General features: G+C 37.3%; 5 protein-coding genes, 1 non-coding gene and 2 pseudogenes across 10 annotated transcripts in view; 3 read left to right on the plus strand and 5 right to left on the minus strand.

Annotated features, from left to right (window-relative positions):
* Positions 1–1,403, minus strand: part of EMB2739 (embryo defective 2739) — a 2,714-nt gene extending 1,311 nt beyond the window's left edge. The window contains exons 1-2 of one of the 2 annotated variants that reach the window (XM_048085942.2): positions 1,304–1,403; positions 1–552 (exon numbers count right to left, since the gene is read on the minus strand). The exon at positions 1–552 is cut by the window's left edge and continues 1,311 nt beyond it. In XM_048085942.2, the coding sequence (XP_047941899.1) occupies positions 1–490 (490 nt within the window). In that variant the 5' untranslated portion in view covers positions 491–552; positions 1,304–1,403. The other variant, XM_048085944.2, reaches the window with a different exon arrangement.
* Positions 1,404–2,474: 1,071 nt separating this feature from the next.
* On the minus strand, positions 2,475–5,592 carry LOC125188873 (Tetratricopeptide repeat (TPR)-like superfamily protein). 2 transcript variants are annotated; one of them, XM_048085940.2, is made up of 3 exons: positions 5,105–5,592; positions 4,588–4,763; positions 2,475–4,494 (listed from the first exon to the last, which is right to left on the minus strand). In XM_048085940.2, the coding sequence occupies exons 2-3, from the start codon at positions 4,729–4,731 to the stop codon at positions 2,872–2,874; spliced, it is 1,767 nt and encodes a 588-aa protein (XP_047941897.1). In that variant the 5' UTR covers positions 4,732–4,763; positions 5,105–5,592; the 3' UTR covers positions 2,475–2,871. The 2 variants fall into 2 exon arrangements, with proteins under 2 accessions (XP_047941897.1, XP_047941898.1); XM_048085941.2 differs by having other exon boundaries at positions 2,475–4,763.
* Positions 5,593–7,235: 1,643 nt separating this feature from the next.
* On the plus strand, positions 7,236–14,520 carry DFB (DHFS-FPGS homolog B). Of its 3 annotated transcripts, XM_048087892.2 has the most exons (16): positions 7,236–7,355; positions 7,477–7,610; positions 7,683–7,748; positions 7,922–8,031; positions 8,177–8,237; positions 9,449–9,532; positions 9,630–9,686; positions 9,832–9,892; positions 10,670–10,716; positions 10,847–10,924; positions 11,759–11,914; positions 12,003–12,281; positions 13,325–13,403; positions 13,632–13,781; positions 13,892–14,031; positions 14,304–14,520. In XM_048087892.2, exons 1-16 carry the CDS (start codon positions 7,346–7,348, stop codon positions 14,358–14,360), a joined length of 1,569 nt encoding a protein of 522 aa, XP_047943849.1. In that variant the 5' UTR covers positions 7,236–7,345; the 3' UTR covers positions 14,361–14,520. The 3 variants fall into 3 exon arrangements, with proteins under 3 accessions (XP_047943849.1, XP_088915609.1, XP_047943850.1); XM_089059483.1 differs by lacking the exon at positions 7,236–7,355 and having other exon boundaries at positions 7,498–7,610; positions 7,664–7,748; XM_048087893.1 differs by lacking the exons at positions 7,236–7,355; positions 7,477–7,610 and having other exon boundaries at positions 8,182–8,237.
* An 11,486-nt stretch (positions 14,521–26,006) lies between these two features.
* LOC148926311 (small nucleolar RNA R71) lies at positions 26,007–26,113 on the minus strand. The gene has a single exon (XR_016131905.1). It is a non-coding gene; the product is annotated as a small nucleolar RNA R71 (small nucleolar RNA).
* Positions 26,114–34,485: 8,372 nt separating this feature from the next.
* LOC148926312 (uncharacterized) lies at positions 34,486–36,470 on the plus strand (annotated as a pseudogene).
* Positions 36,471–39,081: 2,611 nt separating this feature from the next.
* On the minus strand, positions 39,082–40,788 carry LOC148926313 (uncharacterized protein At2g39795, mitochondrial-like). Its single transcript, XM_089058293.1, has 3 exons — positions 40,427–40,788; positions 39,578–39,918; positions 39,082–39,476 (listed from the first exon to the last, which is right to left on the minus strand). Exons 1-3 carry the CDS (start codon positions 40,703–40,705, stop codon positions 39,317–39,319), a joined length of 780 nt encoding a protein of 259 aa, XP_088914419.1. The 5' UTR covers positions 40,706–40,788; the 3' UTR covers positions 39,082–39,316.
* A 5,849-nt stretch (positions 40,789–46,637) lies between these two features.
* LOC148926314 (LOB domain-containing protein 33 pseudogene) lies at positions 46,638–47,483 on the minus strand (annotated as a pseudogene).
* A 3,003-nt stretch (positions 47,484–50,486) lies between these two features.
* Positions 50,487–51,569, plus strand: LOC148926315 (uncharacterized). Its single transcript, XM_089059073.1, has one exon. The coding sequence runs from the start codon at positions 50,487–50,489 to the stop codon at positions 51,567–51,569; it is 1,083 nt and encodes a 360-aa protein (XP_088915199.1).
* Positions 51,570–60,948: the final 9,379 nt, after the last annotated feature.

The following is a 60,948-nucleotide window of genomic DNA, read 5'->3' on the forward strand; positions in this document are numbered from 1 at the left end:
ATGAGCCTTCTTGAAGAAGGCAATCCCATTTGCTGGAGAAAAGGGTGACCATTTCGTAACACAACCACAGATTCTCCTCACTAGAATCCCCAGCAACAATCTGCCGCAGAAGGGCCACCAGTAAATCAGTAAACCCAACCGCTGCCACATCAACCATCTCCCGGATAATCCAAAGAAGCTGCCTTTTTGCAGAATCGACCAACTTCCCATATATATCATTCACAATTATAACAAGAATGCTGGTGAAGTAGCCGTATCCATCAGTTATAACACCGTGTAAATGCTTAATGTGGATTTTACGGAGGTGGGGTTCGGATAAGATAGCGTAGAGAATGGCTTTGTTGAGCAGCGAGTACTGTTCTTGAGTTGGGATAGTGAGAGGAAAAGGGGGCCTAAGCTGAGGCTCGAGACAATAGAATGTCTGGCGTAGTGTGATCTCGAGCGAGCTCTCCGCCTCGTAAGGCGGTCTTACCGTTAATTTTGACGTCATCTCGTCGTGCCTGTTCCCGACATGATTTATGGTCCCAACGCCAGCACCACACTGAATTGGAACTGCATACAAGTTCAATAAACAGATAGGGTTAAAAGGAAAACTGTCTGAGATGAGGTAATTAATAATCAGAGCAAGAGGACAAAATCAAAACCATAACACTATAACGAATTGAGAAAAAAATCCAATCTTGATAGGGAAGAATGGGGTATTGGGATTGCTTTGTTGAATTTAGGGAAAGAAAGCATAAAATAATCTGCATTAACCATGAACAAACTAACCAAGAATCAAACTCCAATCAAGATTCACACAAATGAAATCAGGAACCAATCACTCGCCAAAAATCAGCTCGGATTGAGAAAAAAAAAATCCAATCTTGATAGGTAAGAATGGGGTATTGGGATTGCTTAGTTGAATTTAGGGGAAATGGGGAGAAGGGATGGTGACAATAATAATGAAAGAGAGAGGGATGAGTGAGAAAGAAAGGAAACAGGAATCTATCAATTGGAGCAATCTATCAAGCAGTTGGTGGGCAGAAGGCGAGGAGCTGATTGCAGAGGCGAGGCCGCGGGGATGAGGCGTCAGGCTGAGTCGGCGGTGAGGGCATCTCCAACGGTAACACGAAAAATTGAGAAAAGAATCACATCGAACCATGCTCCAAAACCCATCGCAAATCCCCCAATTTTTACGTGTTTGAACAGTGATACCCTATTTTTGGGTCGGTTCTTTTCACATGTTACAAGGTCAATTCTTTCTGGATATTGAAAAGTGGGGATAGAACTTAGAAGGGAGAAGAAAATTTCTGAAACTCACCTGGTGGCGGGAAGAAGAGATGAACGCTGCTCACTGTACACGGTTACTACTAGTATATCCCTTGGCGTTAGCGCTGCTGACGACATTCATACTATACTTCGTGCAAGATGTGAATAAAAATTATTTTAGATACTCGTGTCTTTATATTCAAAAGTTTTATACCAACTCGTTGGGATAGAAAAAGTATAATTTTTAAAAATATATATTTAATAAGTTAAATAAAAAAATTGAAATTGACAAAAAAGAAAGATAAATATAAAAAAGAACAAATAAAATTTGAGAATAACTAATGCACAAAATAAATGTAAAAACTTGTATTGGGTTAATAATGCTTGAAATTTTCATATCAACACAAATTTCTAGTATAAAATATAAAACAAACCATTAATTAATTTTTATACAATTAAACTCAAGAATATATTTAAATTTATTATTGGGTTTATCACTTGATAAATAACTATTTATAAATATGAAGGAGTAGTAAAATTAATAGTAGCATACTAGCATTGATAATATCCTACCAACAACCCAAAGAATAAATAAAATGAAATCGTATATAGGACCAAAATAAACTTACTACCTTTCTATTTGTGATATTAAATTCACACCACTTTTAGAATATGAGATCAAAGCAAGTGAATTTTTCATTTTAGGGAATTTTTGTATTTTCTCTTCTTTGCTTATTCTTTCCCATATAAAATACAATAATCGATCAAAATAGCTGGTCAATTCTTGTAATTTATGAGGAATGAGAATAAAAAAAACAACATAAATCTCTTGCTAGGTAACTTGGTCAATTATTTTATTTACAATGAGAAATTTCAATATTAGGAAAATCAAAATCCCTTATTGGGTAGTTTGATCAAATAATAAAAAACTGAAATCTCTCAACGGGTAATTTGGTTATCTTTATATTTTGTGAGGGAATAGAATAAGAAAATTAGAAAAGGATAAAATAGAAAAGAAGTGCAAAAATCCCCTAAAATGAAATCCTATATTATGAAAGGCGTACGAATTTAATCCAAAAAATATTAAACCCTCTATATTTAACTGAGTTTGAACAGCTGCACTAAGTGGAACCAAAGTATATTAGCGACGACAAATATGGATCACCATCATTTTGAACTACTAAAATGAAACCAAATCCCAAAACACGAATAGATGGCAGAAATAATATGCTATTAATAATTCCATTTACTCAAGACTGGGTCAAACCACAAGCTTAGCAAACAAAGTTCCAAGTGAGAGCGTATTTACAATAAGTTGCTCACAGTGTAACCTGGTGGACTAACCCGATTGACATCCCTAGTATTATGCTTGTCTATTAACCAACTGCAATCTTTGCCATAGTCACAACAGTTTGCCTTTACCACAGTAGGAGGAAGCATAGAGATAGACCATTGGGCCTCGACAAAGGCGAACCGCTGTCATGCGGCTTCCTCAAGGAAGGTCTAGCATTCCCTCCCTAGAGACACATTCTTCACTCCAGACTCATCTCTAACTCCACACCTTTATCTAGTGAGCCATGGAGGGGATTTCAACGAGCTTTGCTTCGCCACTTGGTTGATCTACGAAGCAATCCAGCTGCACCCAGGCAACTTCCCTTTGGCTCTGGCCCCATCAACCCTCAGCTGCTCCACACATTCCCACCTCCCAACGTGAGCAAACGAATTAGAGAGCATTACACTGTCACCACTGCTTATGCTCTCATTCTTTGAAAAATGCTTAGTAATGGCCTCATGCACCTCGTAGTTCTTATAGTGCTCACAGCACGACAAAAGAGCACCCCACACACCGGAATCCACGGGTTGTGTCAATAACATAACGAGATTATAAGCCTCCCCTAACCTCCCACCCATCCCAAGAAGCTTAACTATGTAAACATAATGCTCAGTTCTCACTTCAACACCAAATCTCTCTCTCAAAAGTTTGACATAACCAATCCCTTCCTCGACTAATCCAGAGTGACAGCACGCACAGAGAATGCCAGTAAGGGTCGTCTCATCCGGTCTCATCCCCTGCTCAAGAACCTCGTCAAACATCCTCAGTGCTTCACCACTCCGCCCATACAAACCAAGCCCCAAAATCACAGTATTAAATGACACAATGTTCCGTTTAGGAATCCTCTCGAAAACCCTAATCCCCATCTCCAAGAATCCACATTTTGCATACATGTCAACAAGAGCAGAGGAAACTCCAACACACTTATCGATTCCATGCCTCACAGCATAGCCATGAACCTCACACCCCGGCCCCACAACGGCCGTCTGAGCAATAGCTGCCAAAGCAGTAGCAAGCAGAGGCGGATCCGACTTGCATCCAGACATAACAAACTCCCTAAAAAGCATCAATGCCTTAGCATGATCTCCACTCTGGGAGAAGCCAGCAATCAGTGCTGACCACGAGACTACATCCGGTAAAACTATATTTTCCAACACTTTACAAGCTAGCTCTACACTCCCACATCTCGAGTACATACCAACAAGGGCACTCCCCACATGATCACTCAAATCCAAACCACACTTAACACAAAATGAATGAACCATTTCTCCCACATTCACCAAACTAAAGCTTTTCAACCCAGTGATCAATCCCACCACCGTGTATCCATCCGGCTGTATTCCCATCGCCATCATTGAGTTAAACAAAACCACTCCTTTAATCCAATCTCCACACCTCCCATAGCAAGAAACCATTGCATTGCAAAGCACCAAATCAGGCTCTCCATCGATCCCACTAAACAAAAAGCTCGCTTCCTCAGCTATTCCCATCCTCGAGTAAGAGCTCACAAGCGCACTAGTGCAGATAAAATTATCTCCTAAGCCATAAGCAATCAGTTTCCCATGGACAGCTCTCAAGGCTGAGATGTCGAGCTTATCCGAGCAAGCACGGGCGAGGCACGCGAAAGTGAAGTTATCAGGTGGAGTCTCGGAGGTTAGCATGCGTTTGAAGAGACGAAATGTGTGGGAGAAGTGGTGGGACTGAGCGTGGGCGCGGATGATGGAGTTCCAAAGGTAGACGCTTCGTTGGGGACTTGTTTCGAAAAGTTTGCGTGCAGAGAGTAAGTCGTTGTTGATGGCGTAGAAGCGCTGAATCTTGGTGGCGTAAAAAGGGTCGAAGGTGAGTCTGTGCTTGATGATCAAGGCGTGCAGGATTCGGGTTGTGGAGAGGGTTTGAGTTGGCTTTGTCAGCTGCGAAACAAGTGATTGCATATGGCTTTTCATTTCTTTTTTCAATACCCATTAAAATTCAAACAAACTATATCGAAGAGAAAACAAACATACACAAAAGAACCACATTTCGATCACAATCCATCCAAGGACAAAAAAACCACTCTCCATTTGCAAAAAGCTGCAGTTGAGGCAATGTATTGTTATTGCATTGGGCACGATTTTCCTCCACATAACCAGGAAACATTGGATTATCATTACTTCCTCCTCATCCTACTCCTAGCATTTTCCTGATTACAAACAAAATATGTCGGTTCAAGCTTCAAGAAATCCACAATATACAAACAATACCATCCCAAAAAACCAAAGGGGCACGAGGTTTTAGCAGGAATAAAGTTCAATCAATCTTGAAAATCATCACAATCAATTCAATTTAAAAAGGAGCAAAATTTACAGCAAGATCACAAAAATCAAGATCCACAAAACACCCCCACTAAATCAGTATTGATCGATTAATCATTGATTAAGGGAAAGAAAGCATAAAATAATCTGCATTAACCATGAACAAACTAACCAAGAATCAAACTCCAATCAAGATTCACACAAATGAAATCAGGAACCAATCACTCACCAAAAATCAGCTCGGGTTGAGAAAAAAATCCAATCTTGATAGGGAAGAATGGGGTTGGGATTGCTTAGTTGAATTTAGGGGAAATGGGGAGAAGGGATGGTGACAATAATAATGAAAGAGAGAGGGGTGAGTGAGAAAGAAAGGAAACAGGAATCTATCAATTGGAGCAATCTTTCAAGCAGTTGGTGGGCAGAAGGCGAGGAGCTGACTGCAGATGCGAGGCCGCGGGTATGAGGCGTCAGGCTGAGTCGGCGGTGAGGGCATCTCCAACGGTAACACGAAAAATTGAGAAAAGAATCACCTCCAACCATGCTCCAAAACCCATCCCAAATCCCCGAATTTTTACGTGTTTGAACAGTGATACCATATTTTTAGGTCGGTTCTGTTCACATATTACATCCAAGGTCAATTCTTTCTGGATATTGAAAACGGATCACTAATACTTTTCATACACCATCCTGGTAGCGGGAAGAAGAAGAAGAGATGAAGCGCCGCTCACTGTGCACATTTTATATTTAATTTAAAAGTGGGCCTTAAATACAATGGAGATGGACCGAATAAATTGGGCTTCAAAATTAAGTTGCATGTAATTAGTTATTAAATAAATTAATCGTGTTAATTAGTAAAATGAGCTTGATTAAGTAAATTAAATGGATTAGTTCAGTTTAAATGTTATTGTAGTATTTCAATATTTAAATCTATTTGATTTATGTTTATAGATTATAGCTGTATTTTAAGTATATTTTAATTCTCAAGTTAATATAGAGTAATTTATATTAAATATATATAAATAAATTATTAAGAAAATTCAAGTATTAAATTCTGTAATTATAGTACAGTAGTAAGTTATTGATAGTGTCGTAGGGTTAATATGGGAGTAATTTAAATAAATATTTACTCAATAGGTAAAATTGAAATAAATAAAAAATTAGGTGAATAGGGAGTAATTTAAATAAATATTTACTCAATAGGTAAAATTGAAATAAATAAAAAATTAGGTGAATAGGGATGTTGTTTTGAGTTTGAGTTTGAGTTTGGAGTAGAATTACTCTTTATTGTGACATATACTGAAAAATGAGTTTAGGTTTACTGTAAATGGTTTATATAACTTGAGTGAACATGTGAACGTGAGAATTGCGAGTGTAATTCGTGGATTTAGGTTTTCTTTGAGGTATTATTAATACTAAATCATTCAGCAATTAATTGTCACACTTTGATTCAGCATGAGTTAAAAAATTAGTGAAATGTGTTAACAAAAGTAAAATAGTAGTAATATATAAAAAAAGTATGTCAAGTATTGGCCGACGAACCAAAAAAGTAATGACCGACTGAGAGCATCTCCAAGGAAAAAGGTAAATGGAGGGGTAAAGTCATATAAGTACCATATTTATTTATTTTTTTTTTATAAAAAACCATTCTCCAAGGGAAGAGGTATTTGAGAAGGTATTATACTTTTTCCCATTTTGAAGATGTATTTTTATCTCTCATTGATGGAGAGGTAAAATCTCATAACTACCATATTTGCCTTCTTTATATAAAAAATCATTCTCTAAGGGAAAAGGTATTTGAGAAGGTATCATGCTTTATATTTTTAATGCATTTTATATTATTATTTTATTAATTTACCTTTGTATATACTCCCTCCGTCCCAAGGAAGATGACCCCTTTCTTGGGCGGCATGAGATTTTATGCAAATTTATTTTGTTTGTTGAGAGGAGATGGTAAAGTAAGAGAGAGGGAATAAAGTAGAGATAAATGTGTTTCCATTTTAAGTAATGAGTCATCTTAGTTGGGACAAACTAAAATGGAAAGTGTGTCATCTTCAATGGAATGGAGAGAGTACCTTTCTTCTTTGGAATGTAGTACTCCCTCCGTTTCGCTATAGTCGGGGCGGAATTTTTGGGCACAGAGTTTTAGAAATGAATGTTGAGTGTGTTAAATAAATAGATAAAAAAGTAAGAGAGATGAAAAGGTAGAGAGAATAAATTATAAAGTAGAGAGAATAAAGTAGAGAGAGTAAAGTAAGAAAGAGAAAAAAGTTACCAAATATGAAAATGACTCAATCGTGGCGAAAGTATTACTCTTTGATAGGTTATATTTCAGAAAAGGTATAAATTACACTCGTATTAATCCGATTTAGCTCTCCAGCTTTATACCAGCTCTCTCTCTCTCTCTGCTTGAGTGAATGTTACTACTATCTCCAGATTTTAAAGCAGTGAATCTCTCCATTGAATAGAAGAAATGTCGCAAGGTGAGCTTTATGTAATTTTCTTATAATCGTACAATGAACTACTAATAAATACTGCTGAAGGATTGTTAGTAATTGATATACTGTTTGAAGTTGCTCATATTTAGTTATTTGGTGATTTTAGACAAAGATGAAATTGGATCAGTAAATCCATACGATGACGCAATGGATGCTCTGTCTTCACTGATAACAAAGCGCAGCCGCGCAGATAAGAGCAACAATGGGGATCGATTTGACATATTGTTTGATTACATCAAGGTACTCTATTGGAATTGGAATATTGGATAGATTCAACTTCTCTTCTAATTCAGCTCTGCTTGAGGAATTCAGATGCTTGAGCTAGAGGAGCCAATTAAACGGATGAAAGTTATTCACGTGGCAGGCACCAAAGGAAAGGTGAAAGGATGAATTCAATTAGTGTTTTGGCTTTGGGGATTTCAAAATGGCAACACATGATATTGATTTTTTGCCAGATTCATTCATATTGACTCAACTTCTTAGGACTCTTTTTTAGTATGGTTATGGTATAGCACTAATAAAGCTTTTGTTTGGTGTTCTGCAACATCAAGGGGTCAACTTGCACTTTCACAGAATCTATTCTGCGTAGCTGTGGCTTCCATACTGGGCTCTTCACATCTCCTCACCTTATTGATGTTCGAGAAAGATTTAGGCTGGGCGGGTATGTTGTCACAAAATTCATGTGTAGAAAATGCCTACCTTTATTACAAACCGTATATTATATGCATACATACATTGCCCATTGGGGGAGAAATGCAATCAGATTGACTGTTTATTTTCACCCCAACCCCTACCGGATTTTTTAGTTCAGATGTTTGTGAAGAGAAGTTTCTGGAATACTTTTGGTGGTGTTGGGATCGACTAAAGGCAAGTATGCTGATTGTTCTAAATACTGTTCCAGCATTTTCATTATATATTTGTTTGGTCTGTTTTCCAAACTCCACACCTTTAAAATCATGGCTTTACATTATTATGGCAATGATATGGAATACAGCTTTACTTGCCTAGTTCCAAGAAAATGATTGATGCTTAAGATTTATGCCATTGACATGTGTATGTTCTGTTTTGGTAAATGCATGACTCGGTTAAGTTGTTTATGCTTTGTATGTAATCATCAATTTATATTACAGTACTCATAAATGGCATAGATTAGTTAACCAACTAAAGTGTTCAGCTCGATTTTCTCAGATCCTCACTAATTACTCTTTAGGGAATGTAATTCACTTAACCAACTTGTCAGTGATCCAGCATCTTGTTTATGATACCACTGTTGATAGAATAATAGTTTTGCAGTCAAATGCTTCAGATTCTAGTTTTCTCTAGAAAACCAATCTGTAAGATGATATAGTTAGTACCTGATCTTGCCTTGGATACCCCCTTGTCACATTGTTGAAAGGGATTCCCTTCCACTTAGCGCACTTTTTATGTGGCAAGTCTTCCAGATTTCAGAGTTAGAGAGACAACTTGTTTTTTTTCTAGTCCATTTGAAGATTAAATTTTGTTTATACCATTAAAAGTTTCTCATGGGCTAATTCTGCTGAAGTGAATTTTTTTCATATGTACTCTTGGAGCCATCTGGGTACTTGGCTTTGTTGCTTGGAGTTTGTGCTATTTGTTCTGTTGGATGACTTTGCAATTGATAAGACTCTGATGTCCTCTATTTATACTCTTCAAATGGAAGCCTTGTTAGCTGTATCAATGAAAATCCACCTGGCCTACAGTTGATATTATTCCTAGCATCATTGAAGATTGTGCAGCACATGCATGACCATCCCGACATTTAGGTTTTTGGTAAAGATAATCCATCCTCTTGATAAATGAAATGATAAGGTAGCAACAAAACAGTTAAAGTGGCTAGCTAGTCATTGGTCAAACATAATTTATATGTTTGGATTGGTAAAATTCCCTAAAAAATTAAAGAAAACTATGTAGTTTAACCAATCTTAAATAAGATGGTACAACTCTGACTATTTAGTATACTGGAGATACAAGTTGTGTTCACATTCAATAGAATTATGAGGCTGCTGGCTTTGTTTTTCTTTGGGGTTTTGCTGAATGAATTTATTTTTTCCATGCAGGAAAGAACCTCCGATGAGGTACCTATGCCAACATATTTCCGTTTCCTTGCCTTGCTCGCCTTTAAGATATTTGCAGCCGAGGGGGTAAATTTTAACTGTACTAATGTCATAGATTGTAGTCATTGTACTGTTTGGGGGAATTTTTATCTCGATTATAATTTTGATGTTATTTTTTATCCAGGTCGATGTTGTCATTTTGGAAGTTGGTTTAGGTGGAAAATTTGATGCTACAAATGTGGTATGGATCAGACTTTCATCTAAACACCAAAGTCACCTATATTGGTTATGTTTAACTTGAACTATATACTTGTCAGAATTGCAATATCTTTTGAAAGACCAGTGTTTGCTGGATCTTTAACATCATGATGATTGAATTCCTTCAGGTTGAAAGTCCAGTTGTCTGTGGCATAGCATCCCTAGGGTATGACCACATGGAAATTCTTGGTTAGTGCTTTCTCTCCATGATGTTTATGTAATTTAGAATTTGACTGTTTTGGTAAGTATAGCTTCGAGAAATTTCTTGTATTCAATAAGAAGTCGCACATGGTTGCCAATATTTTTTTATCTGAGATTTTGAAATTCATCTTATTAATATTTTTTTTATTGTTTCTTTTGCCCCCTGTATTCTTTATATACTCCCTCTGTCCACAAAAAATAGTCCCATTTGTGGACGGCACGAGTTTTATTGAAAAATTTGTAAATTGAGAGGGAAGAAAAACTAGGAGAGGAAAAGAGAAAAAGTAGGAGAGAGGAGAAAAAATGGATAAAGTATGAAAAGAACTTTCCATTTTTGAAATGGGACTATTTTTAGTAGACACCCCAAAATGGCAAAATGAGACTATTTTTCGTGGACGGAGGGAGTATCATTTTTCTTTCTTGTTTTGGGAGGGGATGGGGGGTATGCTTCAGTTCTTATCAATGGATAATCTATCATGAATAAAATTTCATTTGGACAAGAAATAGTTTTTGGGCTGAACTTATAAAGTCTTCAGATAAACTCTCATGTTGTATCTATTAATGAAATATATGCAAAAATGTTCGATTTATTATGTACTGGTTGATTCCAATACGGAATGGTTATGGAATCTAACAATCATAGGTTATTAATATCCTAAGGTTACTCAGTCAAGGTGTTTCTTTTAAAAAGTAAACATGTGTTCTTTGTTGAAAAAAGAAAATATTGCTGTGTGGTTTTATATATAGATTGCATGCCTTGAACAGGAAATACCTTAGGACAAATTGCTGGGGAAAAGGCAGGAATCTTCAAGGTTGGATGGCACTTATTTCTTTTGTCATGTTCACTATTTGAGATATAAAAAGCTAGTTTCTTCTCTTTTTATTACTATCCTTTATTTTCCTTCCCTTAAAAAAACCTTAATCCTTGCATTCTGTAATTAGAGTGGTGTTCCAGCTTTTACCATACCACAACCTGAAGAAGCAATGGCCGTTCTTGTGCAGAAGGCCTCAGAGCTCGGTGTGAGTTAATATCTATACAGAAATTGATTATTTGCTACATTGAAATTATGATTTTTACATCTTAAATGATACTCCCTCCATCCCAAGATAAGCGAAGAAGCACTTCTTTTGGGCACGGGATTCAAGGAATTGATATTGAAATAGTTACAGTAGAGAGAGGAAAGTATGAAAGAGAGAAAAGTAGAGAAGTAAAGAGAGAATAAAGTAGGTGGAGAATTAAGTAAGAGAGGATTCCTTGCTAAAAAGAGAAATAACTCACTTATAGTGGAACATCCCAAAAAGGAATATGACTCGCTTATATTGGGACGGAGGGAGTAAGATTTATCATTGAAAAGCTTAAAGACTGTTTGTGATCTTTTTTGGTGAGGGTAAAGTACTACTTGTACTAAGAACAACCAGTTATATTTATCGTGTCCTAACTAGCTCTAGAAGCGGAATTTTATTGAATGAGAATGAGGGCCTTGCTTAGTAATTTGATTAAGATGACTATGATAAATTACTTTCTGTCACCGTTTATTTTTTACACTTTAGCTGCTTAAATCACAGCTTTTGAACTACATATATTTGCCCTGGGGAAAGTGGAAACTATGCCTCGTGATTTCCATGGCTCATGGGCTATTTGCTAAGTACATCTTGAACCATACATTCTGAGTCTTTGCAGTCTATGCAATCTCAGAGTTAATATATTCCAAGGAAGTATTGATGAATGATAAGCCATCCTTTAAAGCTGATATTTTGTAGTGCTTATTTATATAGACAAAAGGCCAGCTCATGTTTCCACACTATTTTCATTACAAACATGTATAACGAGTAAAGCTGGTATAATGCTTATAGGTAAATCTTCAAGAAGCTGATCCTATGCATCCAAGTGACCTGCATCTTGGGCTTGCGGGTGAGCACCAATACATAAATGCAGGACTTGCAGTTGCATTATGCTCAACTTGGCTTCAGAGGACAGGGCATGTTGGAATAAATAACTTGAACCAGAATGTAAGCTCTATTTAACAGTGCTTTACATGTCTTACTGTTACATCACTCGATATGTTCATCCATTTTTCTGACTTTGTTGTGGATGTAGACCCCTCTACCTGAGAAATTCATTAGAGGGCTTGCGACAGCTTCTTTGCAAGGACGTGCACAAATTGTCCCTGATCATCTCATTGAGAGTGAAAGCCCAGGAGATCTTGTCTTCTATTTGGATGGTGCCCACAGCCCTGAAAGTATGGACGTATGTGCGAAATGGTTTTGTTTAGCAACCAAAGAAGATTTTAGCCCTTCATATGACCAGTCTTCCAGTGACGCTAAAGGATCAAATAAATCAGAAAAGAATGGACCACTTGCAAAGAATCCTATTCAGGTTCAACTCATGGTTTGAAATTTTGAATGCTGATTGATTTATTGAAATACCAGTATTTCTCTCTTTCCATTAAACAGAAATGCTCATGGATGATTATTACCTGACCTATAGGAAATGAGCTCTGCATAAAGGGAAACAATAATGCTAATCAGTGCCAAATTTTGGAAAGATACTACTCCCTCCGTCCCAAGGAAGATGACCCCTTCCTTGGGCGGCATGTGATTTTATGCAGTTTTATTTTGTGTGTCAGAGAGAGAATAAAGTAGGAGAGAGAATAGAGTAGAGATAAATGTGTTTCTATATTTAGTAACGGGTCATCTTGGTTGGGACAAACCAAAAGAGAGTGGGTCATCTTCGATGGGACGGGGGAAGTATTTTTTTGTTGGATAGATTATATTTATGTGGCGCGTGTTTACAATATAATCTGTTGAAGTATTGGCCACATGTGACAAAGACCATATACAGAGAAATGACTATGCCTGCTGGCCTCAAAGTTCGAACAATAAAGGAAGAAAAAGACAATGAAAGAAACTAGAGCCAAGCTTGGACATTTTACCTTTTGCCTTATAGTATTAGTGCATGCATGGAATCTTCTGAAATATTTGGTTTGATATGAATCTCTCACATCCTCTTCAGTTACTTTTGGGTAATAGTTGTTGCATCTTTATTACCTATCTTTCCTGCTTGCTTTGATAAATCCATTTCCGTGGTAGTACCAGCTAAGCTAATAGAGGATAGAAGTTGGATGACAGTGAATGAGCTCCTGAGTTTTATGGTTACGATTGATGGGGGAAAATGCACTATGTGAAAAATAAGTTTTTTTATGTTGAGCAGATGTATGGTTAAATTATGCCATCTCGTGAGGCGATGTTTGAATCCGTAGGCCTTGAAAATTAGAGCATTTCATGACTGCCAAAAACTTGACCTTGTAAACAGAGTTTTAGAGACTTGTTTGTGGTTAAACTCTTTTTTTGCTCTGCATAATATCTTTGTTCTATTTTGTATTGACACGTGATGATTTTAATTTGTTGGCAAATGTGCAGATTCTGTTGTTCAATTGTATGTCAGTGAGAGACCCTCAGTTGCTTCTTCCACGCTTGATAAATGCATGCGCTAGTCATGGTAAGTACCAAGTTCATTAAGTATAATGGGTGCAGAATGTAAGATTGATAGATATAGGAGGATGCACTGTATTCGAAAATCTTTAGTTTATTTGATTTACAGTATTTCTGGATTTCAAGGATGCAGAATCTAAGAATTCTGGTTCAACATTCAATCCTCAGAAAAAAAATGAATAGAAAAACAATAAGAAAGCCCTTTTAAAATATTTCTCCGCATTGATGCTTTCAGGAGTCCACTTCAAGGCGGCCTTATTTGTTCCAAACACATCAGTGTATTACAAAGTGGGCACTGCTTTACCTACTGATGATGCTCAAGTTGATGTATCATGGCAGATGACGCTTCAAAAAGTATGGGAAAGTCTCATTGTTCGGGAAAAAGGTACCGATGCCCCTTGGGTGGTATTTGCAATTGTAATGCTCATAAAGTATAAAATAAGAAATATGTCAACCATTGAGTAGCTGGCCTAAACTCTGTAACTGATCTTGCAGGTAGAGATCCCGAAAATGCAGAATTAGCATTCAATGATGATACTGAGATCTCGGAGAACAGCACAGTTTTTACATCACTTCCTCTAGCTGTTAATTGGCTCAGGGACAGCATCCGGAAAAATCAATCTGTTCGGTTCCAGGTAATTTTAGCACCCAACTAATTATGAGGATGAACTACGTTGAGCTTATTACTTGTCTAAAGACGAAGAAAATCCATTTTACTGTTGCTTTTAATGTTGCCATCATGATTCATCACAATGTAATCCGTAATCACATTTCATGATAGCATACCATCACAGGCTTCAACTTGCATGAAAACCTAGATGAGTGAACTACGAAAATAGTACTCGTTTTTATCAAAGCGATTCTTACTGGTGTTTAACAAGATTTGGTATATGTGTACTTCATTCAGGTCTTGGTGACGGGGTCACTACATTTAGTAGGCGATTCGTTAAGATTAATCAAGTAAAGTTGGCAGGGTTGCGGATTTCTCAACGATCAGTTTCACCCTTGATTATAGACTCAACAACGAGAAGGTCTCTTTTACAAACATTGGAAATATTGTACTGTATCATCATCTACACCGTGTTTGTTTGTTCCAATGCAAAAGAAAAAAATTGTTTGTTTAACTTGGTTATCATTTGGATGGTTTTTTTGTTAATTAGGATTCCAAAGGTAGGTAGAGTCGTTTTTTTTTGTCCTCCTTTTGAAAAATGATAGTATTAAATAATTAAAGTAGAGCAAAAGTAAAGTAAGAGACAAAGCAATCTAAGATAGCTGAGATTTCGTTTTATGTTGCCCATCCTAAAAACAAGATTCGAAATGTTTATTCACAATTTTATCCTATCATGCGAAAGTAGTTCTTAACGAACTCAATACTAATCATTAAAATTATCATTTTGATTTATATATATATATATACTAGGGTACTTCTTTAATTAGAGTGCTAACGTACATCTAATCATGTGCTGCCACGTGGCACGAAAAATGCAATATTGTAGATACAAAAATGCAATATACATTTGTGAAGTTGTACATATATTTCCATAGATTGCATTTTTGTTATAGGCAAATTGCATTTTATATTATTAAGTTTTGCATTTTAAAATAAATTGTCTACAATGCAAAATAAACTACATATATGCAATCTGTCGACATATAAAATGCAAATTATATAGTCAATATCTAAAATGCAAAACTCAACTATAAACAATTGCAATATGCATATAACTAAAATGCAATCTCCCAAAATTTATCTATCACTTCTACAAATGCATATTACATTTTTGTGTTTAAAATATTGCATTTTTTGTGCCACGTGGCAGCAAGTGATTGGATGTACGTTAGCACTTTAAAATTATTTAGCATATTAGTATATCCATATATAGGGTAGTGATAAAAAGCAAACGCATATATTATTTAAACTCCAAACTTTTTAACACAATGTTAACACAATGTAAAATTTCAAGATTTTGATGTCAGCACAATATCAATACAATGTCAACACGGTGTCATGGGTTGACACTGTTGATATTTTCTATTGCTATTATTTTATAATCTATTGACATTTTTCAATGGTCAAATTTAATTTGGTGTTTGTACAACATTTAGAGTTTGCATTTGATTACATATGTGTAGATATTAATCTCTATCAAGAAGTGTATATACCCCCTCCGTCCCATAGAAATAGGTCATTTGGGATCGGCACGAGTTTTAATGTGTAATTGGTAGACACATGTTTTAATGTGCAATTAATAAAGTAAGAGAGAAAGATAAAAAGTAGTTAAAATTGTGTAGTGGATTGATTATGCGGCCCATAAATGACAAAGGAAAAAGGAGAAAAAGCTTTCCACAGATGGATATGAACTATTTCTATGGGATGAACGAAAAAGGAAATATGGTCTATTTCTATGAGACGGAGGGAGTACTAATTATTTAATACTCTCGCTATTTATGTCACATTATCTTTCTCAGTTTATTTTTCTTTTTAAAAAAAATCTTCACTTCTATGTCTCCTAAAGTATAAGATTTTAGGTTAATTTTATAAATGATTACTAAACATGACATTTGTATTAAAACGGTTACTAAACTTTATTTGAAGTTAATTTAATTTTTTAACTTATTTTTTTCCATGTGACGTGAAATGCCGCACAATCTTTTCTATTTAATTTAATTAAATAACATATTTATGCAATTTTTTTTAGTCCATTCCACCGTCACTTTCTAAATTTGGAAACTTTTTATTTTTAATAAGGTTTGATCCATTCTCCATTAACAATATTTTAATTACTATTTTTTCTTTCTATTTCTATCTTACTTTATCAATTCTGCATTAAAATTCATGCCCAACCAAAAATGCATATTATCATGAAACAGGGAAAATATTATTTTAACCCTAAAAACTACTAATACTACAAAAGTGCACACATTCAACTAACTCTCGAAGAGCGCTAAAATGGGCTTTTAAAACATCATCGAATTGAACATGCATTTGATAGGAGAAGCCGTACGGCGTGCTATGTTAGAGACGAAGGCTGAATATCAAATACTCCCTCCGTCACACTATTAATGAAGCATTTCTTTTCGTCCACGGTTTTGTGAATATGATAATAAATAGTTAGAATGGAGAGAGGTAAATAAGAGAAAGTAGATAGAGTCGAATCTACATTATTCTCTTACTTCATTTTTTTCTCTTCACTCTAACTATTTAATATTATTTTCGCAAAACAACGGCCGAAAAAAATGTCACACTTATAGTGGGACGGAGTGAGTACTTATAGGAGAGTTGAAATTTGCATGTGGAAAAGAGTGAGAGAGAATTTTGGAAACACAATTATTGTACTCCTTTCATCCCATGCTACTCGCACATTTTTTTTATCTAAAATTAAGAATTAAGTAATTAGTATAATTAAATTAATAATTTAAGTGTGATAAGGAAAGACTTAATAAGAGACTTAATTACCTCTGATATTTTAATTAAATACGATAATCCTTATGTAAAATAGAAATAGTGCAAATAGTTTAGAACAGACAAAAAAAGAGTGAATAACATCAGACAGAGGAAGTATAAAATAATACTCCCTCCGTCCAAGAAAAATAGGACACATTGTGAATGACACATGTTTTAATGTGGATTTGGTAAAGTAAGAGAGAAGAGAAAAAAGTAAAAGAGAAGTAGTGTTAGCGGAATGTGAGGTCCATATTATTAGTAGGAGAGAAGGGAAAAAATGTAAAAGAGAAGTTGTTGAAAACTTTCCTTTTTTAAATGTATGCTCTATTTTTTGTGGATAACCATAAATAGTAAATGTGTTCTATTTTTCGTGGATGGATGAAATAACAATAAAGTATATTTACTAAATAATTATATTTTGAATATAATCTCATTACCTTTGAAAAAGAATAACTTTCAAACTAATGTATTCTAAAATAATCATTGGAGAGACAAAAAGTGTTTAGCATATAATTGAACTCTTTTGTCTTTATTAAGATTTCTAAAAAAATTACTACTTCTGTTCCACTCAAGATGTCCACATTCTTAAGCGAAACGAGATTTAAATTTATTACTATTATTTTAATTGAAAAGGGCAACCCGTCGGGTTGACCCGCAACCCTATCGGGTCAACTCACCTAATCCGCTGACTCGTTCAGGTTGGCCCATAAAGCTCGATTTATATCCGGGTTGCAAAAATATAGCCCTAATCCTATAATTTTATCGAGTTATTTGGTCAGATCCGCGAGTTTCCGATTGAATTGACATTCCTGTGCCAATTACATAAACAAAAATTCGAATTACAAAATATGAACATAAATGCAAGAGTCCACTAAATCTAAAATATTCCATTATAAATAAAAGTGCTACCACACTTAATAATAATAATCTACTTCTAATAATCTACTTCCAGCCTGTAGGGGCAACGCAGTTAGTTTTGGAAAAGCAGATTTGCAAGAATTGCTAATGCCAATGACCGATTACCACTACTGTCGTGTAGTTATAACACCTCTCAGGTACAAGTGTGCGGCCTTGGGAGGTGGGCTTCTGGCAGGACAGTGGGTTACAACCCTCTTCTTAATGAGCCACTGCATACCCTGATTGAACACCCCTCACCGTACTTTCAAATGAGGATATGGGGACCCTTGGGATCGGGTTTCAACCTTTGTGCAAGAATAATAATCAACTTCTATTTTTGATAATTTTTAATAAAAAGACAAGTCTAAATTTCTACTCCCTCTACTACAATACTTACAATACTGTATCTCAATTATCCATCAAAACTAATAACAATCTAAAAGTTTCTAGTTTTATAGGTCGTTCACAAGTTATTGTTGAAGAAAAAGTAGGTTCGAAACTGTGGGCCCAACACATTCGGGCCCAATGTTTGTTCACAATGCAGCAATTACTGTGACGAAATTCTGTGTCTTCAGGTGTGCTTCCCAGAATCTATGGACGAATCTTACACCAACATCCCCAGCAGCCGTTCCGGTACGCTTATTGAGATGGAGTATTTGAAATAGAGAATTGTTCCCAACTTCATTTGAGGATTAGCTGGAAGACTAGCTGGAAATTTGAGCATTACCCGAATTCTTAATTGATGATTGTGCATGTATTTGGGGGTGACAGAATGCGGCTTCTTTGTCTTATGATCGTAAGCATTTGAGATTGTCAATATGTTATTCCAAAATTTTGGAATAATAGATGTGTTTTTATCATGTCTGGATATGCACAGGTTGTTGTTAGTGAAGATAAGAAAACCACTAATATCTTTGCTAATTTCCTTCATAATGCATTCCTTGACTATGAATTTCATATAGTTCCAGGAGTAAACTTGCAATTATTTCCTCCCAATGTTAATAGCCAGGGATAAGTAATAGAATCCTTTATTTATATGAATTGTTTAATTGGTTAAATACTCCATCGTGTTACTGTATTGTTAAAAAAATTAGCATCTTTCTTTCCTGTTAGTTATGCTTGGTCAACTAGCAAACCTTTTAAGTTTATTTCTTAAATGTTTATCAGTTGTTGCTGTTGGATATTTTAGTGTAATTAGATTAACTTGATTGATCAGTATTGTTATAATAATACATCATTTAAGTATGGAGGTGCGGAGTGCACGCTTATTTGAATTCATTATGATGTTAGGGGCGAAGCCCCTAAATAGATGAACGGGGTCCGGAGGCAGCGCCCCCGGGTAGCGGGGTCCAGAGGCGGCAGCCCTGGCTGGGTCAGCTTGGAAATTTTTTATTTCCAACAAAATTGCTTTATAAGAAATTCATCCGAAAATGTAATTTCTTAAAATCAAAGGACTAATTTGCAATTTCAAAAACTTTGAAAATCAGTTAAATTCGGTTAAGAATTTAACAGATGCAACTTTTCGAAATTAACAGCTGCAACTCTTCATATTTATTAAGAACTGATCAGTTCTTTGGTTCGAATTACTCTCAAATATACATATGATATTTCTGTATTCTCTGAATTTTATCCGATCAAATAGTTTGGTTGAACCATCGAAATTGATTTGATGTGAAAGTGATTTATCACGACTTTCAGATAGATTATCCGTTTTTCTGTTCTGTATATTGAATCTCCCTAACAAAGATCAAATCAATTAAAATGTCGAACAAGGAAAAGGTGAAGGAAGGAACGAAAGGTTTCGCAAAGTTGGATAAATTTGCTGGCCAAGATTTCAGACGCTGGCAAAAGAAGATGCATTTCATGCTGACAAATCTCAAGGTGGTGTACATTCTGAGTACTCCCATGCCCGAGGCTGTTGAAAATGAAACTCTGGAACAGACGAGGAGGCGGATGAAGTGGGAGAAGGATGACTACATATGTCGGGGTCACATTTTAAACGGTATGTCTGATTTCCTATTTGATGTGTATCAAAATGTTGAGTCTGCTAAGGAATTGTGGGATTCCCTCGAAGCCAAATATATGCCAGAAGATGTCTCTAGCAAGAAATTTCTTGTTGGTAACTTTATTAACTATAAAATGGTTGATTCAAGGCCTGTCATGGAACAATACAACGAATTGTTGAGGATATTGGGACAGTTTTCCCAATATGATATGAAAATGGATGGATCCATTTCTGTCTCTAGTATTATTGATAAACTGCCACCTTCTTGGAAGGATTTTAAAAATAATCTGAAACACAAAAAGGAGGAATTGAACTTGGTCGAACTTGGAAATGATTTCCAAATTGAACAATCCATACGTGATATGGAAAATAGTTCTGTTAGTAATACTAAAAACATGGTTGGTTCTTCCGTGAACATGGTGGAAGAGGGTGAATCCTCAAAGGCTGGTAAAGAGAAACGTAAGTTTCAAGGGAAACGGAAGTTTCAAGGGTATAACAGTAAGGATGGAAATAAGAAGCCTAAACTAACTTGCTGGAAGTGTGGCAAATCCGGGCACTTCAAGAAGGATTGTAAGTTTGGAAATGGTGGAGGAAAAGGGAAAAACGAGGCTGGTTCAAGTGGATCCAAGGATCCTGAAAAGCAATCAGGTTCGTTTTCTGTACCTAATAATCATTCTGTTGAGAATTATTATGCATCAATAATCTCTGAAGCATTTTCTGTGCAGGATGATGATCTGTCATGGTGGATTGATTCGGGTACAACAGGTCATGTATGCAAGGATCGTCAATGGTTCAAGGATTTTAAACCAATTGAAGATGGATCTTCATTGAAGATGGGCAACGTTGCAACTGAACCAACCAAGGGAATAGGAACTGTTAGCCTAGTATTTACTTCTGGAAATTCCTTAGTATTAGAAAATGTTGTATATGTACCTGGTATTCGTAAGAATCTAGTTTCTGACATTATATTGAATAATTGTGGTTATAAACAAGTGTTAGAAAGTGACAAATACATTCTGTCAAGGCATGGTAATTTTATTGGTTTCAATTATCTATGTGGCATGTTTAGGTTGAATCTAGATGTCTTTTTTGTTAATAATTCTGTTTGCATGACTTCTACAAGTATTAGTAATCATGTTAGTAAATCAGAATTGTGGCATGCTAGACTTGGACATGTACATTATAAGAGATTAAAAGATATGTCGAAAATGAGTTTAATACCAGCATTTTAGTTGAACAATGAAAAGTGTAAAACTTGCATGTTAACTAAAATAACTAGACAACCTTTCAATAAAAATGCCAATAAAGTTACTAAGGTTTTAGAACTTATACATAGTGATTTGTGTGATTTTCATTTGACTCCATCACTTGGTAATAAAAAGTATGTAGTTACTTTTATTGATGATGCTACTAGATTTTGCCATGTCTATCTATGTCATTCAAAAGATGAAGCTCTTGATAAATTTAAAATCTTTAAGGAAAGTGTAGAGCTTCATCATGGTGTGAAGATTAAAACTCTTCGCACTGATAGGGGAGGTGAGTATTATGATCCAGCGTATTTTGAATCTACTGGTATAGTACATCAAACGACTGCTCCATATACACCAAAACAAAATGGTGTAGCGGAAAGAAAGAATAGAACGTTGAAAGAAATGATTAATTCGATGTTGTGTTATTCTGGCCTAAGTGAAGGATTTTGGGGTGAGGCTATGTTAACAGCCTGTTATTTGTTGAATAGAGTTCCTAATAAAAGGAACAAGATAACCCCTTATGAACTTTGGCATAAGAAACCACCAAAATTGAGTTATCTCAGAGTTTGGGGTTGTCGAGCAGTGGTAAGACTAACTGACCCTAAAATGAAAACCATAGGTCAAAGAGGTATAGATTGTGTGTTTCTTGGATATTCAGAAAATTCTGTTTGTTATAGGTTCTATGTCATAAAACTTAATGAATATGTATCTGTGCACTCTACTATTGAGTCAAGGGATGCTGATTTTGGCAATGAGGATAGATTCACGTCTATACCTAAACCTGGAGGCATGATTGCAGGGTCTAGTAACTCTGATGTAACTGGAAAAGTGATGGATACACCTCCTGATGTTAGGAGAAGTGGTAGAGCAAGAAAAGCTAAGTTTTTTGGAAATGATTCCCAATTGTACTTACTTGAAGGATCAAGAAATGAAATTAATTTTCAATATCAATATTGCTTTACTATTGGTGATGATCCAAGGACCTACAAAGAAGCTATGGCTTCAAGGGATTCTACTTTTTGGAAAGAGGCAATCCAAGAGGAGATGGATTCAATAATCCAAAATGGTACTTGGAAACTGACTGATTTACCACCTGGCTGTATAGCCTTGAATAGTAAATGGATCTTCAAAACAAAGATGAAGGTGGATGGTAGCATAGACAAATATAAAGCCAGATTGGTTATCCAAGGCTTTAGACAAAAGGAAGGCATTGACTACTTTGATACCTATGCTCCTGTTGCTAGGATTTCCACAATTAGATTATTGTTAGCACTTGCTGCTATACATAATCTTGTAATTCACCAAATGGATGTTAAGACTGTCTTCTTGAATGGTGAATTAAATGAAGAGATTTATATCAAACAGCCAGACAAGTGTGTATATAGCAAATTTGATGCTACCGGTAAAGGAGTTATCATTTGCCTATATGTAGATGACATGTTGATCTTTGGTACTGACCAAGATCAAGTTGATAAAACAAAGGAATTTTTGTCATCTAAGTTCGAGATGAAAGACATGGGGAAGGCTGATGTGATTCTTGGAATTAAGATCACACATGGAGAACAAGGAATTTCCATTTCTCAATCACATTATATTGAGAATGTGTTGGAAAAGTTTAACTTCAAAGATTGTTCTTCAGTTAAGATTCCTTTTGATCCTAGTGCAAAACTCGTGCCTAATAAAGGAGTTGCTGTGAATCAGCTTGAATATTCAAATGCTATTGGATCACTAATGTATGCTATGATTAGTACTCGACCCGATATAACCTTTGCAGTTGGAAAATTGAGTCGATATACTCATAATCCAAGTTTAATCCATTGGCAAGCAATGAATCGAGTATTTAAGTACTTAAAAGGAACCATGGATTATAGGTTGACTTATTCTGGATTTCCTTCTGTTCTTGAAGGTTATTCGGATGCAAGTTGGATCACCAATATGGAAGATCATTCTTCCACAAGTGGTTGGGTATTCCGTCTTGGAGGTGGTGCTATATGTTGGGCATCAAAGAAACAAACTTGTATAACGAATTCAACAATGGAATCGGAGTTTGTGGCATTAGCAGCAGCTGGTAAAGAGGCTGAATGGCTAAGAAATCTAATATATGAAATTTCATTGTGGCCTAAACCGATATCACCTATATCTATCAGATGTGATAGTGCAGCTACCTTGGCTAAGGCATATAGTCAAGTATATAATGGAAAGTCAAGACACTTAGGTGTTAGACATAGCATGATTCGTGAACTTATTATGGATAGTGTGATATCTGTGGAGTTTGTGAGAACTCATAATAACTTAGCCGATCATTTAACCAAAGGGTTAAGTAGAGATCTTGTGCACAAATCGGCTATAGGGATGGGATTAAAGTTCACTACAAATCTTTGATATTAAGATACCCAATTCCCATTTAGTACTCCCTCCGTCCCATGCTACTCGCACTTTTCATTTTAGGCCATAAATTTGAATTGATTTTTTAGTGTAATTAAATTAGAATTTTAAGTGTAATGAGACATCACTTAATAAAGGACCTCTTAACTTAATCTAACATATTAATTAAATGCATTAATTCTAACTTAAAATATAAATAGTGTAAGGAGTTTGTGACGTGCCGAAAAGTAAAAGTGCAAGTAACATGGGACGGAGGGAGTATGATACTAGATGCAGAATTCAATGTGGAAGACTTAATATTTGAAGATTGGAACACATTTGAAAATCGTCTCAAGGTATGTGTTCGGACCTACAAGTTAAGGAGGTTGAATGTATATATTCTTAATAGTTTCTTTTGAAAAATTGCAAATGTAGGTGCAAGAATAAAGGAGCTACCCATATAAACATGAAGGATAAGGACATATGCTAGTAAAATATAGTGTCAAGTGATACGCCCGGATTTTGCACTGTTTTAAGGCCATTATTTGGTCCGTTTTTGTTATCAAAATCACTCTACATGTCCATTATTTGCATATTCTATACATTTTGGTATTTTGACGTGTTTTGTGAGAAATGTGCATATTTGAGCCGAAAAGGGGAGTAAAAACGCATAGTCTGGAAATCTGGAGTCAGACGGCGACCAGCGACCGCCGCGAAGTTGTGCGGCGACCGCCGGCGCCCGGCGGTCAGAGCTATGTGGCGGCCCGCCTCGGAAATTTACGCTAGGAGAAGAGTCTCGCCCGGCGACCGCCGGAGGACATGTGGCGGTCCGCCACCGAAGGGTCAGAGTCTCTGGACTCCAACGCGGCGACCGCCGGCCAAGGTGCGGCGGCCCGCCGGAGAAAGGCGGCGAATCCGACCAGCCCTAGATTTGCTCCAAGATTTACCAAATTTTGAAGATCTTTTCCTTCTATGATGAGGAATAATCTTCCCCTATAAATAGGACCTCAAGCTTCATCAAAAAGGGAGTTTCACACAACAAGAACACATTCATAGAGAAAGAGAGTGACTACTTGCAACATTCATAGAGATCAAAAGCTAGAGTACTTCAATTGTGCAAGGAGTTGGAGAAGGATTTCAAGAACATCGAGAACGATAAGGATTCAACCTACGAGTTTTATTTTCTTTAGTTTTATGTTCAAATTGTTTTCCCTTCAATCTATGTTTTAAGTTTATTCAGTCATGTGTAACTAAACTCATAGGATTCTAGGGATGTGTTAGTAGCAACTTTGGTTATACAATTCCGTTTTCTATTTAATATCCGTTTTGTTTTTACTTTGTTTCTTCCCTAAGTTAATCATGATGCTTCATAATTGAGTGACACAATTATGTATGATTCAATACAACTTGCTTCATAACTGTGACAGAGTTCTAGCGAGTTAGATCCACTTAGTAGACACTACAGTTAGCTTCCTTTAAAACGGCACTGTTAATTAAGAGTGAGGACTTTTCAAGGGTCTTAGGAGCTTTTTGGAGTTACGTGTTAGGATTGACAACCCTAATGTTAGTAATCAACGTTTGTATCGCATGAGCATAAGCTAGGTGACTCGTCCTTTCAAAGTATTAACTGTGCTAGGGTATTGTAGTTTGGAATTTGTATAACCATAAAAGTGAAAGCACATCCCTGGAATTCCCCTTATCTCTATACTTTTCTCTCCGTGATTTGCTTGCATTTAGTTGTTTACTGTTTTTAATATTTACTGTTTTCAAAAGTTTCTAAAAATTCTTGTTTCTCCAGATAGTAATTGAGTTCTAGTAGAAGATAGACACTTTGTGTATATCTTCCCCGTGTTCGATACCCGGTACTAACCTTTTGCTATACTATACCTACTATACCTACTCTGTATACTTGCAGGTATTTATAGTGCAAATAAAAAGTGCATCAAGTTTTTGGTGCCGTTGCCGGGGAAGACAATTCACTTTGGAGTGATATCTTCAAACGATAATTTTACTACTTTGGATTTTTATTGCTTTTTGTTTTAATTTTTTTTTTTTTTTGTTTTCGAGTCTTGCAGGTTTTGTATGCGAACGCGTTCTGGGAAGTACATCTTAGAGCCGCTTGATTTAGAACTTGAAAGAACTCGTAGAATAATAAGAAGTGAAAAAGGATCAGGAACAATGGGTGACCGAACAGATATTGAGAAGCTGCAGGAGATGGTGAAGTTGCTGATGGATGAGAGAGATGCGGAGAGAGCAGTCCGAGAAGCCATGGAAAAGAAGAACAGAGAAACATTACCTGTGATGAACATGTTCAATCATGGGAATATGATCACTTTTCCTAACGGCCCTCGTATTGATGCTAACAATTTTGAGTTACGCATGCCCCTTATCCAAAGGGCCGAGCAAACTCCTTTTGCAGGTAGGGCGACTGAAGATGCTAACCGCCATCTCTCCAAATTCGTGGAAATCGCAAACACTCTGAAATTAAATGGTGTCGACGACGATGCCATACGGGTAAGACTTTTTCCATTCTCATTGATTGATTCTGCTAAGGAATGGTTTGAGTGTATGCCACCAGAAAAGGTCTCCACATGGAAGGACATCATAGCTACCTTCATCGACAAATACTACCCGCCAGGCACTATTTTGAAGCTCAAAAGTGAGATCTTTCAGTTCACACAAGGCCATGACGAGCCCCTCTATGAGGCATTTGCTCGTTTCAAAGCTCTTCTTCGAAAGTGCCCAAACAATGGTTTTTCCATAGACCATCAGGTAGGAATCCTCTATAATGGATTTAATGAAAAAATATGTGCTATGCTTGATTCAGGGGCAAATGGAGGATTTCTAAGAATGACAGGAGAGGATGCCATGGCGGTGATCGAGGAGTTCGCCACCAACAGTCGGGGGTGGTCGAAAGAAAGGCATGCCACGAGAAGAGTAGCAACCATAGAAGAGACCGAAGAAAGTTCTTTTGCTAAGGAGTTAGCAGAACTTAGAGTCAGGATTGATCAAATGGACATCTCGAGGAAGGAAGATCCAATTCCGGCAACTTCCATAGTGGCGGTCAAGGCACCCGAAACTGCCATATCAACTGTGGAAGAAATCAACTACGTGCAAGGAGGCGGTCCCAGAAACTACAATAACAATTATCGACCTAATCAGGGGGGCGGTAATTTCAATAATTATAATGGGAACCGTCCGCACCCAAATCTTTCTTATTCTAACAATAATTACTTGCAACCCCCTGCAGGATTTAATGTTAGCAAAGGAGGAGTGGTTGAGCCGATGAAGAAGGAAGACAAGTATGAACAAGGAATCACGAAGATTTTGGAGGTAATTACGCAAGATAGGAAGATTAATGACACCAAGATCGGAGTGGTCGAAGCAAGGATAAACAACCTCGAGCAAGGAATGAACACAATCTCGGCAGCTGTAACCAATATTACCACTCAAATGGAGCAAATTCAGAAGAAGTTAGATGAGGATAGAGCAAAGGCAGCAGCAAGAGTGGATGATATTAACAAGAAGTGGGTGGCAAAACAGAAATCTGGGGACTGCCCAGTTGCCGGCGGACCGCCGAACACCCCGCAGCGGCCCGCCACTGAGACGGCAGAGTCAACCACGCAGGACTGCCCAGTCGCCGGCGGACCGCCGCACACCCCGCAGCGGCCCGCCACTGAGAAGGCAGAATCGTCCACTAAGCAGGAGCTTGTGTGGCACAACGGGATTGTACTCCCTTTTCAGCCAAAGAGGAAGTTCAAGCTTGAAGAGCAGTTCAAGCAATTCCTTAACATGTTTTGCAAAGTCCATACTAACATTCCACTTGTTGAATCATTGCAGGAGATACCAAAGTATGCGAAGCTACTAAGGGAGGCGGTAATGAGGAAAAAAAAGCCGACCAAAGCCGACCTTAAGCTACCGCATCATTGCAGCGAGATCATCCAAAAGGAAAGGGCAGTGAAGCAAAGAGATCCGGGCCAGTTCATCATTAGGTGCCGAATTGGAGAAGGGAAGGTTGACAAAGCACTGTGCGACTTAGGATCGTCCATCAATCTCATGCCACTGAAGTACTACGAAAAGCTCAACATCGGGCCACTCAAATCTTCAGATGTAACACTCAGGTTGGCCGATAACTCGTCCATCAAGACTGTAGGTATGATTGAGGATGTCTTAGTTAAAGTTGATGATTTTATTTTTCCTGCCGACTTTATTGTGCTTGACATGAAAGTAGACAAGAACGTCCCTCTAATCTTAGGGAGAGATTTTCTTGCCACTTTCAAAGCTTTGATTGATGTAGGTCGTGGCGAGATCACAATCAGTGATAATCATGGTCAATCCACCTATAAGATCGAGAGCGAGATGCTAAAGTTTGAGGAGGCAAAGCGGGCAAAAATGGAACAACAGTGCAGAGCAGTCATGGCTACCGACTTGACCAAGTCCAAAGATCCCTTTGAAGCGGAGGATCCTTCTACCTCCACTATCTACATTGTCAAAGAGGTAAGACACTCTTCTAAAAAGGGTGATGCTAATTCTTCTACATCTGCTCCACAGAAGAAGAAATAGAAGAGAAAGAAAACACCCAAAGAGGACCCCGAGATATACGTCATCAAAACGAAAGAGGGGAAGTACAAGTGGTGGAAGAAGCTAGGGACCAAATTGCTCCCTATGCCAATTTTCAACACTCGAGTTATTGATCCGCCCAACTAGTGGGCCACTAGCTCGACTTTAACAAAAGCGCTTATTGGGAGGCAACCCAATTTTCTTTTACTTTTTTTATTTTCTCGTTTTGTTTTATGTTCTGTTAAAAAAAAAAAATAAAAAAATAAAAAAATTGGTGGCGGTCGCCGCACTTAAAGCACGGCGGTCGCCACACATGTGTTAACATGTGCAGGAAGGATCGGGCCTAGGGCAGGCTTAGGGCGGGCCAGAGTAACCGCTGCACGGGCCGCAGCGGCCCGCCAGGATTGCTGTTTACGAAGGCCCGTGTGGCAGCCCGCCACGAGAGGCACGGCGGTCGCCACACGCAGTCCAGAGACGGGATTTCCACCATAAAAGGTATGTTTTCCATTCCTTTTCACATTCCTTCTCAAATTCCTTCCTTGCACACAACCCCCACCTATACAAATCACCAAATTCACACACCCACACTATCATTCTCTCAATTCTCTCAAAGTCTAGAGCTCTTCTTCTACAAATTCTCTCCACAAAAAGGTATGAATCCTAACTCAATTTCTGGGTTTTTCTTTACTTCTTCCATGAATTGTGCTTTATTTTGGGTGAATTGTTCGGTAGAATCTCTTAATTCATGATGGGGGATGATTATGTGTATGAATTTTTGAATTCTATGGTTTAAAATTTGCTTGGTTGGTGATTATTAAGTTGTGAATGATGATTCTCTCTTGGTTTTTAGAGTTTAAAAGTAGCAATCATGTTCATAGCATTGTGAGGCTATTATTACTTCCATGAATTGCAATATTTGTGATTTTGTAGAAATTGTTGGTTTTTATGGATATTTGGTTGATATGTCTCTGCATGGGGGATGAATTCACGTTGGGGGATGATTTTTTGTGTCCTAATTTGGTTGTTTTTGCTTAAAATGTTATTATGCTAAAAATTAGGATGCTATTTTACCCAAGCTTGCATATAAGTTCTTATCTCTTGATTTTTACTTGGTTGAATGCAAGTTTGGGGGAACTTTTGATCTCCTACTTGTTGATGCTCTTTTAAGAGTGTAATTTCTTTTGTAGGATAATGGGATCAAAAGGGAAACCGGAGAATGCAAAGAACTTTGGCATTAGCCTTGCCACGGAAGAGCAAAAGGCTATGTGGAAGAAAGTGTCGGCCTGAGAAACGGCACCTTCTAGATATCCCCACGATTTCCCTCTCCAAACTTTGGGGATCATGGAGGATTTTTGGAAGTTGTGCGACGTGGGTGATGGGAATGGCCTCGTCTACATGTTCCAAAGGAAGTGGCCATCGTTTCGAAAGTATACTCTCGAGTTCCTCAGCTCGCTAAAAGTTACTAAGGATCGCCGCCAAAATTTTCCACTTAGCATCGATTTCCGCCTAGGGAACCGTTGGCACTCGCTCACCATGGAAGAGCTTAGTGAGATCTTCCATTGCTTCGACCCCAACCCCGAAGAGGACAATGAATATGAATTTTCCGAGGTTTGGGGGGCGATGACAAATGAGCAAGAGCATGCAGCGGGCTATGCCAAGTCTTCTTCAATTCGCAACCCCGTCTTGAGGTTCTGACCTCTCCGTGGCGACCGCCGCAAGCTCTGCGGCGGTCTGCCACCTGAACGCTGGAAAGCATCTTTGACGTGCGGCGACCGCCGAACAGCTGCGGCGGACCGCCACCTGGGCACAATTTTCCAGCGCGATTTTTCGAAATTCTTCGAATTTTCGCCCCGCTCAACCTCTACGCGAAATTTTTCAGGGTACGTTTTTTTTTCAGTAGTATACTCACGTCCCTACCGACTCTACAAACTTATTTTACACTTTGTTGTAAATAAGTTTGGGGGATGAAGTGGTGGACCGTGAGTTTAGGGTTTTCTTTTTGTTGTTAGTTTGTTTTTGCTTTAATTTTCCAAAAACCCGTAGGAGATTTTTGTGTTCTAAAAATGTTTTCTTGAATCCATGTCATGAACATAACATGAAGAACTTAGAAACACGCATGCTTAGGGACACATTAGACCGAGTTGCCAATGATATTATATTCCATCTATGGCTTAACGTTTTGATATGATGGTTGGGTGAAAAGGTGCATAATTAGTGAATTGCTTGTTCGCCTTGAATCGTGCTTTTACCTTGTGAGATTTGAGCCTTAAATTCTTTCTTGTGTGATTTATCTGTATGCATGTATATGTTTCTAGAACTTGCTCCTAGTCTGCCTAAGTTTACATAGTGTTTAAGTTGATTTAGGAGGATGTTAGGCCGTCTTTTCTTAGCTACTTTTATATCCAAAATTTTCGACCCTCTCAAATTTTTCCTTTGGAGCCAATTTTGAGCCTTTAAGCCTTTTCTTTGGAAGCCAAAATAAATGGGGGGACAATTCCTTGGGTTAGTATAGTTTTTGTTATCTTCTTTTGTAAAGGAATTGGAGAGATAAGGAGGAAAGTATAAAAAGTAGTGTGCTTAATATTAAGAAAGTACAAGTTGTGAAATTGAGAAAAATTCCAAATATGTGCTTGTTTTTAAGAAAAAAAGAAGAAAAAAAAAAAGAAAAAAAAATGTGTGAAAGGTTGTGAAAAGAAAATAAAATCAAAGGATTGAAAGTAAATTGAAGAAGAAAAATAAAGTGTTAGAAGTGCCTTAAGGTTTAGAAAAGTGGAGTCATCTTAACTCTACTTGGGATATTTTTATATTTGAGTCACTTTTTAGCCAAATATTCCTCACCTACCAAAGAGCCTACGTTACAACAGAAAAGAAAGACCTTTCGGACTTTTGATGCTTAATCACATTGAGTAGAGGAGAGATTAGACTTTGAGCAAGCCTATGGTAAACTTTGCATGATGCATGATTTGAGTGATTTACACTTTACCTTTATACACTTTGAGAGTGAGAGAAAGAACACTTCCCATCTTTGGAAGTTTGCCACATGTGAGTGCTTGAATTCAAGGTGTTCCACGAGTTAGTAATGAAAGTGCACTATTAAGCCTTGCTTGATTTGATTGTGTTAATCCATGCTTAATCTATTCTTTCATCTTTTGAGGCAATTATGACGTCTAGTCCTTGTGCATTCTGTGCGTCTATTCTTGTGTCTTTAGTGTTTTGTTCGAGGACAAACAAAAATGTAAGTTTGGGGGAGTTGATACGCCCGGATTTTGCACTGTTTTAAGGCCATTATTTGGTCCGTTTTTGTTATCAAAATCACTCTACATGTCCATTATTTGCATATTCTATACATTTTGGTATTTTGACGTGTTTTGTGAGAAATGTGCATATTTGAGCCGAAAAGGGGAGTAAAAACGCATAGTCTGGAAATCTGGAGTCAGACGGCGACCAGCGACCGCCGGCGCCCGGCGGTCAGAGCTATGTGGCGGCCCGCCTCGGAAATTTACGCTAGGAGAAGAGTCTCGCCCGGCGACCGCCGGAGGACATGTGGCGGTCCGCCACCGAAGGGTCAGAGTCTCTGGACTCCAACGCGGCGACCGCCGGCCAAGGTGCGGCGGCCCGCCGGAGAAAGGCGGCGAATCCGACCAGCCCTAGATTTGCTCCAAGATTTACCAAATTTTGAAGATCTTTTCCTTCTATGATGAGGAATAATCTTCCCCTATAAATAGGACCTCAAGCTTCATCAAAAAGGGAGTTTCACACAACAAGAACACATTCATAGAGAAAGAGAGTGACTACTTGCAACATTCATAGAGATCAAAAGCTAGAGTACTTCAATTGTGCAAGGAGTTGGAGAAGGATTTCAAGAACATCAAGAACGACAAGGATTCAACCTACGGGTTTTATTTGCTTTAGTTTTATGTTCAAATTGTTTTCCCTTCAATCTATGTTTTAAGTTTATTCAGTCATGTGTAACTAAACTCATAGGATTCTAGGGATGTGTTAGTAGCAACTTTGGTTATACAATTCCGTTTTCTATTTAATATCCGTTTTGTTTTTACTTTGTTTCTTCCCTAAGTTAATCATGATGCTTCATAATTGAGTGACACAATTATGTATGATTCAATACAACTTGCTTCATAACTGTGACAGAGTTCTAGCGAGTTAGATCCACTTAGTAGATACTACAGTTAGCTTCCTTTAAAACGGCACTGTTAATTGAGAGTGAGGACTTTTCAAGGGTCTTAGGAGCTTTTTGGAGTTACGTGTTAGGATTGACAACCCTAATGTTAGTAATCAACGTTTGTATCGCATGAGCATAAGCTAGGTGACTCGTCCTTTCAAAGTATTAACTGTGCTAGGGTATTGTAGTTTGGAATTTGTATTACCATAAAAGTGAAAGCACATCCCTGGAATTCCCCTTATCTCTATACTTTTCTCTCCGTGATTTGCTTGCATTTAGTTGTTTACTGTTTTTAATATTTACTGTTTTCAAAAGTTTCCAAAAATTCTTGTTTCTCCAGATAGTAATTGAGTTCTAGTAGAAGATAGACACTTTGTGTACATCTTCCCCGTGTTCGATACCCGGTACTAACCTTTTGCTATAATATACCTACTCTGTATACTTGCAGGTATTTATAGTACAAATAAAAAGTGCATCATCAAGATAGAACATATTCGTATGTAAACTCTTGTGTACATTATCTTCGTGTATTCAATGTGAGTTCCAGGGTTCAATGCTTAGAGACACCCGGGGTATTCGAATATTTGGAATATGTAATGTACTAATATGGAATTCAATCGTTATGATATTTCATTTATGCAAAAGTTTGAATGTTTGAGATGACTTGTTTTAGTTAATCAAGGATTGCACTAAAATAAGGGAGGATTGTTAGATATTTTAGTGTAATTGGATTAACTTGAATGTTTGATCAGTATTGTTATAATGATACATCATTTAAGTATGGAGGTGCGGAGTGCACGCTTATTTGAATTCATTATGATGTTAGGGGCGAAGCCCCTAAATAGATGAACGAGGGTCCGGAGGCAACGCCCCCGGGTAGCGGGGTCCAAGGGGCAGAGCCCCTGGCTGGGTCAGCTTGCAAATTTTTTATTTCCAACGAAATTGCTTTATAAGAAATTCATCTGAATATGTAATTTCTTTAAATCAAAGGACTAATTTGCAATTTCAAAAACTTTGAAAATCAGTTAAATTCGGTTAAGAATTTAAAAGATACAACTTTTCGAAATTAACAGCTACAACTCTTCATCTTTATTAAGAACTGATCAGTTCTTTGGTTCGAATTACTCTCAAATATACATATGATATTTCTGTATTCTCTGAATTTTATCCGATCAAATAGTTTGGTTGAACCACCGAAATTGATTTGATCTGAAAGTGATTTATCACAACTTTCAGATAGATTATCCGTTTTTCTGTTCTGTATATTGAATCTCCATAACAGTTGCTGCATCAGCAGAATCACCATTTCAATTAAGGAAATCCTATCATGGTTCTGAAACAAAGGTTTGAAGAATTAGATAGCACACTAGGAAGCTAGTTGAGCAGTGTATCCACGGAATTTTGTAAGTACTGAACCAGAAACACATGTGGTCAATGATGCTATGGTTATGCTTTTAGCCTTCTACAAGTAACAAGTTCTAGTGTTCTACTCCATTGAAACCCATGATTTCTATTGAACTTCCATTCAAGAGAAATTGCTGTCAATTATTGCGTGCAGGAGGATGTCTATAATGCATCATTTTGATATGTAATTCATGGTCTCCCTCTTTGCTTGATATTCTTGATTCAATTTTTCTTGAAATCATTATGATCACTACAATGTTTTATATAGTGTCTTTGATCTTCATTACATTAAATTGATTTCAATTTGTTAGTGGCCTGCCTCTTTGATATGATGCACATAAAGAATTAAAGGTGTCTGCTAATATCCAAAAACCAAAATAGGCACCTTATTTATGGACAGTGAAAGAAAGAGAGCTAGTGCTATATACCGGCCCCTGTCCCTTTAAAAACAATTTTTTAGAACTTCTTTGCATGATCCTTTAGATAGAGCATTTGAAATAGTATTATTTAGTTAATGGAGATGTAATCGTTTTCTGGAAGCCTGAAATCCATAGAAAGATTTTCTTTCGATTCTACGTTGCTTGCATGTAGTAACTCAGTTTGTGCAACTTGCTAAACTGCTGTGATTGCCGAGTTCAATTACTCTAAATCCATGTGCTTACTTTGAAATTTTGAACTGCTATTTAGTCTTCGATTTGGACCTAAAGTGATTAATTCCCGGTTGAGCTGTGGGTCGTTTCCATTTAACCCAGCCTATTTCTTGTTCCTGAAATCATTATACTCTTGAAATTCTGATAGATATAGTAATATTAATATGCATATAAAGAAATGAGAATTTAACAATCCGCATGAGATGCTTAGTATTGGTCAGTCAATAGTCAATAGAACAATCAACTGTTGTCACTTGGCAGTAGCTTTAATAGTCACTCTCTTCATCGTGACAAATACCATGCTTGTTAATTAATAGGTTTATGTACAGACAGGATGAATTGGATTCTGTCCCTCTATTTGTTTAAAGATATCTCTTCAGTTTACACTGGAAACTACTTAATCATTTCAGGTCCTTTTGTAATTACTTTCTCAAGATATTTAAATGTGTATGTTCTCAGATGATGGTGGTCAACAGTCAATAATCAACTGGAAGGGATTATTCAGCATATATTCATACACACAACACAATATTTTAATGTAGACACCGATGTTGTTATAAACTGATTGATAAGTTCTTTGTATCCTACAACCGGAGACTTTGTCAGCAAGATTGATGCAAATCCAAACCTGTAAGTTTGATGAAGGAACGATACATGAAATTGCTGGATTTGGTATCAATACTTGATGTACCAACATTTGTCTTTGTGATTGTATTTTTTCCTTAGGAATGGGTTTGCTTGGGAAAGAGTTACTTGAAAATATATATTCCTTTTAAATACATTATTTCTGCTAACAATATTTAGCAAATTGTCGGGTAACTGAGAGAAGATTGACTATGTTAATTTCTAAGACATGCTTGTACACAATTTTTGCTAATCATGGGAAACTTTCTTTTTGATGTTATTTTCTTTGTGATATACATCATGATTATCAATCACTAAGTTGATCCGACATCCCATATCTTCTCTATTCAGAATCAAACTCTCTGTAACTTTTTACGTGGCGCCCTGTCATTTTGGTCGCATTTTTCCCAGTATCCAGTTTTCTAGTTAAAGGAGATACCATAATGAGAACATTATTCTCCAGTATACAAATAGTAACTCCCTATAGGGTGAGCCAAGATAGAATGTAGGCTGATCCACAATATACTTTGATAGACTGTAAAATTTTGAGTTTATTTGATCATGTAATCCTTTAAATGCTCAATATACTGTGCGTTGTCAATCAATGTATCACTATGACATTGACCCTATATTTGGTTAAATGGTAAAAGCTCTTATCACTATGACATTGGCCCTATATTATGAGTAATTCTTGGATATTATCTCCCCATGACATTGCTCATTTCTTTCTATTGACAGTTATGGGCTTGTCTGTATCTCTACTACATTGGTTTTTGTGATTGCCTCACTTGGGAATTGTGCCGCCTACTTAATGAATAGCAAAGGCAGCCCAAATATCACTTGGACATTTGATGTCAACTACGTAAATGTGGCAGCAGGCTCCATTTATGGATATGCGCTCATAGTTCCGCTGGGATACTACTTTTTTGCTTCAGTACTTGGGTGCAAGTGTCAGCTTCGTACGTCTTTGGTGCTTCTTCATTTTCATCTTGACTTCTGTAAGTATCTGTTATTACCATTCACCTCCAATTTTTGGTACAAGTTCTAACAATTGCTTATTTCCCTGTTTTTTTCCAGGAGAGTTTTAAATTCATATTTGCTGTTTTGAGCTGATATTATAGAGATTTAATTGGTAATTCAGAGTGTGTATTTATTATAACCATAAAATTGCAAACTTGTAATTACTCTAGTAATTTTTTTACAGGATATACCTCTTTTCTCATTCTTTTCTTCACTGTTGGAATGCCTTTTGAGCCTCACTCGTTGATGAAGCATTCAAAATTTAATGAATTATATTAAGCAAGTATTGAATGAGAACATCATGAAAATGACAGTTATATGCTTCTAAATACGTATTACATGATAGAAGCTTGTGCTATTGTATTGGCCGCATTTTGGTTTTCGTCAACTGTCTCCCCATGGTTGTTTTCTTCTACATACAATATCTTATGCTTGTTTTTCATTTCCTGTCTGTCCAGATTCTGTTGCTGATTCCCTTGAATTTCTTCGGTGGATTGTCATATTGATTACTGGTGCTGCATCAGCTAGCTTTGTGAGTTTGAACCTCAAGAATTATGTACAAACCACTGATAGTCTGATACTAAGATTGTGGTTGTCTCAGCATTCGTGCTACAAATGGGATTGTCATTCTTCATCAAGATATGGTTTTTCCCCGAACTTGATACTTATGTTTGATTCTTGTAAGCAGTGGTGTCATGTATATATTCTCAAATGCTATAAATTTGGTTTCTATTTATCTCTCTTGCATATATTAGTAGTTGTTATTTTGGACAGCTCTATATCTATGCTAATTCAACTCCCTAAAGCATCTCTTTAGTCATTTACTAACCCTCTTCTTTTGGGGTGTGTGGATTATGGATATTCACTGTAAGCCTTTTCACGTTTGAACCTTTCCCTTAAAAACATTGAACTAAAGTTTTGAGCATTTGAATCTCCAAAATATACTACTATCCCCCTTCGAGTATGGTGAGGAAGGGGGTTAGTTCTATTTTTGTTCTAGGATGCATTAGCCATTCCATCTTAATACTGGACTTTATTTAGCTTCCCAGTTTGGGAAAAACGCATGAGGATCATGCGTCTTCCGTTAATGAAACGCATGATTCTCATGCGTTTTACTGAAAAACGCATAAGGATTATGCGTTTTTTAATTTTTAAATATTTTTATTGAAAGACGCATGACCCTCATGCGTCTTTCCCTAAGAAGCATAAGGGACATGCGTCTTCGATTTGAATTAAACCCCAAGCGCAGAAGGCAGAACGCAGAACACCCAGCGTGAAAAAAAGGCAGCGGCGATTTCCGGCCAATAGCAGCGATTTCCGGCGACTTCTTCCAATTTTCGGTTCTATTTCGGTAAGTTTTCTTTAATCCTTCAACATTCCTCACTTATTCGTTGGTAATAGGCTTTTTTGTTTTGGTTTTAGGTGATTTTGTAAATTAGGATTTTTGATGAAATTGTTCAATTAGTCCGATGATTTGTTGTTTTGTTAATTGTAACGGGTTGTTGATGATATGCAAGCAATTGATTCTATATGTTTGTGAAATTTATCCAATTATTGAAGTTGTGAAATTAATCGAATTAGTGAAGAAAGATTGTTGAATCTTGAGATTTTTGTTAAGTCTTTTGTCTCCAATTTATGGACCAAATTCAGAAATTAATGTGAGGAATTCACCTTACATTGGATTGTTAAATTGGGTGGATTCTTAATTTATTTTTGGGATAGGCCCCTAACCATCCTTTTCAGTATTTGACGTTGATTGATATCCCTGACACACTTTATTTGCATGGTATTTTGGCTTAATAAAATTAGTATATGGCCTAAAATGCATTATTAGCCATCTTGATATTAATTGATCATTTGGAGGCATTATCAGCCTGCTGCAACAAGGCTTAATTAGCAAATGATTTGTTTGTAATTATTGTTTTGTGAATATCTTGTAGTAGAGGTGCCCACGGTTCAGGAACCGGCGGTTACGGTTTTAAAAATTGTTGAATCGGAACCGAATCACGAGGATGTTTCGCGGTTCCGGTTCCGGTTACAAAACCGCTGGTTTTGGTTTCGGTTCCGAACCGGCGATTTTCCGGTGTTTTTTCACGGTTCCGAACGAGCGGTTTTTTTGCGATTCCAGCTTGATTTCACGATTTTCCGGCAGTTTTTCGCGGTTCCGGTTTGGAACTGCTTGGAACCGGCGGTTCCGGTACGGTTTCGGTTCGAAAGTTTTGAACCTAAACAGAACAACAGTTCAAAAATCGACGGTTTCGGTTTGGAACCGTAACCGACGGTTACGATTTCGGTTTTAACTGCCGGTTCGGTAAACCTTGGGCAGGTCTATCTTGTAGGATTAGATGCAAAGACTAGATAATGTCTCCATGATATTTGAATAACGTGTTGATTCATATATATTCTCATTGCACCACATATCATTGCTACGAAACGCACGAATTCAATATAATGGAGCCTCTCGCCCGAGGTGGATCAGAACAAATACCCAAAGTGTGGAAGTTGAACTATTTTACCACCCCAATACAAACTCACAAATATTTGCATGATTTCTGCATAAGAAAATATAACAAATACAAAAATTAGGGACAATTTTTTTCCTATAAACCCTAATTTAATAAATCAGGGAAAACGAACCTAATCTAACAATATCATACAATAATTAAGAGTAAGAGATAAACTTACCTAAATATAACGACAAAATGGAAGGAATCGCCGGCAAAATGGAAGAAATCGCCGGAAATTGGCTCTAAATCGCGCTGCCTCTTTTTTTCTCTCTCATCTTTTGCGCAGAATGGTATTTTGCCTCTGTCTCTCGTGTTTATGTTCAAAATAGAGACGCATGTCCCTTGTCGTCTTACGGAAATAAAAAATATTTAAAAATTTAAAAACGCATATTCTTATGCGTTTTTAATATGCGTTTTTAAATTTTTAAATATTATTATTGAAAGACGCATTTCATTAACGGAAGACGCATGATCCTCATGCATTTCTCCCAAACTGGGAAGCTAAAAAAAACGCAGTATTAAGATGGAATGGGCAATGTATCCTAGAACAAAAATAGAATTAACCCGTGAGGAAGGGCACAAATTTTAAGTGGAGATGGATTTTACACTACACATTCGGTGTTGATCAAAATATAAAGAATTGGTTCTCGAATGGATACACAATTTATGGAAATGGTAACACGATTACACTGATCGTCAATGGATGGAGCAATACATTGTTATTAGGTGTTATTCTGTGATTCATTTGAATAACTTAACTTCATATGCAGCTCACTTACTAAAATTGAACCAGCAATTTCCATTCAGGCTAACATGCCAAATGCAATTATTCAGCAAATATCACTTCATAAAAAAACATAATCGCATATGTAGTTCTGGCAAATCATAATAAGTTTATAGGCTCAAGTACCATGCAAAATTAATAGGGCCAAATCAAATGAAAGTAGAAAAGTCATGGAGTGATCTTGTTCAACACAGAATCCCCAGCCACACTGCTTATCTAATCTCCGAAGCTTAAGCCTCAACAAACTTCTGAAGATTCTCCAGCCACGCAACGTACTCCCTGCTGTCCTTGTTAATCATGTACTCGTGCAAAAAATTTGTCGTGCTCGGCTTGATTCCTCTGATTTCAAGAAACTTGTGGAAGGATTTCTGCAGATTCTCATCCAAATCCCTGAAAAATCAACCACCGTGACATCAGACATTGCAATGAAGTACAACAACCAAAAAAGCATAGCATCCAATATATACATATTGAGTTGTAGTAAAACTCACCCAAAATCAGGTCCTTCATAGGCTACTTGATCCTCGGAGGTGTTGGGATCCTTGATGCTCAGGCTATCAATGGCAATCTCATCAGCATAAGCAGTGCAAGTAAACTCTAAGCTCGGCCCATTTTGCTTGGAGACTCTGACAACCAATGGGATACAAGACTGACTTCCCTGCTCATCTTCTTGCTCTTCATCGTCATCTTTCTCATTCTCATCTTCCCCACTGATGTCAGGCATGTGGACTTCGACAGTAATGCTTTCTCCGTTGTAGTCTCGGAGCAGTGTTATGGTCTGCTGTCCAGGAAGGTCTTCAATTTTAAAGGGGAAGCCTTCAGGAACCTCCACCTATCAAAATCATATTGAAGTAACAGATAATTTAAGCACATAAGTTTCAGTAATATACAATGTTCTTCAAAATCAAATTAACAGGTAAATATCAAAATCAAATTGAAGTAACAGATAATTTAAGCTCATAAGTTTCAGTAATACACAATGTTCTTCAAGATTAAATTAACAGGTAAAATAACTGAAGATTATAGATAGCAAGAATGGTAGGGTTTATTTGCCCAAAATCGGAAAGAATAGTAGCAATGATCTGATAATTCAACTATTATAGCAACTAAGCAGGTTTATTTTATCAAAATACAAAGGGAAACTAGAGAAATTAAACCTAAATTGGGGGATTGAAACAAGCAACAGCTGAACAAACTCAAACTCAACGATTTTTGTAACATTTGAGTATAATTGAAGTCAAATAAATCAGATTCATCATCGATTTAAAAGAGATTATCAATTATTCCTGTGAATTTAAGCTAAACGAAACAATAGAAAGGGAAAATGAAAGAGTTGAAACCTCGTCTTCTTCCTGGCTCTCGAGAGCACAATCAATCTCGGATTTGATAACTCGGACGAGCGACTCATCCGATTTAGGCTTGGTGGAGTAGTGATGGGCTGCCGAAGGAAATACCCTAGGGAGGAAATTGCGGGAGGGTTGGATGACGGCGGCACAACAGGGGCAGGCTGCGCCGTGGTAGTGGTGGTGGTGAAGGTACCTCTGACTTGCGGCGGAAGCCCTGATTGCCAGAGGTACAACTCGCGAAGCTGCTCTGCGAATAACGTTGTTTAGGGCCATTTTTCGTAGAGAGAGTGAGAGAGAGAAAGAGAGAGGGGATGGATGGATTTGTGGAGTGACGGAAGGAGCTCTTTATCGAGGGTTTTAGGGTTTAAGGATTTTGTTGGGATTTGTTTTTATAATCTTTTTAGGGCCGGTAAAAAGGGATTATCATTTTTTATTATTTTTTTAATTGAAAAATTATTACTAACTCTAGAAATATTTGTTTTCTTTAGAAAATGAATCCACAACCCCATCTTAAAATTTTCATTTCTATATAATTTATGAGTCCCATATTATTTTTACTTCATCATCTTTTAATAACAGACAACATTGGCAATTTGTCATCTCTTTAATATTTCTTCTGTTATTCTAAGTCCCACTATTTAAATTCTTCAATTAAATATTGCAACTAATTAACAAACAATTTATTAAAAATACTTAATTAAAAATATCAAAAATTGAAAATAGCTTAAATAAAAAAAATACATAATTAAAATCCAAAAAAATTACTCGTTGGCCGTTGTGGAAGTTGCTATGTCAGCGCAAACGGCAAGTCATCATAGAAGGGAGTCCCATTCGAGCCCTGAAAAAGGTGAAATTCTTTATACTACTGTGACATCCCTGACTCAAAATATGTGATTAGAGTATAGTTTTTTTTAAATTGTATTATTGCTATTTTCATAATAAACATATTAATTGGTCTTATAGAGGTAATAGTTAATTAATGATGAGAAGCCAATGTTCTTGGTACGTAAGCTCAATGTATGTTATGTAGTAGTATCTCTTTTTTTTTAGCCTAAAAGAAAATAAAGCTAAATCAAAGGTATGCATATAAATATGTTTAGTACATTTACATGGATGAAGAATGTTATTACCAAATAATGGACAGTTGAAAAGTAAATTATAATAATACTAGTAGTAGTATATATTTACATTGTCAATTAAAGATAATATATTTAGTATATTTATCCATATAGTAGATGTATATACACATGTACATTTTTAAGGTGTACAACACACAAGAATTGAAGAGTCATGTACTAGCTTTCAATATTAACTTTTTTCCATTTCTTTTATAAATGGTTTCAATTATATATGTACACTTGGTAAAAAGTCGACGTAAGAGGAATAGGATATACATAGTTGGTTGTATTGGGGTATGAGAATTTATTATTTTCCGAATAGAGGTAAGGAGTCTGGAGCTATAATAAAGAAAAGAAAATGAGGCGGTGAGAGTGCTTAGATGTCTGATTCATATAAAAATATAGGAATTGTGTTGGAATGGATGAAATGAATAATTTGAAAAGAAAATTCACGTTATCATAGTAAGGAGTATGAATTGTAGAGAAGAGAAGCAGAATTAGAAGTCTGACGGAATTATTTCTTTTGATCAGGTGGGTGAAAATCACACTTTTCTTTTATGTGGGTTGCGATTATTTTTCTATATGTATGATTGAAGTGATTTATTGGTTATATAGTGGATTATATGGTGCGTACTAAGTGATGCACTTTTTATTAGCACTAAATAAACCTGCAAGTATACAGAGTATATATAGTATAGCTAAAGGTTAGTACCGGATAACGAACACGGGGAAGACGAACACAAAGTGTCTATCCTCTACTAAGACTCAAATACTATCTGGAAAAACAATTGGGTTTTGAAAACTTTTGAAAAACTAAAAACAATAGAAAGCATAGATCAACTAAAAGCGAATAAAACACGAAGAAAGACGATAGAGATAAGGGAATCTCAGGGATGTGTGTTCACAGTTATGGTTATACAAAATTCCAACTACAATACCCTAGCACAGTTTATACTTTGAAAGGACGAGTCACCTAGCTTATGCTCATGCGATACAAATGTTGATTACAAGATCAGGATTGTCAATCCTAACACGTAACTCCAAAAAGCTCCTAAGACCCTTGAAAAGTCCTCACTCTCAATTAACAGTGTCGTTTTAAGGGAAGCTAACTGTAGTGTCTACTAAGTGAATCTAACTCGCTAGAACTCTGTCACAGTTATGAAGCAAGTTATATTAAATCATACACGATTGTGTCACTCAATCATGTAACATCAAAACTACTTAGGGAAGAAACAAAGTAAAAACAAAACGAATATTAAATAGAAAAAGGAATTTGTATAACCAAAGTCGTTACTAACACATCCCTAGAATCCTATGAGTTTAGTTACATATAATTGAATAAGCTAAAAACATAGATTGAAGGGAAGACAATTTGAACATAAAACTAAAGCAAATAAAACCGGTGGGTTGAATCCTTGTCGTTCTTGATGTTCTTGAAATCCTTCTCCAACTCCTTGCACCAATGAAGTACTCTAGGTCTTGATCTCTATGAAGTATTTTGCAAGTAGAAGTTCTCTCTTTTTAATGAAGTTTGAGGTCATATTTATAGGGGAAAGCCACTCCTTGTTGTAAAAGAAAAAGATCTCCAAAATATGGTAAATCTGGGCGCAAATCTAGGGCTTCTCGAATTCGCCGCCTTTCTCCGGCGGGCCGCCGCATCTTGGCCGGCGGTCGCCGCGTTGGAGTCCAGAGAGTTTGTTCCCTCGGCGGCGGACCGCCGCACGTCTTCCGGCGGTCGCCGGACAAGACTTCTCTTCCAAACACATTTTTCTGAGGCGGACCGCTGCATTGATCTGCCCGCCGGGCGCGGCGGTCGCCGGTCGCTGTCTGACTCCAGATTTCCAAACTTGGCGTTTTGGCTCCCTTTTTCGGCTCAATTATGCGCATTTCTCACAAAACACGTCAAAATACCAAAATAGACAAAATATGCAAATAATGGACGTGTAGAGTGACTTTGACATTAAAAACGGACCAAATAATGGCCTTAAAACAGTGCAAAATCCGAGCGTATTACTAAGTTGGTGAGGTGTTATTTGATATTGATGGTAGAATATGATAGAGATACTCTATTTATAGAGTTGCATATGGTATTGAAAGTGCATGAATCATATAATTAAAGAGGATCTTTGACGGTCTTGAACTGGATCTGAAATTATAGAGGGACCTACGGGTCAAATACAGAGGGACCTTCGGGTCAAATACAGAGGGACCTATGAGTCCAATTACAGAGAGACTTTCGGGTCAAATACAGAGGGACCTATGAGTCCAATTACAGAGAGACCTTCGGGTCATAGAGGAATCCCGGGCAGATACTAGGCTTGATTTGTCACATAATAATAAATGGAATAGAGAGGCATACACATATGAATGGAAAGAGTGAATATCGGATTATATGATGTATAGATGATATGATTATGTGTTGTCTGATATTAATGGTGGAATATGATATGGGTATGTGGTTGGTGTAACAAACATGCTTTATATATATGATATTGAAATTATATGAGTCATATGATTAAAGAGTATTTGTGATGGTCTTGTCCTAGATATGAAAATACAGAGGGACCTACGGGTCAAAAACAGAGGGACCTTCGGGTCATATATAGAGGGACCTATGAGTCCAATTACAGAGGGACCTTCGGGTCATAGAGGAATTCCGGGCAGATACCAGGCTTGATCCGTCACAGAATAATAAAAAGGAACATGGAGCATATGCATATGAATATGAAATTGATTATTTATATGTTGTGTATTGATTTTGATGATATGTGTTGATTTAAAAGAATGCGATTGATGTTTGTGTAATGTGAAATTAAAGGCAAATATTTATATACGCTGAATGGTGGCTCATATACACCACTAATATTTTACGGATAAAATATCAATGATGTTTTGGTTGACATGATTTATACAAATTCCACACATTATCAGGTTGGCGGCCAACACAGTTTGGCAATATTTTCCTTACACATAGATAAATGTGTAATATATGGAGTGGTGAGAGTACAACTACAATTCAAAATGTTTTAAAATATGTACCAATAATATTGGTTGAGTGTTGAACTCATCTGATATGTGCATTCTACGTATTTCGATACGTGGGTTAATTAATTTTAAAATTTTAGATTTATTTATCAAAAGAATATAAGTCAGAGGGTTGGGGTGAGACAACTACGTTTTAGGCAAAGACGCATGACGATTATGCGTCTCTCAATAAAGAGACGCATGACCCTTATGTGTTTTCGGCAAAGACGCATGACAATCATGCGTCTCCTAATAAAAAATTTAAAGTGATCAACTTTCTATTTTGGGTTGTCCCACCACAAGTGATCAATTTCCTTTTTTTAATAAAAGACAAAACTTTAACTCTCTCTTACTTTTTTTCTCTTTCTTACTTTATTCTCTCTTTATCTCTCTTACTCTTTCCTCTCTCATACTTTATTATCTCCACTTTAACTCAACGTATATCATTTTCTTAAATCCCATGCCCAGAAGAAATCCGTCACTTGTGATGAGACGGAGGGAGTATAAAAAAGCATAACTCTAATCCGTCTTACTTTAAAACGCATGACCCTCATCATGTGTTTCATTAACTGACAACACATGAGAATCATGCGTCACAAACTGGGAAGCTAAAAAAATGGAGTATTAAGATGGAAGGGCTAATGTGTCCTAGAACACAAAAAGAATTAACCCTCTCATCTCCCTCTCTCCATCTATTTCTTCTATCATTCTACTGATTCTCCATTTTATGCAAAGGACGATATATGTGTTGGAGATCCGATGCTCAGGGTCAAGGCGGAGCTCCGTGGGGTCGAAGGTGAGTTGCGCAGGATCTCGAAACTCCACTCCGGCAGTGCTCATCGGTCGACCCCACTCGACCCCACCTGGGTTCGTCATTGTTTCACGCAGAGAATGAGATTAATAATTTAATTCTTCATTTTTCTTAACAGTAATAAAAGACTCCACTCGTATTTATAATATGAATAGTAAAAAAAGATCTGCTACAAACTTAAAGCAAATCAAATTTTAAACAGTATAATAACAACTAAATAATACTCCCTCCATCCCACAGTGGAAATCTTATTTGATTTGGGCAAGAGTTTAATAGAAGTCTTATTTGATTTGGAGTTTTGAGAAATGTAATGAAAAGTGGGTTGAATAAGTTGGTTGAATGTGGGTCCACTTATATATAGTACTCCCTCTGTCCCTGAAAATTTGTCACCTATTTCCTTTTTCGTCCGTCCCTAAAAATTTGTCACCTTTCACTTTTACCATTTTTTGTAGTGAACCCCATATTCCACTAACTCATTCTCACTCACATTTTATTATAAAACTAATATATAAAAGTAGAACTCACGTGACACTAACTTTTTCAACCCAATTTCTATTACATTTCTTAAAACCCGTATCGGGTCAAATGATGACAAATTATGGGGGACAGAGGGAGTAGTTTTATAATAAAATGTGAGTAAAATAATTTAGTGGAATATGAGGCCTACTTATTTCACTCACATTTTAGAACTCTTATTGTAAAATGACGGAAATGACAAGTAGGACTTTTATTGTGGGACGGAGGGAATAATACATAAATAAGCTAAATAATTACACGGAGAGATTATCAGCCCACTTTCGGAATAAAGTAAAAGTCTAAGTCTCTATTAACTCCCCACGGTTGAAAATCGTCTTGCCCTCAAGGTGGAAGTCAGAAAAATAAGCCTATCACTGTAGTATCTTTTGTTTGTTGTTTTTGGTTTGAATTATGAGCATCTTTTGTTTGTATATTCTTTTGCATGGTTAGAGCTAAGAAAATACAGTGTATATGATTATGGTGCTTGTCCAACAATATTAGAATATATGGACAAGAGATGGGTGTGGATGTGTCACATATATGGAGTATATTTTAATTTAACAGAAGTTGATAGTTTTGTTCATATGAAACGTCGTCCGCTCTTGTATATTACAAGTATACTGAGTGTCATTGTGATTTTCTAAGACAAGATGAAGTTTACTTCTTTGCTCAAATTGACAAAATCAAATCAGCAGTAGTTACAAAATGCTGTTTATTTACAGAACAAATCTCATGTTTATTGTCTTGCATTTCTTATTCCGGATGACTGCAAATAGTAATCTTGATGCATGTCTTGAAGCAGCTTCTGTAAAGCATTCTGCTCGATTTCGTTGTGGCAGGAAGTTTGGTTTACAGATGCATCTGCAGAAAATTGAGTTGGCGCGAAAGGGTCAAGGCTACGAGCCGATGCCATTTGCATTTCAATCATCTCTATCTCTTCCTTGAGCACGGCTACCTGCATCAGGGAGCTAAACTCAAAAAATGCGTGTTAGGGGGTGCTCGAGCCCCTTGGCTAGCTCCACCACCAAGGCAAACACATGTTGAGAGAGGGGAGGGCTTTAGCCCCTAATGAATTTATTTTAAAATTTTTCCTTGTATAAAGTTTTATAATTTATTCATAGTTTATACATATAATCATATTAAAGCCATTATTAGAAATATAAATCACATAAAAAATTATTTTCAAACAATAATGCTCATTTCTACGTCCGCCCCTGTCTGCCACTGCCTTCAGGTTAGCAACTCTTAAGAGGTAAATCACTTAATTTTAATGAGAATGGATGAGACGGGGATGTAACAGAACCTGCTACTGGAGGGCGAAAATATGGGCAACGCAGCCATAGACGGGGTCCTGCACACGTGCAAGGGCCTCGTAGCAGATCATGGCAGCAGCGTCGCCCCTGCTGTGCAGAGGGAGGCGCAGCAACATCTTTGAGACGTTGCTTGCGCCAAAGACCCTGTGCACGGCTGAGAAGTGGGATGCAGCTTGCTCGTAGCTGAAATAAGGCGTGAACGTGCAGTCCGGGGTGCACCGTCTTCTCAAGAATTTGCAAGCTCCACATGAGGAACTAGCTCCTGTCATTGTCCTAAATGCTTTTGAACTCAGATGCTAATAGTAGGACTTTGTGTGATATGTTTAGTGTAGTGTGTGATAACAAAGTTTAGATCTTTAATTGCTTTATAAAGTATTGTTTCTTAAAGAGAGTTGGGAGTTGCCTTTCTTTGGGGCTGAAGGGGTATTATTCCTTTGCCTTAGTGGAAAAACAAAAACATTCATTTAGGTCTGCTTTATGGCCAACAGTTTCATTCCTAAATTTGGTGGACTTTCCTTGTTTGTGCATTTCAAAATTCAAAGAACTTTAATCATGAAGGATAAAGATTGATTAATGGTAAGTTGGTTCTAAAATATTGGAGAAAATTAGTATTAGTAGCCTGTATTATCATGTCATAATGGCAAGTTGCCAACAAGAATGGCCTGTTCTTTTTTAGCTTTATATTGCAATGATCATTTATTTGGCCATTGTGTGAGGAAAAAACAGGTGACCAAATGTTTACGGAGTACTCCCTCCGTTTCTTCATAGTTGAGTCATTTTACCGTTTCAGGAAGTTTCTTCATAGTTGAGTCGTTTCCTTATATGGTAATTTTTTCCTCTTTCTTACTTTACTCTCTCTTACTTTATTCTCTCTACTTTATTCACTTTATACTTTATTCTCTCTACCTTTTCCTCTCTCTTACTTTTTTATCTATTTATTTAACACACCCAACATTCATTTCTAAAACTCCGTGCTGAAAAGTTCCGCCTCAACTATGAAGAAACAGAGGGAGTACTATTTTATTTGCGAAGAAGTACTACTTTTCTCTTTAATCTCGCACAAAGTTTGGTTTCAGTTATCACATTGAAATTAATGTTGTATTTTAACTAGTATAAATTTTGATTTTGATTTTCACCAAAAGTACATTGTTAGTACAATTTATTAGAGCACAATTTTCGGTCGAAGTCCACTTCCTATGATCGGTCATTATTAACATACTCCCTCTGTCCGCGAATAGCAGTCCCGTTTTTCCATTTTAGTATGTCCGCATATAAGAATTCCGGTTCACTTTTACTATAAATGGTAATAGGGTCTCACCTTCCACTAACTCATTCCACTCACATTTTATTTAAAACTAATATATATATAAGTGAGACATCTATTCCACTAACTTTATCCATCCACTTTTCTTTACATTTCTTAAAATCCGTACCGCCCTTAAATAGAACTCTTAATGGCAGACGGAGGGAGTATATGTTAGGGCATGATTGACAGAGTACTAAATTACATATGTCAATATTTAATAAATTTACTATTAGAAACAATTCCATATTTAGATATATCTTTTACATGTGTTAATATACTCCCTCCGTCCACGATTAAGAGTCTCATTTCTAAAGGGTGCGGATTTTAAGAAATGTTAAGAAAAGTGGGTGGAAGAAAGTTAGTGGAATAGGGGTCTCACCTGTATATATTAGTTTTAAATGATATGTGATGAGTCTCGTTCTAGGCCTTGGTTACTGGTCAGTATAACGTGTTTTATTGGATAATATCTGCAAAATAGTTGCTAAAGTGTGCAGTTTGAGGTACTAAATCAGGAGGAAAGGATCAAAAGGAATTGGCGTGAAAAAGCAGCAAAAAGTGTGCAACTGGCCAGTATGAGCAAAAAAAGTACAAACTGACAATTATGGGCAGAAAAGGTGCAAACTGGCCAGGATGGATGCTACAGAACTGGACACAAGAAGGAAGGACTTGCTTGGAACAATCAGCTACTAAAGAGGGGCAAAGTTGTCATTTCGCATGAAGGGCAACCCTAGAAATTAGGGCAAACCACCCTATAAATAGGAGCTGAACATGAAAAGACTTATCACTTTATCATTTTTTTTACATCACTTATCACTTTGAGAACACTTTGTGGGAGAATAGCTCCATTAGCTCTAAGTTCCACTCTCTAAATCCAGCAGCCTGCCATGAAGATTCCGGCCACCAGCCGGCGGGGAGTCATCATGCCTGAATCATTCCAGCCGTCGTAGTCCAGTTCCAGTTTCAGAAGAAGCCATCAGCCATTTACATGCTTTCTTTTAATGTTTTCTTAGTTTAAGAACTTGTTTTACTTGCATTTGTCTCGGATTTCAGTAGTTAATCTGTTTGAAGCATCTTATGGTTTGAATGTTTGAATGAAGTTAAGTTTTTATGGTTTTATTTGAGTTTCAGCTTTGTTATTGCTTTAAATCTCTCTAGTTAGCTAGATCTGATAGTTTTATGTTGTTTAAGTGCTTGAATCTGCCTAGCTTAGTTAGATCTAGTCTTTCCTCAAGTGTTTACAAGTTTTAATCGGTTTAAGTTTCACAAAAATGCATGGAATTCGTTTCTGCTTGTGTCTGTCACCCTGTCCTGTTGACCAGTATGCGTAAATTTCAGTTTTTCTTGCTTTCGTTCTTGATTTCAAGTTAAATATTGCATTTACGAATTTTTGAGCTTGAGCATTCATCAATGGAGTTTGTTAGATCTGGTTAGTTTAGCTTGGTGAAGAAGAAAATGTCACAATCAAAGATATGTTGCTTTTGTACTTGCACTTTTTTCAGCTTTTCTACAAACCCAGCAGTCAGTCTGCCAGCATGTCCTTTGATTCCCTTTACCTTTTGTCTAGCCATTTTTAGTAAGTTTCATCTAGTAGCTTCTCATATGCATAACTAGGTGTCCAACTTTCACATTCACGTACACATCCAATAGCATTAAGCATTTAGTTACCTACTGGTCAGTATAGGTAGAGTCTCATTTTAATTTTACGCCTAGGTAGAACTCAACCCCAAAAGCGTGGTAGCTAACCAACCCTTCCAAAATGTCTTTGCAATTTCACTTCGCCTACATCCATCTCTGTGGGATCGACCCTTACTCCACTATACTAGCTAGTAGAAGTGGGTTGAGGTATTTTTGTTGACAAGAGGTTTTAGGCACAGACCCAACGACACAGCTAGGTCTAGGCACCCTCCTGGCCAGTTGACATGCACACTCAGAGTCGTCGCCCTAATATAAAACCTCGTCTTGTCAAATGGTGCTGTTGCCGGGGATGGATGGCGTATCATGTGCTTTTGTTAAGAATTTTGGTGTAAATATTGTAGATAAATTTTTCTTTATTTTTTGTGTTCCGCAGTTAAAAGACACCGAGTCCAACTGGCCAAAGGAAGAAGGGGTAAATCCAGTCACCACTCATTCAGAATTAACCACTGCCTTGCGTGCTGACTTGGATGCAAGCGGTGAGGAGGATCGCGGCACAACCATCAAGAGTGAATCAGAATCAATATCTGCAGTTGAAGAGGAGAAAGCTACCATGGCTGACGACCAGGAAGATGATCCTGAGATAGGCTCGTTGTACGCCCACTTGGATGGCGAACCACCAAAAGCAATCGTCATGACCCTAGGACAAGAAGCAGTCTACGTGAAGCCCAATGTTATAGCCATCCTGCCTATGTTCTTGGGGAGGAGTTGTGACAACCCATACGAGTTCTTACATGAATTCTGCAAGATCTGCAAGGTGCAGAAGCGGCCAGTAGGGTCGAATGAAGATGATTACAGGCTGAAGGCTCTTCCCTTTACCCTTAAAGGGGAGGCGGATACTTGGTTCATGAGGCTGCCACCAAATTCTATCAGAAGCTGGTCTGACTTCAAGATGATGTTTTTGGATCAGTTCTTCTCAGCGGCCAAGACAAGGGCAATCAGGGAGGAAATCCGAGGAACTACACAAGGTTATGATGAGAACCTGAATCAGTACTGGTCAAGATACATGGGTCTGTTGGAGGCATGCCCAAACCACCACATGTTGGAAGTAGAAATTTACTCGATTTTCTATGAGGGGATGAATAAGGAGAGCAAGGACTTAGTGAACTCATCGAGTGGAGGAAGTTTTTCCAAACTACGAGTTAGAAAGGCCAAGAGAATTATGCAAAGACTTCTCTACGCGAAAGGGCCTATGACGATCCACGTGCTCCCCTGCCCAAGAGAGGTACGGCGAATGCTGCAGCAGTGGGAAATGATGATCAGTTGGAGAGTCGGATTGACAAGCTCGAGAAGGCACTTTTGTCCGCAATTGAGAAGAATAAACTGCAAACTTCTCCAATCAAGGCCACCACAGTAACTGCCCAAGAAGATCACGATCTAAATACGACTGGGCTTTGGAATTCAAATAGGAGCTGGAATCCTAGAAGGTAGGAGGACACATCTTGGAGAGAACACCCGAACATTAGATGGGGAGAGGGCTACTCTAACCAGCCTAACGCACCTCAGAATGCCTACGATGGACCCCCAGTCCAAGATACACAACCAAACTTTTCAGGAAGAAACCAACATAGCCCACACCCGTCAAATCCATATCAAAATGTCACCTATGTGCCACCTTATCAGATGGCATACCAGAACTACCAATATCATTCACTCCAACATTACCAAAATCACCCAGGCCCTAACCCTATCCAGCATCAGTACCCCAACCAATTCGGCCAGTACCCCTCTCATCAAAATCAGCCAAACTATGCCTACCACCCACACCCTAATACCCAGTATAACCCCCACCATAAGCAGGACCCCTACCATTTCCCACACCAAAGCACATCAGGAAAATCTATGGAAGAGATGATGGGAGAGTTGCTTGCTTACCAACAAAACATGAGGAGTGATTTTCAGTCGAATAATGAAGTGATGCAATACATGCAAAATACCCAGAAAGAGTATAAGGCAGATATGGACATGCTGAATAAGCAATTGTCCCAACTGACCAGTTTGATTAATGAGATTTATGGGAATTCGGGAAGGCTCTCAGCCACGGTGCACATACCTGACAAGGGTAATGTGAGCAAGGCGACATTATGGTTGGGAACATCCTACAAGGAGCCTGAATGGAAGGAGTCATTGGGGGAATCAAGCAAGACGAAGGATAAGGGGAACATACTGACCAAGAGGAGTGGTCCTGATGAAACTGAACCAGTTGTTGAACCTCAAATTATCAAGGCCCCAAAGGAGAGTTCAAGGGAAACCACTGAAGAACCTGAAGAAGGGGTGAGGAAGGTGGATGAAGATGCTGCCAAGATGGCTGAGGGTCCGGACCTCGCATCTGAGGAAGTAGGAGATAAGAGCCCAGCAGAGCCGATAAGAGAACCAGAGGAGGAACCCGCCAAGCCAGTAGAGAAGGCGGAATCTGAGAAAGTAGTGGAGACGGAACCCAAGGTTCCAACTGACCAGTTTGAGGCAGAAGTGTCAACCGTGATAAAGCCGAAAGTTGTGAAGAGAAAGTTGGTGCTAAAGGATGACTTGAAGGAGGAAAGGCAAAAGCCGATGCGTGTATCAAAAAGATGTCTCGAGCATGGGATGGCAAAGAAGACAGGGGCAACCACCGCATCTAAGCCAATGGAGATTTCGAGCGATGAAGATCAGGAGGATCCTACAAAACCTGGGGAGAATCCCGACTTGACTACTGCCCAGAAGGAAAGCCACCCAATTACAGAATCAGAATCGCCTACCGCTACTAGCCAGGAAGAAGGGATTCCTACAAAACCTGGGGAGAACCTATCCGAAGGGCCAAAAGAGGAGGTGGTCGTTGAAGCCCGGGAGCGCCAGTCTACTGCCCAGGAAGAGATACCAGCACCAGAAACCGACGTACATGAAAAGCAAGACAAAGAGGAAAGGTACAACCAAGGGGCAGCAAAGCAAAAGGAGACCAAGAATCTCAGGGTGGTCTTAACGACCATTATCATCAGGAAGCTGGAACGATGGCCAAAACTGATCAGGAGCAAGGACCCCTCTAACCATCGTCTGCGGCCCATGGAAAAGAGGAAAATCATGGGGACTTTCAAGAATCATAAGAAAAAGAGAGTGACACCCCTGATGATGTACCAACAAAGGAACCCACTGGAAGAAGGAACTAAAGAAGAAGAGGATGAATCCCAGGCCTCCGAAGAGAACAGCTGTGCACACTCCGATGATGTACCACCTGAAACACCCAGCACAATATCTACACAATGCTCCACCCCGAGGAGAAGCCTGAGGAAACAACGATCACACCCCCATACTGACCAGTTAGTTTTTCTTTAATTTTTTTTCATAATTTTTAGTTTTCTTTTATATGTGTGTCAGTTTTATGTTTATGTGTTAATATGATTGTGATAGCATGTGTATACCCCTTTTCATAACACTTAGCCTATTCCATAGTCTAAGTGTGAGAAGGCTGGGGTTTACACCACATGTGTTTAGGTTGTTTAGAAATTTTCATTCTGTTATGTGATTTGGTTTGGTAAGTATTATATCTTCTCCCACTTAGCCTATTGCATAGTCTAAGTGTGAGAAGTTTTTGATATATAATATGTTTTTGCATGTTTTATTTCGTGTGAGCATGATTTATGTGCTTTAATGTTGTTCTCCCACTTAGCCTATTGCATAGTCTAAGTGTGAGAAGTTTTGTGGACATAGTATGTTTTGCATATCTAGTTTTTTGTTCTACATTGTCTATGTGTTCTCTATGTTCGTTACTCTTCTCCCACTTAGCCTATTGCATAGTCTAAGTGTGAGAAGTTTAATATATATTATGTTTTCCATGTGTTATATGTTTTTCTGTGTTTTCTGTGTCCTACGTGTTTGATACTGGCCATCCTGTTTTCCACTTCACTGAGCTCGCTTGAGGGCATGCAAGGATGAAGTGGGAGGGGGGAACCTAATGGCTAGGATAACTGTTTCAAATTGACGGTGAGGGGAATTGATGGAAATAAAGCATGCTAAAAAATGGAAACTACCCCCCCCCCATTAGATCCTAGTCAGTACAGATGATACGAGTATGAGAGAAAAGCCCAAACTTAAGGCCAGATACGAAAGCCCTCTTAACTTAAATGGTGAGTTAGAAGCCTAAAAGTGGAACTACTTTCCGCTAAATATATAAAAAAAAGAGAAGAATGGCTGCCACATGATGTATAGGCCGAAGTGACCGCGTGTAGCAAAATCCTAAGGGCAGTAGGAAACCTCCCTCTAAAAATAAAAATAAAAATAAAAATAAATTCCTTCCCTTAGAACCCTTTTTTCTAGCCCCTCTCCTTTAAACCCCGATATAACCTACTAGCCACTAGGACTGTGTGTATGAAAGGCATAAGGCAACAAGCTACTGATCAAGAGTAGAGGCAGAGAACCAACTGGAGAAAGAAGCAGAAAATTGAAGAAAACTGGCCAGGAAGAAATACTTGATCCTAAAAAAAAAAAGAGAGAGACTGAAGAAAAATGGAGAAAATGGTCTGAAAATTTTTTTATCTAGACCACAAAAAAAGAGAAGAAGGAATAAGGGTGGCGAAGCCACAAAGGAGTCTACTGACCAGTTGGAGGCCGAATCGTGAAAAACATCAAGCCAAGCAAGAAGAAATGCCAAGCGCCCAAGTACACACAGCTCCTCCGCATCAGTAATAAAGTAATGTTATTTTAAACCTTAGAGCCTTAGGAACATCCACCCCAAACATTACAAGCCCATAGCCCCGTTACAAGCCAATAAAGACCCTTAGGAGCTGCGCGTGAGATTTAAGTTCGAAGCATTTGTGGTTTAGCATTGAGAGAAAATCAGTCCTAACATCCCCTGTGAGGAATGAGTGACTGAGTAAATCCAGTGTTTGGCCTAGAGTTGGGTAATCTTGACAAGCGGATATATGGCTAGGAAGGAAAAGGGGGCGGTGGAAGTTCGAGGCTGCTTACAGCCGGATTGAACTCAAACTTGAAGGGAAGAATGGTTGAAAATATAGCCTATTCAATGTGTTTTCGTTTATGTGTTATTTTCTTTAAGTGTTTTTTCTATTTGTGTCATTTTAGAGTGTTGCATCTTTTGTTCTTTTTAATTTAGGGTCGGTTAGGGGAGGTAACCAGGCTTGCGAACTCAACTCATTATTTTTATTTATTTTGTTTCTTCATACTTGAGGACAAGTATGTGTTAAGTGTGAGTAGTTGATGAGTCTCGTTCTAGGCCTTGGTTCCTGGTCAGTATAACGTGCTTTATTGGATAATATCTGCAAAATAGTTGTTAAAGTGTGCAGTTTGAGGTACTAAATCAGGAGGAAAGGATCAAAAAGAATTGGCGTGAAAAAGCAGCAAAAAGTGTGCAACTAGCCAGTATGAGCAAAAAAAGTACAAACTGACAATTATGGGCAGAAAAGGTGCAAACTGGCCAGGATGGATGCTACAGAACTGGACACAAGAAGGAAGGACTTGCTTGGAACAATCAGCTACTAAAGAGGGGCAAAGTTGTCATTTCGCATGAAGGGCAACCCTAGAAATTAGGGCAAACCACCCTATAAATAGGAGCTGAACATGAAAAGACTTATCACTTTATCATTTTTTTTACATCACTTATCACTTTGAGAACACTTTGTGGGAGAATAGCTCCATTAGCTCTAAGTTCCACTCTCTAAATCCAGCAGCCTGCCATGAAGATTCCGGCCACCAGCCGGCGGGGAGTCATCATGCCTGAATCATTCCAGCCGTCGTAGTCCAGTTCCAGTTTCAGAAGAAGCCATCGGCCATTTACATGCTTTCTTTTAATGTTTTCTTAGTTTAAGAACTTGTTTTACTTGCATTTGTCTCGGATTTCAGTAGTTAATCTGTTTGAAGCATCTTATGGTTTGAATGTTTGAATGAAGTTAAGTTTTTATGGTTTTATTTGAGTTTCAGCTTTGTTATTGCTTTAAATCTCTCTAGTTAGCTAGATCTGATAGTTTTATGTTGTTTAAGTGCTTGAATCTGCCTAGCTTAGTTAGATCTAGTCTTTCCTCAAGTGTTTACAAGTTTTAATCGGTTTAAGTTTCACAAAAATGCATGGAATTCGTTTCTGCTTGTGTCTGTCACCCTGTCCTGTTGACCAGTATGCGTAAATTTCAGTTTTTCTTGCTTTCGTTCTTGATTTCAAGTTAAATATTGCATTTACGAATTTTTGAGCTTGAGCATTCATCAATGGAGTTTGTTAGATCTGGTTAGTTTAGCTTGGTGAAGAAGAAAATGTCACAATCAAAGATATGTTGCTTTTGTTACTTTTTGCTTTTGTACTTGCACTTTTTTCAGCTTTTCTACAAACCCAGCAGTCAGTCTGCCAGCATGTCCTTTGATTCCCTTTACCTTTTGTCTAGCCATTTTTAGTAAGTTTCATCTAGTAGCTTCTCATATGCATAACTAGGTGTCCAACTTTCACATTCACGTACACATCCAATAGCATTAAGCATTTAGTTACCTACTGGTCAGTATAGGTAGAGTCTCATTTTAATTTTACACCTAGGTAGAACTCAACCCCAAAAGCGTGGTAGCTAACCAACCCTTCCAAAATGTCTTTGCAATTTCACTTCGCCTACATCCATCTCTGTGGGATCGACCCTTACTCCACTATACTAGCCAGTAGAAGTGGGTTGAGGTATTTTTGTTGACAAGAGGCTTTAGGCACAGACCCAACGACACAGCTAGGTCTAGGCACCCTCCTGGCCAGTTGACACGCACACTCAGAGTCGCCGCCCTAATATAAAACCTCGTCTTGTCAATATGTGAGTGGAATGAGTTAGTGGAATGTGGGGTCTCTTTATCATTTATAGTAATTATGAACCGGGACTCTTATTCGTGGATGGACCAAAATGAAAAAAAATGGGACTCTTATTCATGGACGGAGGGAGTAAATACGATTCACTATATTCCGATTTTTTAATCTTCAAGACAAAGTTAAAAAAAAAATAGTGAATTTTATTATATCTTTGGGACATATAATCTTAAACTATGATTTCAACGTATGCTAGATTTTAGTATTTTCACATTTTCAAAAAAAGTGAAGAAGTCCTATTTATGATTTTACTTAAAATATTGATAACATAAACCGACTGGTATAACCAAAAATAGACAAAACGAAAACTTAAATACTCCCTCCGTCCCATAGAAATTGGCCCTTTAGAGTTGACACGGGTTTTAATGCGTAATTTGGTAAAGTAAAAGAGAAGGAGAAATGTAGTTGAAATTGTGTAGTAGATGGTGGATCCATAAATGAAAATATAAGAAAGAAGGAGAAAAAGGTTACCATAAATGGATATGTGACTATTTGTATGGGACGGACGAAAAATGAAATATGGTCAATTTCTATGGGACGGAGGGAGTATATACTTAGATATTAACTTAGCTCCTACTACCTCCATCTATAAAAAGTAGACTAATTTTATCATTTTGAACCGTTCACCAAAATTAGACCAATTCAAAATATAGAAAGTTTTATACAAATACCAACTCTAAACATCAATCTAAATGTGGATCCCACAATCCACTAGCACTACTTCCACCACATTTTCCCTCTCTCTTTATTACTTTATCAATTACACATTAAACTCATGTCATTTACAACCTTGTCTATTTTTTATGGATGGATAAAAGTATCACACTCGTTCATTATACGACTTATTTGATTTTCTACTTTCGCTAAAATATGAAACTAAAACCATATCTATACTTATATAGTGAGAGTTTTTTGAAAATTTACAGAAATTAGGGAAATGTAGGCATTGGTTGGTATAAATGATAAAATTAATCTGTTGGAGCTTCTCCAAGAGGCTTTGAACCCCTTTAAATACCAGGTTCTACTACTTACAGTGGCTTTAAGAGTGATAGGACTGGAGAGAATTGCGTAGGATGAGAGGGAATGTGGCGATAGCTGAACATGGTGAGAGGACGGCATTCGTGGCGGGGGCCAACTGAAGCGTGGGCTGGCCATGTCCACTGCGCGTGTGTGCAGAGAAAGAGAGTTGATGACTGATGACAATTGTGCTTGGTAATTGGATCGCACCAGAAAAGTCGAGTCAGCCTACCCTTTGAGTTAACCTCAAAATCATGGGTCAACGCCGGACATATCTCCTTCTTCCTCTTCATGTCATTCAAGACCATCTGGGCATCGGCACCCTCCGCATGGGCTCTAAGATCACGCTAATGACGGAACCAGAAAATAGTACGTCGGATACAATGAAATTTAATAGATAAAAATGTAATATTGAAATAAATATTAAAAACACATTACAGTAGCCACATTTTTTTGTTCGAGATTTTTTATGTGGGATATATAGTTGATTTAGTACTCAATATTTTTTCATTAATTTAAAAAAAAATCAGTAAAATAAAATAGAAATACTAATGAAACTAATAAAGGAAAAAATTTAAAAATAACTATGTTTAACTAATCCAGTACCAAAACTAACTAAAGCCCCGTAATAAAATAGGCCCAAAACTTTTGGCCTTAACCTAACTAAAGCAGCCTTCGTCTTCCTCATCTTTCCAATGTAGAATATTTGAATTTGAAGTGTTACTTCCCCAATTTCTCTCCTCAATTCTTCCTAATATTGTTTCCCACTCTTCTTATTTGATGTAATCTAAGTTATCGTGGGGTCGGAAGTGTATCTGTGATGGGTGGAAGATCGATTATGTCATTCTCCGGCAGTGCCCGGTGGACCGGCGGTTGGGTCGGTCGACCCCACTCGACCCCACCTGGGTCCGTCTCTGGATCACGCCTATAGTTGCGAACCTCCACAACCGTCCACCTGACATAATCCAAACCACGAAGGACGTCGCTAAGTAGCCTAAAAGTTAACGTGGGAACGATATTTGCACTTGCACAATTCCCTATGAAGGTCAATATTGCGATTAAGACTCATAAATCGTTTATGCCGTAACTCAACCGTGTCGTGATTATGTTGTTCAACAAAATTTTGAACAACGTAACCTGACTCTTTACTTAACTTAAATGCAACTTTAGCATTACAAAGTCATTTTCTAGAGTAACGTTTGTGTTTAGCCTAAGGCTGTTTATGATTGACTCGTTTCTCACCTTCTCTACTATACACAACGTTGTGACAAGATCTCCGACTCTCTTAGACCAAGGATATATAACAATGAGATAAAATTAACAAAAATAATTGTTATATATAAGAGCCGAAAAAGGGTCATTTAAACAAATCATTGATACAGTTAAAATATTAAAAGGATAGAAATCAAATATTAAAATCAGTTCATATCAACAAAACAATAGTTCATTTCAATAAACAAATACAGAATAAATAAAGTGACCATAAACTAAAATATTCATTTCTAACGATAGTAACATTTACGTCATTGAATCTAAATAAAAGGAGTGTAAAACAAAAAACATAATAGAGTAAAAAAAAACACATATTACAACAAAAAAACTATACAACTAGCCGGGGTCGCATGATTCTTCCTCCGACGAATTAGAATCAGAATCAGAATCAGAACTAAAGAGAGAGCCGCCAACTAGAGATTGAACTCATCAAATATTGTTCTATAAGAGGGTGTTAGATTTGCAAGATTGTATCCGAGATTAAATTTGTAGTGTGTTTGGTTCATGAGATTCAACCCCACAACTCAATCCTAGATGGATAATTAGTCAAAGCTAACCTCTTATGACTAAAATAATTTCACAACTCAATCCTAGATTGTATCTTGGTATTATTTTATCTTGGAAACCAAACACCACCTAAGACTATTGATTAATCTCCGTAGAAGGGTGTCCAATCGTTGCATCGTGTGTAGTTGTCGGATAAAGAATGCTCGAGGCATCCATTGACATGTTGTTAAAATCAAATCCGCGTTTTGGTGCTCGACTGTTCCATTATTGCAAATCAAAGTATAAATTATGGAGATTAAAAACGAATCCTGGTTCTGGCCATGGAGACAAAATGCGGATTACATGGAGAGAAAGAGATTGCAAATCAATGTATACAAATCTTTGCAAAATTAACGTGGCTTGAATTATGGAAGATGGAATTTATGCCAAATTTGAAATTACAAAATATTCCCTCAAACATGATTTTTGAATTTTATTTTAATATAAACATGTGATAGATGATATTATTTGCTTGAATTAATTATGACCACAAGATTATAGAAATGAGTGGACAAGATTGGTCTCTAATTCAATATTTAAAATTAGTTCGACGTTGAATACATGCAGGTTGTATGGACTTCATTTAGTTATAATTTAACAGTTTATTGGCTTTATTGACTTCATGAGTTTCATTGAAAATTATAGTAATTGAAGTTGTATGGATTTTTTTAATGGTGTGTATATTATTGCTACATTAATAATTAATATATATTTAATTAATTAGTTTGGCTTTAGGCGGCTTTCTTAATTTTATTATATAGTTAGTATTATTTTAATTTTACTAAACTAATTAATGTCTTAAATAAGAAGACACACGTTTTTTGTAAATTTATCGATTTAAATGAATAATTGTATTAGACAAATAAAATAAGAAAGAAAAAAGAAAGAAATTGAAGTTTTTTAAATCAATAAACATAATAATAAATGATGAAATGGTATTTACGTAAAACAAAGTACCAAGTTGGTGGGATTAATGAGTAATTTATCGATTTAAATGAATAATTGTATAGACAAATAAAATAAGAAAGGAAAAAGAAAGAAATTGAGGTTTTTTAAATCAATAAACATAATAATCAATGATGAAATG

This window comes from Salvia hispanica, chromosome 5 (assembly GCF_029641045.1).
Source record: "Salvia hispanica isolate PSC_SH4W2 chromosome 5, Shi_PSC_v1, whole genome shotgun sequence".
Classification (NCBI taxonomy): Eukaryota; Viridiplantae; Streptophyta; class Magnoliopsida; order Lamiales; family Lamiaceae; genus Salvia; species Salvia hispanica.

Coding starts and splice junctions, on each gene's coding strand:
- LOC125188873 (XM_048085940.2), bottom strand. CDS start 4,731: ATGATAATCCAATGTTTCCTGGTTATGTGGAGGAAAATCGTGCCCAAT. Junction 4,495..4,587: donor TCGAAATGTGGTTCTTTTGT/GTATGTTTGTTT, acceptor CTTGTTTCGCAG/CTGACAAAGCCAACTCAAAC.
- DFB (XM_048087892.2), top strand. Junction 8,032..8,176: donor GAAAGATTTAGGCTGGGCGG/GTATGTTGTCAC, acceptor CGGATTTTTTAG/TTCAGATGTTTGTGAAGAGA. Junction 9,687..9,831: donor AATTTGATGCTACAAATGTG/GTATGGATCAGA, acceptor GAATTCCTTCAG/GTTGAAAGTCCAGTTGTCTG.
- LOC148926313 (XM_089058293.1), bottom strand. CDS start 40,705: ATGGCCCTAAACAACGTTATTCGCAGAGCAGCTTCGCGAGTTGTACCT. Junction 39,919..40,426: donor AGAGCCAGGAAGAAGACGAG/GTTTCAACTCTT, acceptor TGATTTTGATAG/GTGGAGGTTCCTGAAGGCTT. Junction 39,477..39,577: donor TATGAAGGACCTGATTTTGG/GTGAGTTTTACT, acceptor TTGATTTTTCAG/GGATTTGGATGAGAATCTGC.
- LOC148926315 (XM_089059073.1), top strand. CDS start 50,487: ATGGTGCTGTTGCCGGGGATGGATGGCGTATCATGTGCTTTTGTTAAG.